At 31.4% G+C, this 72089-nt stretch overlaps 5 protein-coding genes and 1 long non-coding RNA gene across 11 annotated transcripts; 2 read left to right on the top strand and 4 right to left on the bottom strand.

Annotated features, from left to right (window-relative positions):
• Positions 1 to 21649: 21649 nt before the first annotated feature.
• Positions 21650 to 23178, bottom strand: LOC118071073 (protein ANTAGONIST OF LIKE HETEROCHROMATIN PROTEIN 1-like). Its single transcript, XM_035090029.1, has 3 exons — positions 23069 to 23178; positions 21911 to 22698; positions 21650 to 21672 (listed from the first exon to the last, which is right to left on the bottom strand). The coding sequence occupies exons 1-3, from the start codon at positions 23176 to 23178 to the stop codon at positions 21650 to 21652; spliced, it is 921 nt and encodes a 306-aa protein (XP_034945920.1).
• A 4850-nt stretch (positions 23179 to 28028) lies between these two features.
• On the bottom strand, positions 28029 to 32663 carry LOC118071072 (uncharacterized). The gene has a single exon (XM_035090028.1). It carries the CDS (start codon positions 32661 to 32663, stop codon positions 28029 to 28031), a length of 4635 nt encoding a protein of 1544 aa, XP_034945919.1.
• Positions 32664 to 41184: 8521 nt separating this feature from the next.
• Positions 41185 to 41531, top strand: LOC118071062 (uncharacterized). The gene is made up of 3 exons (XR_004690846.1): positions 41185 to 41253; positions 41337 to 41429; positions 41511 to 41531. It is a non-coding gene; the product is annotated as an uncharacterized lncRNA (long non-coding RNA).
• Positions 41532 to 62334: 20803 nt separating this feature from the next.
• On the top strand, positions 62335 to 64200 carry LOC118071041 (uncharacterized). 3 transcript variants are annotated; one of them, XM_035089994.1, is made up of 5 exons: positions 62335 to 62892; positions 63029 to 63261; positions 63365 to 63584; positions 63701 to 63898; positions 63986 to 64200. In XM_035089994.1, exons 1-5 carry the CDS (start codon positions 62769 to 62771, stop codon positions 64165 to 64167), a joined length of 957 nt encoding a protein of 318 aa, XP_034945885.1. In that variant the 5' UTR covers positions 62335 to 62768; the 3' UTR covers positions 64168 to 64200. The 3 variants fall into 3 exon arrangements, with proteins under 3 accessions (XP_034945885.1, XP_034945883.1, XP_034945884.1); XM_035089993.1 differs by having other exon boundaries at positions 62350 to 62412; positions 62474 to 62892; positions 63701 to 64200; XM_035089992.1 differs by having other exon boundaries at positions 63701 to 64200.
• Positions 64201 to 64269: 69 nt separating this feature from the next.
• LOC118071040 (acylamino-acid-releasing enzyme-like) lies at positions 64270 to 68764 on the bottom strand. Of its 4 annotated transcripts, XM_035089987.1 has the most exons (13): positions 68644 to 68764; positions 68353 to 68570; positions 68020 to 68186; positions 67543 to 67941; positions 67304 to 67452; positions 67051 to 67222; positions 66648 to 66899; positions 65967 to 66104; positions 65680 to 65900; positions 65263 to 65342; positions 65145 to 65192; positions 64781 to 65005; positions 64270 to 64701 (listed from the first exon to the last, which is right to left on the bottom strand). In XM_035089987.1, the coding sequence occupies exons 1-13, from the start codon at positions 68656 to 68658 to the stop codon at positions 64593 to 64595; spliced, it is 2193 nt and encodes a 730-aa protein (XP_034945878.1). In that variant the 5' UTR covers positions 68659 to 68764; the 3' UTR covers positions 64270 to 64592. The 4 variants fall into 4 exon arrangements, with proteins under 4 accessions (XP_034945878.1, XP_034945879.1, XP_034945880.1 ...); XM_035089988.1 differs by lacking the exon at positions 65145 to 65192; XM_035089989.1 differs by lacking the exon at positions 68353 to 68570 and having other exon boundaries at positions 68020 to 68197; positions 68644 to 68673.
• Positions 68765 to 70750: 1986 nt separating this feature from the next.
• On the bottom strand, positions 70751 to 71374 carry LOC118071071 (uncharacterized). Its single transcript, XM_035090026.1, has 3 exons — positions 71134 to 71374; positions 70973 to 71060; positions 70751 to 70844 (listed from the first exon to the last, which is right to left on the bottom strand). The coding sequence occupies exons 1-3, from the start codon at positions 71369 to 71371 to the stop codon at positions 70751 to 70753; spliced, it is 420 nt and encodes a 139-aa protein (XP_034945917.1). The 5' UTR covers positions 71372 to 71374.
• Between the last annotated feature and the right edge of the window lie 715 nt (positions 71375 to 72089).

The following is a 72089-nucleotide window of genomic DNA, read 5'->3' as shown; positions in this document are numbered from 1 at the left end:
GAAAGCATAGGCTACTACTAGATTCTAAAATACTTATTGTCAAATAACATTTATTTTTTTTTGCCTGAATCTACCAGGTGGTATAAGAAACTATATTATAAAATCCAAAAAAATCTCATTTATAAATATTTATAGATTTACTAGCCGGCTCTAAGATTATATAAGGACATAATAATATTTATGATTCTATCATTCAACTTTACAATGAAAATTATCATCAATTAATAAAACACTATAGTGTGTATAAGCAAATTAAAGAGTAAGTGAATAAAAAAATCGAATATAATTTTCCTTTTTTGTTGATTTTTATCAATTAAACTTCTATATTTTTATTTTTAATTTTCAAAATAAAAACAAGCATATTATTATATATATGTTATATTAATTATGATTTTTCTTTTCAAAAAAATTACTATAAATCTGTCATGAATTCGAATTCTATTATCATTCTAATGATAATATAATTTTATATATGCGTTATGACTGCGATATAACATGAGACCGGACGTAACTTGATGATTATCAGTGATCATCTGACATATCTGTGAGGCAAAAGTTTTTTTTTCTCCGTATCATAATTTGTGTATAAACACACAAATATGTATATGTTTATATTGAACGTACGTCTGATTTACTAGCTAACAATTTGATTGTCTTTGGTATACATGTTGTAAAACATGTTAAATGAATAAAAAAGGCTCTGATAAAAAAGACTTACAGCTACAGCATTCTCTTGTTGTATATCTTTTTCTACTTGGTCATTATTTAATTGATCTATAATATGACGTTTCAGAACTATGGTTTTTTTTTCGCATCTGTACTTGATAGTGGTTTATCAAAATTTTTCCGCTGTAGCGTAAATCAAATGATACATTTAGCCGGATAAATAAATTATTTGATTAACAAGTTTAAAAATAAAAAAGAAATACAACAATTTAAATGCATTTACCTTCCTAGATTCAATCTTCAAAAGGTTTTTTTTTCCTTTCTAAGTCATGATTATTGGCTTCTGATGTAGAAGCACTTTTACCCTTATTTTTAGTTTCTGAAGTTTGAGCTTCTCTATCTTTTCTTTTAGCTTCTGAAGTAGAGACCCTCTGATTTTGATCCCTAATCACTTAAGTGGAAGCACTTTTACCTTTATTGTTAATTCCTGAAGTACTAGCACTTTTATATTTTTCAGCCGCAGAAGAATGTTCTAAGTCACTCAGCTCTGAGGCGCTTCTGGCAATATTGGACGGTGGAATCGAAAATCTTTTTTTTCCTTTGATAGCCTTGTTTAATTCCTCCTCAGTATCTGCACGGCAAAACAATTTACAAAATATTTAAAAATATTATATTATAATCTATACAATTTTTATAATAGGTTAGCCAAAATTAATGTATAATTATAAAATTCCTTTTTTAAATATGCAATCTTGATCTATAAAAAAAATAACTGTCTTACATACCTGCTACGAGTAAAATTACCCCTTTATGGGTAACCTTATCAATATTTATATAATATTGTTGTGTGCTATTGTAATTGTCAGCATTAAATTTCATTATATTTGTCACGGGCACTTTTTCTCTCTTTTTTGTGGTGTCAAAATAGACATATGCCCACTTTGCATTGTTCTCTGCCATTACATCAAATTACATCAAGAGACACGTTTATTTTAGTAGTGTCTCGAGCGCCAAGTATGAATAGCGGTGACGAAGGCACTACCGTGTCTCTATTCCGCTCAAATTAGCACTTGAGGTTATGCTCCTTTAAATTTCTAATTTCTCTGCAATAATGACATAAACTTTATTAAAAAATCTTTGAAAACCCCATTGATTAGCTACGACAATAAATTGCAATTGCTATTGTGCCCTGAAAATCATTTATTTGCAAAAATAAAAATTAGCCACGCCCCTTGGACCGCATTTTAAGTAAAAAGAATCTTTTTCCTTAAAAGTACGACTTTTTTTTATAAAGTTGGTACTACCATGAAGTTGCTGCATCACTATGGAAAATATTATGTTGGTAAAAAACGAAAGAATTACTGAGGCGCCAAATTATGAATGTAAATTTTTTTTGGTACAAAAAATTAATAAAAAGTAATAAAGTTTTGGGGAGTGTATCAATAGGGGATATACCGTGTACCTATTACTTAAATAAAACAACCATCTTTCAATAAATGTTCTTTTAGCGCTGGTGAGCGTGTTGAATGCTCCTTTCTGTCAAACGTACCTATACATAAATCAAGTAAGTACGGTAGTTGATAGTAGCGGTAAATTAATCATAAATTGTCAGACGAAGATATTTTATTTATCTGTCAATAGTTGTGACTGTACAGAGATATTAAAAAATCGGTGTGGTTGATTTTCTGAATACTTTTCAATAAAATTCAATTTACAGGTCATCGAAACAAGAACACAAAACTTACTAAAAGATGAAAAAACGAAACAAAAAATTAAAATAGATGTTTCTACAAAGAAAAGAAAAGGGTTCGACAAATTATTAAAAATATTAGGAGAAAATTAAATAGATTTAAAATCATGTTTTCATGTTTTTTTGAATTTTTCATAATTTTGAGGTACAGATAAATTGAAATATATACTTTTTTGGTAAATAAATAAAAAAATATAAAAGAAAAAAATCAATGAATATTCTACTAATCATCATGGATATACTTTATATCTAATAAATTGTTACGCCGTGACTACCTCACACCATACGTGTATTTAATTTTTGCTGACTGTAATATTATTACGCCTGTGTCTCGAGACTCATGGCAACTCTCTTACTTATTTTCCTCAAGCGCAGTAACACATTAGTAGCACTACTTTTGTATTTTGATATTTTTTCATTTTTGTTATTCAGTCAGTCGACAGGAAACTATCATTGAAGTAGAAACAGAAATAAATAAAGTTTTCTCGATTCATGTGAAGAATAAGAATCAGAATATTGTCAATAAGTTTAGAATATTCAGTAATAAATAGAAGTGATTAATTAACTGTACTGTTGTTAACTATAATTTTAGTGCTAAACATTTAAGTGTAATTAATATTAAAAGTGACAATAAATTTGTGATCACTTAAAATAAATTTTTGTGTATTTAAATTGACTGAAATCCTGGAATTTATCCACGGCATAACAAAATTGGTGGCAGCGGTAGTATCTCAAATCAGTTCGAAATTTGAATGCTTGGATTGATAAAGGATAAAATGATAATAACAACACTTCTATAAGTACAAATACTCATATATGGAAACACATATGACGGATAACGCATTTTCGGAATACAGAGAAAATAATAATAACGATTATTTTAATACGGACGATTCTAACGAGTCTACGGAAGATTTAAACGAATATCGAAAAATTCAAGTAACAGAAAACACGATGGAAGCTCGAATTACAGATCTCGTAAATTCAGTACAAGCATTACAGAATCAATTAACTACATTACATGCAATAATAGAAAATATAAATGCACCGGCTAACAATCACACGTCAAATCACGATACAGTCGATCACGCATCTACAACGCAAGACAGCGTCGCGACGGCAACTGATATAAAAAATCTTAAACAACAACTCGAATTAATTACGGAATTCGAAGGCAATAACATAGCAGTTAAAACATTTATTTTCGAAATAAAATTTATTATTGATGATTTGCCGGAGGAGCAAAGAAATACATTTGTTCGATTGATCATTTCAAAAAAGATTATTAAGGGCACACGGAAAGCTATCGACGGGCACGATATTCGATCGTCAGATGATCTATATCAAGTTTTACGTAACAATTTTGGCGAGTGTAAATCTTACGATATCGCTATTCTTGAGAGAAGCCAATGTCAACAAGGATCAGAAAAAGTAACCCTTTACAATAAACGATTCACTGAATGTCATCTTAATATTAAGAGAGCAATAAATAATAATGTTGATTATGATAAAAGAGATCGCGCCGTTATATTAGCAAATGATGAAAAACGAGGACTGATACAGTACATTCGTGGTTTAAAGCCGAGTGTCAGATTATTTGTCAAAGCTGGAAAACCTACAACTATTCGAGAAGCTCAAAATTTAGCATTAGAAACAGAGAAAGAAGAAGAAATATCGCGCGTGGTTTATAAAAATTCGAATCACGAAAACAAAAAACCTATTAACAAAAATTTGAATAGAAACCCGAAAAGCATCGATAATGAAACGCAGAAAAATCTGGCGCAAACAAAAAAGCGATTTCCATGTCATGGATGTGGCAGTTTAGACCATTTTATTCGAGACTGCCCACAAAAACCTACTAATGCAAATTTTCCGTCGCGCCGACAACCAACCGTGCCCGATCCCATCGAATACACAGAATGTCAAGGAACGCAAGAAACCCAGGAGCAACCTTTATGCTCAGAATCAACAGCCAATTCGGACAGCGATACTATTCGTTCTTGGCAGACACAGGAGCAGCCGTCAACGTCATCAAATTAAAGTGTACTGTCGGACTACCAGTCAGGAAAACCTGGGCGCAGCTAACGGGTATCAATGCTACGCCTGTGAATTGTACTCAGGAATGTAAAATTGAAATAGATAACGTTGAACACATTTTTCTCGTAGTTCCTAACGAGTTCCCCCTGGAAGAAGACGGTATTGCTGGTCGTCCATTTCTTGAGAAAGAAGATGCTATAATATTAGCGAAACGAAGAACAATAATTTTTAATAGAAAAATACCAGAATTAAAAATGTTGAAAATTGAGAATGGAGAATCAAACAATTACACAATAGAGAGAAGTAAACTTTTAGAGGAAAATACACGTCTAAATCATATTTTGGACGAGAAAGCTGAAGAAAATATATAGGAAATAATAGATTCATATCAAGATGTGTACTGTTTGCCAGCAGATCCGTTACCAGGCACAGATTTAGGAGATCATCCACTTGAAACAACAGACGAAATACCGGTTTTTGTTAAACAATATCGATATCCACCTGGACAACTTGAAGAAATTTTGAGACAAGTGAAAGAAATGAAAGAAAAAGGACTAATTACAGACTCGGACTCTCCATATAACTCACCTTTGTGGATTGTCCCCAAGAAAAGTGACGCTTCAGGGAAACAGAAATGGCGAGTTGTAGTAGACTATCGAAAATTGAACAAAAAAACTCGCGCAGATGCTTATCCTATACCAAACATAGAAGAAATTTTAGACCAGCTTGGTAACGCTCGCTATTTTTCAGCTTTTGATTTAGCAAGCGGGTTTCACCAAATCCCGATGAGAAAAGAACATCGACATAAAACGGCTTTTAGTACTCCTCAAGGCCACTACGAATTTGTCAGAATGCCATTCGGGTTGAAAAACAGTCCTTCAACCTTCCAAAGAATAATGGATAAAGCTTTAAGAGGGTTAATTGGAAAAGTATGCTTTGTTTACTTGGATGATGTCATCATATATGGATCAACCTTGGAAGAACACAATAATAAATTACGTATCTTCCTACAGAGAATGAGAGATGTTAACCTCAAACTGCAGCCTGACAAGTGTGAATATTTAAAACCTGAACTACAGTTTTTGGGTCACGTCATTACGAAGGATGGTGTAAAACCTAATCCTGAAAAGTGTAAAAGTGTTCGAGAATTTCCTCGTCCAAAAAACATAAAAAACATCAAACAATTTTTAGGACTTTCAGGCTACTATAGGAAATTTATCAAAGATTACAGCAAAAAGGCTAAACCATTGACACAATTGCTAAAGAAGAATGCACCTTGGGTATGGGAAGTAGAACAAGAAAAAGCATTTACAATTCTTAAAGAAGAATTATGTAATAGCCCAATCCTTGCATACCCAGATTTTTCAAAGGAATTCACCTTAGCTACTGACGCATCTGGCGTTGCAATAGGTGGAATATTATCGCAAGAAAAAAATGGAAAGGAACACCCAGTGTCTTATACAAGTCGGGTACTCAATGCAGCCGAACAACGCTATTCAACTATTGAAAAAGAATTATTAGCAGTGGTATGGTGTGTAAAACACTTTCGCCCATATTTGTATGGTCGCAAGTTCAAAATAATAACCGACCATAGGCCTTTAGTTTGGTTAATGAATCTAAAAGATCCTCATTCACGATTAGCCAGATGGAGAATCATGCTAGAAGATTATGATTATGAAATTGTCTATAAGAAAGGTGTTTTGAATACAAATGCAGATGCATTATCAAGAAACCCGGTACTGGCGTACCGAAAGAAGAAGAATGTAAATTCAACCAGTAAAAAACGAAAAGAAATAGAACGAGAAGAATCAGAGAACCAAGTTAGGAAACGGAAGAAGTTGAGTGAAACTCAAACAAAAAAGAAAGAAGAAAATGAGGAATCAGTAACTCATGATAAGAAACGAAAAAGAATAGAAGTAAACATAGAACAAAATAAGGAAAGAAAAGTAGAGGAAGAAAAGGAAGATAATACAGAAGATTTAGAAAGACCAGAATTAGCCTCACGAGCGAAGCTAGGAAAACAAATAATATTGACGAATGATCCAATACCTGAGGGTAGTGTGGATGTATCGTTCATTGAAGGAGAAAATTCACAACCCATAGAAGTCTACTCTGAAGAGGACAACCAAGAATATCACATTATTGTGAGAATTAATTTAGAAGGAGAAATTGAAGAATTGAAAGAAAAAATTCAAGAAATAAAACAAATAGCAGTTAATGAAGAACTTGAAGAACTCCACGTTGATCACGATGGATGTATCCAGTTAAGTGGCTTTTCGAGTAAAGCTTTGGAAAAAATTTGGATAAAAGAATTTCGAAATAAGAAAATCACAATTTATCTTCATGATAAACGTAGAATGATTCCAACAGAAGAAGAGATACCGAAAATATTAAAAGAAAACTATGACAGCCTTGCTGGAGGACATGGAGGAATTAAGAAAACCTACTATAGAATTGCAGAGAACTATTTTTGGGAATCGTTAAGGAAAGATGTTGATAATTATGTAAGAAATTGTATAACATGTCAACGAAATAAAATCAATCGACATCCAACAAAAATGCCAATGGTGATCACCGACACACCAACCAGATTTAATACGAAAATTGCCATGGATATTTGTGGACCTCTACCTTCGACAACAGGGGAAAATAGATACCTTTTGACCTTGCAAGATCAGCTCACAAAATATCTTGTCACCGTACCCTTAAAAAATTTCACAGCCGCTACAGTTATTAATGAATTTTTGAAACATTGGGTCAGCTATTTTGGAGTACCACAAGACATTTTAACAGACAAAGGAACAAACTTTACAAGTGAATTAATGAAGAATTTCGAAAAATTGTTGGGAATAAAACAAATAACGAGAACAAGTTTCCACCCTCAAAGCAACGGAAGCCTCGAACGTAGTCATCAGGTATTAAAAGACTTTCTGCGACACTTCTGTGATGAAAATGCTCAAAACTGGGACGAAGTAATCCATTTTGCAACACTATATTACAATACATCGAAACATGAAGGAACTAAATTTACACCCTGTGAACTAGTATTCGGTCAGAACGCAAGAGATGTATCATCAGTCAAGAAACGTCATAATATACCATATACTGAGTATCTCAATGAATTAAAACGCAAGTTATCAAAGAATCTAGATGAATGCAAGAAAATGATATCCGAGAGTAAACAACGATCCAAGGACAGATATGATAGAATGAGTAATCCTCAAGAATTCAAACCGGGCGATTTGATTTGGTTACGGAAAGAAAGTGCAGCTAACAATAAAGCACATGCACTCAACCTACCATGGGAAGGGCCATATCAAATATCTGACAAGACGTCTGACGTCAATTATGAGATAATAAAGAATAATAAAAAAATTATCGTTCATGCAAATAGATTAAAATACGCTAATATAAATTTGTTTCAGAATTTCCCTGATTGAATTTTCTGATGGTAACAAAGAAATTTACAGAGAAACAGGTTTTCCTGTATTACCAAATATCTACATGGAGTATTTGGGGGACGTAAGATTCTTCCACGAGACCTACAACGTAGTATCATATATCAACTTGGATGAATTAACATTCCAGGAATCCGAAATCATGAAAGGATTCAACATGGTCAACACGTTTTGTAACGAAAATTGTACTGAAGCGAATCTGATAAAGAAAATACGTAATCAATTTGAGACATTTAGACAAGATAAGTATAAACTGTTTTCTGCTATAGGAGTTCCAAATCTAGTTAGAGAAAAGAGAGGTCTATTCAATTTTGTCGGTCAACCTTCCAAAATTTTATTCGGAACTATGAGTTCAGATGACGCAACTTATTACAATAATGGAATTGATGCTATTCATAGGGATAATAAAAGAATAAGTGAATTATTTCGAAATCAAACATACATATTGCAATTAACTATTCATAAAACTGAAAGCCTCTTTAGAGAATATAGTGAAAAGTTTAATAAAATAAATTCTAATTTTCAAAGTATTGATAAAAACATTCAAAAAATCTTAGAGAATGAAAATATCATCCAAAAAGATACTGTAATCACAGATATTTGCTTAGAAATTGAGTTAGCCCTAATTGAGTTTAGTAGAAATGTTAATATGATAGTTCAATCTATTAGTTTTGCAAAAATTGGTCAAATAAATTCCCAATTATTAACACCAGATTTACGTATGAGTTCAATAAAATTGATAAGAGACGAAAAGGGAGCAAACGAAATGCCAATTGCTCTTCATCAAGGCAACTATTTTGAATATTTAGAAATAAGTGACGTATCAATAAGTGTAATAGGATATAGATTTGTTTATGTTATAAAAATACCGATTTTAGAAATAGGAAATTATAAAGCATACAGAGCAATTCCGCTCCTAAATTAATAAGAAGTAATCTATTGGCTTATATATCAAATCCAAACGATTATATAATTACTAATAATAAAAGATTATCATATACCCCTAGCGATAAATATTTTTTAGAAACTTGTGAAACCCACAAATCACTTTATTTCTGTAAAACGATATACCCAAAATAGTTTATTCAAAAACAAGACACATGTATGAGCAAAATTGTAAACGAACCTGTAAATTTAAGCGAAAATGATTGTGATATTAAACTGATTAGTGTAAAAACTTCTATTTGGATACAATTTAAAAGTAATGACAAATGGTTATATTCGGCCCCTAAACCTGAGACTATAAAAATTATTTGCAATAATAAGGTAACAGATAAAATTATAAACGGAACAAAAATATTGTGGATCGCACCTGGATGTAGTGTTGTCTCTAATAGTGTCATACTAAATTCTTACAAAAGTACAAATTACGACAATAATCAAACTTTTATACCATTGATTAATTATAACTTTAACCGAAATTTCCAAATGATCAATAATTCAATTATGAACCTCAGTTTATCCAAAATTTATTCAATAGAGACACCTGATGTAAAAATTGAGGATTTAACTAAATACGGAACTAAATGAGTCTCGAGACTCATGGCAACTCTCTTACTTATTTTTCTCAAGCGCAGTAACACATTAGGAGCACTACTTTTGTATTTTGATATTTTTTCATTTTTGTTATTCGATCAGTCGACAGGAAACTATCATTGAAGTAGAAACAGAAATAAATAAAGTTTTCTCGATTCATGCGAAGAATAAGAATCAGAATATTGTCAATAAGTTTAGAATATTCAGTAATAAATAGAAGTGATTAATTAACTGTACTGTTGTTAACTATAATTTTAGTGCTAAACATTTAAGTGTAATTAATATTAAAAGTGACAATAAATTTGTGATCACTTAAAATAAATTTTTATGTATTTAAATTGACTGAAATCCTGGAATTTATCCACGGCATAACAAAATACATGTACTAGAGGATCATTGAATAAATAAACACAATAAAGGTTGAAACTGTTTCTACTCTACCAACATTGTAAATTTACTGCTAGCACATTTCGAAAGGGGCACAAATGTTGTATGACCAAAATGTTCAGGACAGTATAGTTCTAGTACAAATGTCGCTCCAGTACAATAGTATAAGGCATTAGAGACGCAACAGTTAAAATTGTGTTAAAATTATTAATAATTTTTTTCAAAATTACTTTTTATTTGAATTGAGTTTTTGGGAAAATTCTAAATATAGATTTACAGAAGAATTTAAATAGTTATTCTGTTGACTTTTGATTCACTTTCATGTGAATGCAGCATGAATCTTCTGTCTACTTACGACTTCATTCTGAACGGTCAATTTCCCCCATAAGAAAATCAAAGTGTACAAAGTCTAGAGATTGTTATTTATTTCATAATGTTCAACGAACAATTAAGTTACTCATAAATGATAAGTAAGGTAGCTAATCTATTTTTTACATTTAATCACAATAATTAAAAATTGAACATAATAAGTATTTCTTTTCTTTTATTTGTAGGAAATTCTCATGAAAAAAGTTGATGGTGGGAATGCAATAGAAGAGAAATTGTATCCTACTAAATTGAAGAAAAAGAGAGGACGAAAAAATTTAAAGACTAGAATTTAAAATTTATGTGTTCATATGAATTATTGCACTAATTATTTTACTTACATCTCCTCACTTATTACTTTTTAGATTTTATAAGTTAAAATCAGAAAAGGCGCAAAAATCTAATATGCCGGAAAATTTAAGGTGCCGCTTCTAATTCTGAACCTGCGTGGATATTATGCGCGACGATCGATCGTACATTCCGCGCTGTCATTATGCCGTGTCCGTATTATGCCGACCGAGTTTTTCGGTATCGAAAACGACAAATATTTATGTACATTTTAAGTTGATAGGTAATACACAGAATGTATTACCGATGGTTTTACGTTTTAAAAAAAATCGTTTTACGTTTTTTGAAAACTAATTCATGTCCTTCAATCAATAATTTTGCTTATATCTTAAGATCGGTAAGAGATAACAATTTTTTTTTTATTGAGTTGATAGTTAAATACTACCAGACTGAAGACTATTATACAGTACCGGACATAAATGCTGTGTGATTTTCTATAGGACGGTATAGGAAAATCGCCTGTAGAACCCTTAAAAAATTGAACAGAATTTATGTCTGGTACTGTACTATCTATACACAGATAGTGATGTCTGTTCTAAAATTCCATATCGTAGTAACGGAGTCGAATGATACATATTCCGTTTGTTGTACAAAAAATCGTGAAATCACACCAAACACAGCCCTAACGGACTTCACAAAAATACGCGCCAAGTATGAATAACGAAGACGATAATCATCGTTCATCAAGTGCGATTTCTATAAAACTTCTTTATGCGAACAACTACAAAAATGCATGAAATCATTGCAGCCAAGTATTTAAACATAAAGATTAATTATATTTAATAAAATAAAATAGAAATGTTTTTTAATTTTCGTTGAATTATTATGTAATTTTCTACATAAATCAAAGACAAACTCTTTATAATGAGATGAAAAAAGAATTCAACACATGAAGAAAATTGACAGCCTAATTACGTTTTAAAATTTCAAAAATAGAAAAAAAAATTGAATTAAAAACAATATTTCTCTTTTTTTATAAAAATTTATTTAAACACAATTAACTTGGCGTGGCTATCGATTATATGAACCATCTAATCAATTATCGTTTTATCTACAGCTGTGAGAGCTGTAGTTGTTCGCATAAAGAAGTTTTATAGAGATCGCACTTGATGAACGATGATTATCGTCTTCGTTATTCATACTTGGCGCGTATTTTTGTGAAGTCCGTTAGGGCTATTTTTGGTGTGATTAAATAATCCACAGTATGAACAGTAATATATTCTATAAAATTAGTATTTTATGTTTGTTATTAAGATAAATCTTTATCAGTGCGAAAAACAATTCATGAAACTTTTTAATGCAAATAATAACAAGAACGACTGTACTCAATAGTAATTACGCAGTAGAAAACATGGAGATAATACACAGTACAAAACCGTCCTATAAGACTCATGACGTTCATAGCTTCCATGAACAAACGTAAGGTCGCGCTGCAAGATTATTCCAATTACCGATATGACTACGATTTCCGTGGCGCCACGGAAACGTAGTCTCCCCCTATGGTGGTTCTTGTTTATGTCCTGTTGCTCTTTATTAGAAGGGGTGCGCTTTAAGTATTTCTTATTTCAAAAAGATTTTTTTCAAAATACTGACTAGATGACCTCTAAAAGGTTATCTTTTAATGAACGAGAACGTTGATTCTGATTTGTATGGTTTTGATTTTCCTTCTGATAATGATTTAAAATGTTCTGATTTATATGAAAGTTTAATTGTTGAAGCAGGCTCATCGGATTGGATAATGAAGAAGAATAAAGATAAAGTAAAGACTAAAATAAATGTTGGTAATATAGTTGATAATTATCACCTATATTACCTAATAAAATAAACCGATAATATCCAATAGATGCCAATAAATAATTTATAAGAATAAATAGAAAATTGTTGGGTCTATCCGAAGAGCAAAAAACGACATAAGTATAAATTATAATTTATAAAAGTTAAAAAATTCTTATCTACATGTATGAGAATTTGTAAAAATTAATAAGACAAATGCAAAGGAATTCGGTAAGAAGTTATGGGAAAATAATAATTTAAATTTTCTGGTTCAACTTTGAAAAGTTTATAATCGCGAACTCTATTAGAATTTATAAGAATTAATTAGTAAATAAAATATTTAATTTTCTCACTCAGTTTTGTAAGAATCTATAGGAAATTATGGGCAAATGGTATCCAAAAATTCATCAACTAGCTTTATAAGAGACTATGAGAGCAAATATTGTCAGAATCTATAAGATCTTATTATAAAATAGTATTCATATATTCATCACTCAGGCTTTTAAGTATCACAGTAATTTATAAATAAATGATAATAATTATAAAACTGATTGAACTTGTTGGTACCACATTTAAATGGATTCATTTTAGAAACATAGAAACAAAAAGTGACAAAAACATCTAAAATTATTACTTTATAAAGTAATAATTAATTTATAAAGACATAATTTGTACAGTAATATTCATGTTGGCGATATATGATCTGTGATAGTATTAAAATAAGTTACAATGATTCTGAAATTATTGATAATAAAAGTAGATGGCCTATATTAATTCAGCTTCATCACAATTTATAAAAATATTTGCACTGTCAAAAAAATATACTATTTCTGGAGGGTATCCGGATATAGCCTCAAGTTATATCACCTTCAGAATCGTCAGTACCATCGCTAGTACAGCTGTCTAAACGGAACTAATTTGGGGACACAACGAGACACAGGTATATGTATCCGATACATAAAATTAAGGTACGTGTGTCCTTGCAGACAGAATAGACAAATCTAAAGATCCAACGTAAATGGGCGCTTACAGACAGGCCTTTTACACGTATTGACCGAACTTTTATATGGGTAAAAGTATACCTGTTGACCCAAACTTGGTCCCGATTTTTAATCCAGGACTGAACTTCTATACCAGTCCCTCTTCTCTGGTCCTTGGAAAGAAGAATATTCGTTCAACAGTTTCTAAGTGACAACTATGCACCCACAGTTTTAATGGAAACTTCGTAAAAGCTAGTACAGATTGAAGATTTTGAAATAATTTTTTCATCCGTTTTAGTGATACTGCTCAACATACATTATTTCAAGTGATAGTACAAAATTTTACTATTAAATTATTTTCATTAATATTATAGTCAAGTGTAATTTGTTCATTAACATAAATTGGATAAGCATTCTTAAAATGGCACATCAAAAACAACGAGGTAGTTACAAAAGCTCATTGGCTCAGGGTATTCCAAATGCAATTGTTAATCCAAGCACTTTATATCGCTGGCAAAAACGTCGTAAACAAGGTATAAAAACATTCATAGTTAGAATTTATTTGATATTCTGTAAAAACAATGTTTTAAGATTGTTTAAATTCTAATAAAATGATTCTCTCTAGCAAAAAAATTTCAACGACTTATGTTCAATATTTCAATTTCATTTGGAGTGTTCCACTAGAAATATACATTAATTTGATTACTTATATATGAAAACTAATAAACAGAGTAATATTCAATAAGAGATATTCTATTTTATTTAAAAGTCATAAAAATTATAATTTTTATAATTATAGTGGATATTTGTATAATTATAGTAGTTTTACAAAAGCACATTATATCTTAAGTGATAGAATTGAAAATATTCAATAAGTTCTTATAAAAAATTATTGAATTCATTCAATTTATTTTGACAAATACACATGTATGCATACAATCAGAAAAAGTTTCTTGACACCTAATACATGTGATTTATTATCATTTAATACACCTACATACTTTTTGTCTTTGCGATTGATCCAATATATTCTTATTTTTCTTATAAATTGTAAAAAAATTCTTATTTGATTGTATAAGTTTTTTTTGAGAATGGATCAGAATTACGTTAAGAGTTTCAATAACAAATTATTGGTAAATAATATGGATAATTCTATTACCTAGTTTTGTAAGATTCTATGAGTATATGGAACAATATCTTATTAGAACTTTTGGACAAAAAATACTTATAATTTGGATTATAAGCATTATAATTATATCAATTGATCTTCTAATTCGCTATAAAAATATATCGTATAAGATTTTATAAGAACTGATTGGTAAATAATATATTTCTAAATATATTTATTCCTAGTAATGAATGAAATTTATTTGCCTGATTAAATAAAAATTGTGAAAATGATTCAATCAGATTGTAAGTATGAAATTTAAAGAGCTAATAACACTATAGTATGGTAACAGTTATAATTAGATAATTATACGTTCCTGATTACAAAAACTTATAGAAAATATTCCCATACGATAAAAAATATAATAAGCATAAATCTTATACTTCTAAAATGTCATATAAATGTCTTTATATAATCATCTACTGATATTATTTTTCCATATGATTGCATTGGAAGCAATAGATCTGATTATTTTACCGGATTAACGAATCAATGTGTATTTAGTAGTAATGATATAAGCATCTATAAATAATAGGTATACCTATTATTTTATAAATACACATTAATAGTATGTTTCATGATAAATATTTAAAATTTCCAAATTTTTGCTCAATTGTGAAAATATATTTCTTTTGGATATGGTCAGTAAGATCGTATTTATGAAAATTTCATGCATCAAAATTCTAAATTATATGTTAATAAAAATAATTGTTTTCATTTCAATTACTTTTCGATATATTTTTTGTTAATTTATATTTCGCACTCAAGTTTTTCAATGAATTGCATGTTACAGGTCAAGAATATCAAGATCCTATGTCAAGTAATAATGACAGTAACAACGAAGCTAACGATACTACGGAAGAACAGTACACGGTTTATCTATCGGATTCTTATAATCCTAAAAATCCTGAATATACTTCGAATTGTGAAGAATATATAAATGATAATTTTGAAATGGAACATTCTCTAAATTTGCAAATTGATGAAGAATCGGACAAAGATTATGAAGATAGCGAAGATGAAGACTTTTCACAGACAGCTGATGACAAAGATGATACAGATTTAAATGATTTTCTTGATACGATAATGTTTGAAGCCTCTAAAATTTCAATTTGGGAAGTTTTCAATATGGTGACAACTATTACAGTCAAATACAATCTTTCAGATGAAGTTCAACAAGTAATACTTAATATGATACAACTGTTGGCTGGTCCGGCTTTTAAAAATTTAAATACGTCCAAGTACTTTATAAAGAAATATTTTAATCCACCAGAAAAAACTATTGTTTATTCTTTCTATTGTACTTCATGTAATGTTTTACTCACTAAATCCCTTCTAAAATCAGAGTTAAAGAAAGTTACAGCAGCAACATGTGATAAGTGTCCTAATGAATATACAATAAGTTTAAAAGAAAGTAATTATTTCATGACAATTGATTTAAAGTATCAACTACAAAATTTCTTAGAAAAAAAATCTAACCGGGATATCATAGATGATTATTTGAAGGTTCAAAAAAAAAATCAAAGTAAAAATGTTTTCTGTGATATGCAAGATAGTGAAAGATACATCAATGACAGTTATATTAAATCTATGAAAAAAAAAAGGAAAAATAGTATTGACCTTAAACGTTAACATAGATGGATCACCACAATTTGAGAGTAGTCGCCACAGTTTCTGGCCAATCCAATGTATCATCAACGAAATTCCAAAAGAGTTAAGGTTTAAGTATATATTTCTCGCAGCGTTATGGTATACAAAAACAGAACCGATTCCTGATTTTATGAATTCATATTTGGAAAATTTCATTTATCAAATTCAAGATTTGATGGAAAAAGGAATCGAGATTGTAGTGAAACCTAATTACACTGTAACTTATTTATTTAAAGTATTTAGTTTCCCGATCGATTCAGTTGCTCGTCCGATTCTCCAAAATAGAACACAATTTAATGGTTATTTTGGTTGTAGCTGGTGCTACATGATAGGTACATACATTGAACGTGCAGTGAGATATGTATTGACGAAGGATGACATTATTTTAAGAACTCATGATAAATTCTTGACAGACGTTATAAAAAAACAAAAAATGATTACACAACTATCAGGGACCAAGAAAAATGCCAAATTTACTTGGAAAGGTGTAAAGGGGCCGAGTATACTATCATCACTGTCTGGGTTTGATTGCATTTGGGGATTTCCTCATGATTATATGCACGGAGTTCTTTTAGGTGTAACGAAACAGCTATGGGAATATTGGGATACGAATTACTTTAATACAGCTGGTAGACAGATAATAAATAATCGACTATTACAAATAAAACCACCAAATGAAATTCATAGAGTACCACGCGTGTTATCAAGAAAAAAAGCTTGGAAAGCAACCGAATGGAGATCATTGTTATTGTTTTATAGTATACCTTATTTGACAGAATTTTACCAGAAGAACAATTAAAATCATATAAAATGTTAGTAAAATCAGTTTATACATTACTATCAACAAAAATTACAGAAGACGAATTATTGCAGTGTGAACTTGATCTTTTAAGTTTTTTAGATGATTGTGAAAAGGCATATGGCCAAGCTTTTATGACTTTCAACATGCATTCACTATCGCACATGCCGGAAAGTGTTCGTCAGAATGGTCCACTTTGGGCTACATCCGCCTATCCTTTTGAAAGCAACATCTTCCATATGAAACAAGATATTACTGGTCCAAAAGGTGTTTTAAGTCAAATAGCTAATCGAATGTTGAGACGAAATAATTTACAAGATAGTATATCCATTGCACCAGACAATGATGCATGGAATTTTTGTAAAGAAATAATAAATAAGAAAAAAGAAGTTTCATCTAATTTTATGAAGAGCGGTGATGGAGCATTGTTAATGAATACTATAAGACGAAAATCACATGGCAATGACAACACATCGTATACTCGGTGTATATATAAAGGTACATTATTCGAACGTTTTGTGGAAATGGAAACAAAAAAGACGGATAACACTGTTGTATATTTTGGAGAAAATATCATTGGAAGAATAATGAATTTCCATTTAGAACATAATAAAACTTATTTAAGTGTTGTAACCTTTCAATTAAAACCATGCGATAGACTAAATCATATATTTAAAATAGAAAAAGAGAATAATAAGACCGAAGTCGTGCCCATAAGTGACGTCAAAAGTAAAGTTGTATATATTAAAGTACAGAAACTTGATTCAACAAATGAAAATACATACGATGGCTACGTATGTCTTGAACCGAATTCTATCGAAGTTCAATAGACAAATATTAAAGAAAGTATATGTATTATGAGATATATAAATAAATAAATAAAAAAAACGTAACGTATTAACAATCTGTTTATTATCAATAAAGCACAATAACTACTAATGAAAGAAAACTATCCTGACGAGTACACTTCGTTGTTCAACAGAAATATTAAGAATAAACTGAAATGCCTAAGTAGCCAAAGCAACGTAAGACTGACGACGGACTTACGTATAACAGCTAGGGTTTGTCATTTACGTATGGATCTGATGTTTTTCTGAAGCAAACGAATGTCACGGTTATCAGATAACCGTCAGAACAATTAAATGTAAGAAAGAGATAGCAATCTGACTAAGCCAGAAAGCAAATGAACGTAAGTCTGACGGGAATTCTTACGTCAAGGCTTGCTACTGAGGTGAATATATTGCCTATAGGCAATATATAGGCCTATATATAGGCAAAAGAATTAAAAACAGTAACTACTCATTAATTCCTATAAATTCAGATGACCACTACTCTTATACGATTTCATAAACTTAGAAAATTAGTTTCTCGTAATTACTTTCGGATAACTCCGCAAAGAATATAACGATGTACACTCCCAAAGATTCTTCCAAAACTGACGGAAAACATGGGAAAAAAATAATAAATTGATATGAACACTAATGACAACTACTCTTACAAATTTTAAATAACCTATAGGTGAGAATTTATAAGAACCTATTATAATAAGTCGTTTTTTGCTCTTCCGATAGACCCAATACTTTCTTATTTATTCTTATACATTGTCTATGGGTACCTATTGGATTTTATCGGTTTGTTTTACCAGGGAAATGCTCCTTTCTGTCAAACGTACCTATACATAAATCAAGTAAGTATGGTAGTTGATAGTAGCTCAATGTTGATCTTGAATTAACATAACCTTCTTCAAATATTTTTTCTCAAATATACTTGTACAGTTTATAGCTGCATTACATGCTTTGGTGTTATCTGTTTAGCAAATCTTATTGTGTGAACATTATTAATTTACATATTATAAGTGTTGGCTTTCAAGTTTATGAAACAGAAAAATTGATAGTCAGTTCTTTATTGAACATGACTGATGAAGAGGTAAATTAATCATAAATTGTCAGACGAAGATATTTTATTTATCTGTCAATAGTTGTGACTGTACAAAAATATTAAAAAATCGGTGTGATTGATTTTCTGAATACTTTTTAATAAAATTCAATTTACTAAAAGATGAAAAAACGAAACAAAAAATTGAAATAGATGTTTCTACAAAGAAAAAAAAAGAGGTGGGAAAAATCTCAAGCTGCGAAACAAAATGTAAGGGTTATTTTATTGCAATAACAATGAAGTAAAGCCCCGTCTACAATAGGACATTAGACATTAAACTTTAGGAATAAGAAACAAAACTCAGTCTATAGGAACGGAACATTAAACACTATCGTAAACATAAGCGGAAATGTCAATGCTTTATTCAATGTATATGTGTACTTTAAATTTTATTTATGTACAGTGGTGATTTTTAAATTTATTCAAATATCTAGTGCAAATAATGAAGAAGAAATATATATTAGTGTGTTTATGTGCGAAAATTTTATAAATAAATGCATTTTTATAATTCGAAAAAATAAATCATTAATTTTTATTGAATAAATGATTTTTATTAATTTAAAACAATTAATATTTTTGGATAAAATTGTGTATAAGCCTGATACGTAATTTTATTTAACTGAGTGTTAATTACATTATTACATCTCTTGAAAGGTATTGTATTATTATATTTCATTATAAATATAATAAATAATTATTTTGATATTTATTCGTTTCATCTAATTTACAGAACTGCTAATTCTACTTTGTCGTTAAATCTTTTCTGGAAAAAATATTGAATGAAATGAGTTATTCAAATTATAAACATAAACGGAGTAAATCTATTGAACTTGATCGAAGAAAAATTTCTAAAGATTGTTATTTACATGAATTATTAAGCCATCAAGAAAAAAAGCAACGATGGTTCAAGCTCTAGAACAACAAATGAATATTCACAAACAAAATCAGAATAAAAGGATGGAAAAAGGATAGCTTTTCATTTACAAAATTTCGTTATGAACTAAACAAAGTTTTCATTTCTAATCCTTTTTTAGTTCAAGATCCAGAAGATTTTTGGGCTTTTGTTAAAAAATATCAAGCCAAGCTTGAAAAGTCTGGGAGAAGTACTTCCAAAAATTCTGAATTAAATTCAATTGGTGTTCCCAAGAAGTTTCATAAAAATTATTGCATCAATCTAAAAATTAATATTTGAAAATAAACTGGCTAAATGTAAAGAAATAATTGTTTTGTATTTAGATTTTAAACAAAAAGAAAAATTTGCAAAATTGAAAAAGCTCAGAGAAAGTCAAGAAAATTTGCCTGTGGCGAAATATCGAGATGAAATAGTGGAAACTGTAAAAGATGAAAAAGTAGTTATAATTGTTGGAGATACAGGATGTAGAAAATCAAAACAAGTGCCGCAATATTTTTCCATTCTGTCAGTTTTGGAAGAACTGCTTGTACTCAACCACGAAGAATAGCTTGTATTTCTTCAGCAAAATGATTTGCTTTTGAAGCATTAACAGAAAATTTGAATGAAATAGGATATCAAATAAGATTCGAGAAACAAAAAAATCAACGGACTAGAATTTTATTCATCACAGAAGGTTTACTTTTAAGACAAGTATCTGATGAAACTGAATTATCTCAATATGATGTTGTAATTCTCGATGAAATTTATGAGCGACATTTGCATGGGGATTTATTATTAAGAATTGTGGAATGTCTGATTCATCAGAAGAGATCTAATATGACACTGGTTCTGATGTCTGCGACAATAAATATTCAATTATCTAGCAATTATTTGGCCAAAGAAGATGTTCCAGTTATTCAAGTCCTTGGTAGGCTATATTCCATTCAGTTGATGTATCGACCTGCTGGTATCGAAGAAACAAGATTTAAAAATGACCGCTTCAATTCAAGTCATGCAAATAATAGATCAAAAATATCCTAGTAAGTAATCTTATAAAATAACTAAGAGATCAAGGTGATATAATTTTTTTCCTTCTATTCCAGGTACAGAAAAAGGTGATTTATTAATTTTCCTCAGTTGAATGATTGAAATCGCTGTAGTGGTGGATGCAGCAAAAGAATATGCTCAAAAAAGAAATAATTAGATTATTTTACCACTCTATAATACACTATCAATTGCAGAACAAGACAAAGTTATCGATTATCCTCCAGAAGGTGTAAGAAAATGTATTGTTTCGATCAACATTGCAGAGCCATGAATCACCATTGATGATATAAGATTTGTAGCAGACAGAGGGAAAGTCAAAGATATAAGTTATGATTCTTCATGTAAAATGCAGAGGCTCAAGGAATTTTGAATTAGTAAAGCAAGTGAAGAACAAAGGAAAGGAAGAGCAGGAAAAACAGGACCAGGTGTTTGTTACAGAATTAATCCCGAAGAAGAATATAATGCATTGGATAGATATTCAACTCCAGAGATTCAACGAGTTCCTTTAGACTCTTTTTTATTACAAATGAGAATTCGATTTTGTCTTTGAAAGAACATGGAGCTTTGACAGAAAATGAATAACTTGCTTGTATAACTTTTGTAACAATGATTAGAATTTATTTACATATATAAACTTAATTAAATACAAATAAAAATTGTATTTGTGTAAACATCATCAAACTTTAAATGGCTCAAAATTTTTTTTCAACGTTTTTCAAGCTGTGGTATATTTTGATCTAATCTCTCAAGTTTCTCATCACGATATTATGATTTCCACAAAGTGTTGCTCCAATTTTGATCTCGATTAGAATTATTTGGATTTTCTAGAAGCTGAAAGAGAATTGTTAATAGATGATTTATTGTAATTCAGCAATATAATCTGAATTATAATAAAAGTTTTAAATTAATTCACATAATCAATTTATTTATCTCAAGGTCAACTTACTTTTAATTAATATTTCCATTGTGGTCACCATGAAGTCCTCTAAAAATGTAGTCAAGCTGCCATGGTACTTGACCGTCTTGACTCATGAATCATGTGGACAAATTGTTTCTCTGCTCGTGTGCTTCTGCAATTGATTGACGAGCGTTCGTATGAGATAGTGATCGTATATTACTTGGTTCTGTTTCACAATCAGAATCCAAATCTATAAAACTATTTTGCACATTGTACATTCTTTGTTCATGAAATATAAGAAAATTATGAAGACTAACACATGCAGCAACAATGTGATCAGTATTTGTTAAACTCTTATGAATACTTCTTTTCAGTACTCTCCATTTACTCGATAAAATTCCAAAAGTATTTTCAATGGTTCGTCGTGCTCGAGACAAACGATAATTAAAAACTTTTTGAGTTGTAGTAAGTTCATGACCTGGATATGGTCTCATCATATGGCGTGAGATTTTGAAAGCTTCATCTCCAACAAAAAAATGGTGAGTAAACATATTAGATCCTGGTAATTTTGTTTTTTCTTTTGGCAGGTTTAACTTATCCTCTTCTAAAGCTTTTCCAAATGAAGATCTTGCAAAAATACCACCATCACTTTCACTTCCATATGCACCAATATCAACAAAGGTAAATTTATATTTATGATCACACACTGCCAAGAGTACGGTACTAAACGTTTTTTTATAATTGTAGCACATGGTTCCTGATTTAGGTGGAGCAATTATTTCAATACGTTTTCCGTCAATGGCACCAATACAATTAGGCATGTTCCATTTTTGATAAAAACCATCAGAAATAGCTTTCCATTGATCACTATCTGGAGCTTTAATATATTTTGGCATTAAAACTTGGGCCAACACAGCACACGTTTCATTAATAATTGAATGATGTGTTGATCTTCCAATACGATATTCGACTGCCTGAGATGATACTTCATCACCTGTAGCTAAATACCTAAAGGACATATTTTATTTGAAAAATGATTTGCAATAAGGTAGTGTCGCTGAAGATGGCCCGGCTCCTAGGATAGCCCACTTTTAATTTAAAATTTCGCGGTACCATAGACAACACTATTGTCTATGGTACTAGTAGCATAAACCCGCGAAATTTCAAATTAAAAGTGGGCTATCCTAGGAGCCGGGCCATCTTCGGCGACACTACCTTAATACATTTTTTCTTAACTTCAACATTAAGGACGATCAAGTTGTTATAATAATTGTAATAATGCAAATATGTTTTTGATAGAAAATCTCAAGCCAAGTATTTGTATTTGTATTTGAATACTTTTCAGAAGGTATATTCTACAAGTCTGAAAAATATATACCTCAATGTTATTAGCAACCGATGTTCTGCTGAGATAGATTGACGACGACTATTTTTGGTCAGATATGGAGATACTTCTTCTAATAATTTATAAAATGATTGCTGAGTCATTCTGGTATAATTAAAAAATTTATCAGGAAAGTTTTTTAATTCCTGAAAGAGAGTGTTGAAATGTCCTAATTTTTGTCGTTGCTGATTAATGGGATGTACCTACCACTTTCTGGAACGTTTGTTTTTATTTTTTTTAGTATTTAAAATATGCTTCATTATCAACATTGATAATTCACAATTTAAAAGAACAATATTTAGTTCTAAATCACGATCCATATTTTTTCAATGACAAATTTATGTTCACCTAATTATTCAGCTTTTCATTGAAAAACTTCAAAGAAAAATTACATTCAAATCCGCCAATTGTTTTTGAACAAAACAATTTTTGTGTTACATCTTTCTGTGTTCATTTCATTAAAGTTGATGTCTGTAGTGAGAAATAATTATAAGAAAATGTCTGAAGAAGCGAAACAAGGAGATGAATTATTAATATCGTTAGTGAGATCATATGAGCATTTGTGGGATAAGAATAATGAAAACTATAAGGATCATCAAATGAAGGAGACGTCATGGTCAGATATAGCATCAGCTATGGATATGACTTGTAAGATTTAAAAATAAAATAGATCTACATTGATCTATTTAGATCTTTGTTTTGCGACAATTAGATCTACTTTGTTCTGTGTACATCTGTTTTGGTCACTTTAAATCTTCCGTGATTTCTGTAGATGTATTAAATTTTTTTTATCATCGAGATCAATGGAAATCTCCATAGACATACTGTAATTTGTATAGATATACAGTGATCTTACTAGATATCCATAGATTTACTTAGATCAAATTTTTTTTAGTTTTTTAAATATGAGTAGATAAAATTAGATCTAAAAAATGGCAGTTTCAAAAACTACATTTTATTTATTTAAAAATTTCAATTTTATTATAGCTCACAATTGTCAATCACGATGGAAAAGGTAGAGAGAGTATTTTTCTAAAGAGAGGAAGAAAAGAGAAGACGAAGCAAGAAGTGGTAGCAAGGGAAAGGTTCGAAAGCCTTGGCCACTATATAAAGAGATAAATTTTTTAGAAGAAACAATGCACAGGAGAAGGTAAATATACTACAAACTCATGTTCACAAAATTAATTGACATTTTAAGGTGATATAGTCTATTCTAATCTAACAAATTTTTAGAGTTAAACTAATGAAAAAAATAAAACTGATTTATGTTTTTTATAGCTTTTAGAAAGTTAATTAATTGTTACAGAACGTATTCAAGTTTCAAAGAAAAAGATGACTTAGAAAATGAAAATTCAAAGAAGAAGAAGAAGAAGAAAAAGAAGAAAAAAAAAAATCAAAGAAACAAAAAATTAATGAAGCTAATAAGTCAAGGTGTATAATAAAAGAAGAACATTCTTATAAAAAAACTAAAGGAAAATGTAATAAGTCAAGTGAAATGTTAGAAGGATTTAGTACAGTTAGTTCTTCGATCAAAAAAATAAACGAAAAAATATTAAATAAAGAGAAAAGTAGAGATGAGACGTTATGCAAAATGATTTTAAGAGAATTACAAGAGAGTACAGGATCAAAGAAAAAGACTTTGAGAAAAAAATTATTGAAAGTTATTGTTGAAAATTTGGATTCTGATAGTGAATAAATTTATTGCGTAATTAGTAATTTATATTCTTGAAAATAATGTTAACAACTTTTTAATCTAAAACTAATGATATTGAATAAAAAATTTATATATTGTTACACAAATACAATCTTCATTTGTATTTAATAAAGTTTATATATGTAAATAAATTCTAATTATTGTTACAAAAGTTATACAAGCAAGTTATTCATTTTTTGTCAAAGCTCCATGTTCTTTCAAAGACAAAATCGAATTCTCATTTGTAATAAAAGAGAGTCTAAAGGAACTCGTTGAATCTCTGGAGTTGAATATCTATTCAATGCATTACATTAGCAGTTCTGTAAATTAGATGAAACTAATAAAGATCAAAATAATTATTTATTATATTTATAATGAAATATAATAATACAATACCTTTCAAGAGATGTAATAATGTAATTAACACTCAGTTAAATAAAATTACGTATCAGGCTTATACACAATTTTATCCAAAAATATTAATTGTTTTAAATTAATAAAAATCATTTATTCAATAAAAATTAATGATTTATTTTTTCGAATTATAAAAATGCATTTATTTATAAAATTTTCGCACATAAACACACTAATATATATTTCTTCTTCATTATTTGCACTAGATATTTGAATAAATTTAAAAATCACCACTGTACATAAATAAAATTTAAAGTACACATATACATTGAATAAAGCATTGACATTTCCGCTTATGTTTACGATAGTGTTTAATGTTCCGTTCCTATAGACTGAGTTTTGTTTCTTATTCCTAAAGTTTAATGTCTAATGTCCTATTGTAGACGGGGCTTAAAGTACAACCAAATGAACATTGCCATTTTATAGTTCAATGTCTTGTTCCAGATATTACACATCAAAAAGAAAAAAAAAAGAAGAAGAGGAGTTGGAAAAGAAAAGGGTTCGACAAATTATTAAAAATATTAGATGAAAATTAAATAGACTTAAAATCATGTTTTCATGTTTTTTGAATTTTTCATAATTTTGAGGTACAGATAAATTGAAATATATATTTTTTTTGGTAAATAAATAAAAAAATATAAAAGAAAAAAATCAATGAATATTCTACTAATCATCATGGATATACTTTATATCTAATAAATACATGTACTAGAGGATCATTGAATAAATAAACACAATAAAGGTTAAAACTGTTTCTACTCTACCAACATTGTAAATTCACTGCTAGCACATTTCGAAAGGGGCACAAATGTTATATGACCAAAATGTTCAGGACAGTATAGTTCTGGTACGAATGTCGCTCCAGTACAATAGTATAAGGCATTAGAGACGCAACGGTTAAAATTGTGTTAAAATTATTAATAATTTTTTTCAAAATTACTTTTTATTTGAATTGAGTTTTTGGGAAAATTCTAAATATAGATTTACAGAAGAATTCAAATAGTTATTCTGTTGACTTTTGATTCACTCTCATGTGAATGCAGCATGAATCTTCTGTCTACTTACGACTTCATTCTGAACGGTCAATTTCCCCCTTAAGAAAACCAAAGTGTACAAAGTCTAGAGATTGTTATTTATTTCATAATGTTCAACGAAAAATTAAGTTACTCATGAATGATAAGTAAGGTAGCTAATCTATTTTTTACATTTAATCACAATAATTAAAAATTGAACATAATAAGTATTTCTTTTCTTTTATTTGTAGGAAATTCTCATGAAAAAGTTGATGGTGGGAATGCAATGAAAGAGAAATTGTATCCTACTAAATTGAAGAAAAAGAGAGAATGGAAAATTTAAAGAATAGAATTTAAAATTTATGTGTTCATATGAATTATTGCACTAATTATTTTACTTACATCTCCTCACTTATTACTTTTTAGATTTTAAAAAAAAAATTGAATTAAAAAAAAAATTTCCTTTTTTTTATAAAAATTTATTTAAACACAATTAACTTGGCGTGGCTCTTACAGCTGTAGATAAAACGATAATTGATTAGATGGTTCATATAATTGATAGCCACGCCAAGTTAATTGTGTTTAGATAAATTTTTATGAAAAAAGAGAGATCCCTGGTGGCGTGAAAAAATCCTGTCGTCACTTCTGGAAGCTGGGCCTGGAGAATCACAAATTTCAAAGAGACGAAATCACAGAATGAGATAACCAACGTAGTGGTCGCTAAGATTGTTGTGAGGACGAACTGTCCACCGTCATGAAACACGGTTTCACTCTGAAGGTGGACAGACCATAGAATTGAACTATGCAAGAAGTTATCACTAACCCCAACGTGGAGTCTTGTGTACTAAGCGATGACACACACGGTGTGTCCCTAGGCCTTATATCAAGGACCACGTAATTCCACCAAAGAACGAAAAAGAATACAGAGATATTCTTCACACTGTGGGTGATTAAAGAAAAGGTTCCCGGAAAGAAATTCAGAAGACGAGTAAGAGTCGCGACGCGCGGAAAGAAGAAAAGGAACCGAACTGAAGGTGTCGAAGGATCACACAGAACTGGCTGGGTCCTGAGAAAAAGGAGAGGGGTGATAAGAAAAAAGGGAAGGCCTGGTCTTTTGTTCAGGACTCTGGGTTTTTTGGTGTTGAGAACATGGAAAGTTCTTCACACATCTGGCAGGAGGAAAATTCCACCCGTTGGTGACCACATGTTTGCAGGCTGTGGAAGGCTTAAGTGCAAACATGGGAAATCACCGCCATAAAAAAGTTCAGGCGCGCAGGTACACGTGTGCGTGAGGAACCATGAGAACTCATGCTTCCCATTTTTTATTTTTTGTGAGGAGAGATCATAAAAAAAAATGAATGAGGTTATTCTTACCAAATTTCAAACATTCCCGCCCGCCTTCGATGATGCAGGCCGCGAATTATCTGGAGATGGTACTTCAATTGGTAATGGGCAGAGCTTCGAGATTGGTCGTGTTATGGTTGTTGAGCTAGTCTTGATCGTGGCCACGCGAATTAATCCATCCTGCCCAGGGTGGACTTGTGTAATTCTGCCCAAGGGCCATTTTGAAGGTGGGTATCGTTCATCTATTATTAAAACCAATGTACCTAACTTTATTTCCGTTGAAGTCTTGTTCCATTTATATATGGCCTGTTGACGTTGGAGATATTATTTCATCCATTTTGTCCAGAAGCTTTGAGTCATTTGACTGAGATGTTGCCATCGCGAGAGTCGTGAGGACTTCACGTGCTCGAGATTAGGCTCTGGAATAGTGTTTAGTGGTTGACCGATGAGGAAATGCCCTGGGGTTAATACTTCCAGATCATCTGCATCCTCAGTTAGTGGGCATAGAGGGCGGGAATTGAGAACGGCTTCGATTTGACTGAGGAATGTGCTGGAGCTCTGTTGATGCTACGGTGAAGAGTTGTTTCAACGCTTTCTCTGCTCCTTTAAAGGTCGTTCCGCAATCGCTATTGAGGGTTGCACAAATGCCGCGTCGTGAAACAAAGCGACGATATGCTGCAAGAAATGCATCGGTCGTGTAGTCGCTTACTACTTCAAGGTGAATGGCAGAAGTAGCTAAACAGACAAATACTGCAATCCATGATTTATGGTGTTTATTCGTTCGTCCTTTCCAAGCTTTAAGTACAAGTGGCCCTGCATAGTCAATCCCTGTATGCAGAAAGGCTCTTGACGGGGTAACTCGGCTTGCTGGCAATTGTCCCATCAACTGCTGAGCCTGTGAGCGTCGAAACCGAGTACATTTGACGCATTTAAGGATGAATGATCGAACAGGTGACCTTCCTCCGATAATCCAATATTTACTGCGTAGATACACCAACGTTTCTTGAGTGGAACCGTGAAGAGTCTTCATGTGAGCGTCGTGGATCAAGAGAGTTGTTAGGTGTGAAGATCGTGGTAGAATGAAGGGGTGCTTTGTGTTTGTTGGTAACAATGAGTTTTTCAGACGTCCACCCACTCGAAGGAGTCCGGTTTTGTCAAAAAACGGCGTCAATTTGAGCAAAGGTGATGATTTTGACAGCTCTTTATGGGATGAGAGCTTGTCGATTTCACCCCCGAAGTACGCTGTTTGTTCATGCTTGATCCAGTAGCGAGTAGCGTTATCTAGTTCCTCAGGAGAGAGAGGTTCATTCAATAATGATTCTCCATGATGTCGAAATCGAAGAAGTGCTCGGTGACACACAGCAGTGACTCGGATGAGTCTTGTCAATGAAGAGTATCTGGCCAACAGGTCATTTCGAATGACTTGGCTGGTCTGGATGCGAATAGGGCGGCATTCTAACTCATCAGGGTTGTCAACTCGGGCTGGTCTCGTTGATGGCCAGTTGGACGAGTCTTCAATTAGCCATGTTGGTCCAGTCCACCAGATTTCGTGTTCACAAAGTTCCTTGGCGGAGAGCCCTCGTGTGGCGCAGTCAGCGGGGTTCACCTTGCCCGGGACGTGTCTCCATTGTGCTGTAGGTAATGTGTCTTGGATGAAGCAAACACGATTATGAACGAAATCTTTCCACTTGGATGGATGTTCATTTAGCCAAGTCTGCACAATAAGCGAATCAGTCCATAGGTAACATGGGATTTGGTAAATCTTGAGAGTTTTGAGGCAATGTGACACTAGTCTTGTAAGAATTACAGCAGATGAAAGCTCAAGTCTCGGGATGGTCATGCGCTTGAGCGGTGCAACTTTGGTTTTCGAGCAAAGTAGCGAGGTTGTAACTTCGTGAGATAAAGATGATACTCTGATGTAAACGGCGGCGGCCATCGCTGATTGAGACGCGTCACAGAAGCCATGTATTTCGACACTTGAATCCTGAGTAGTACCAATCCATCTCGGAATTGTGAGGTGTGGAATTCCTTCAAGAGATTGTAGAAGTGATTGCCATGTTTTGATTTGCGATTCACCCAATTGGTCATCCCAACTCAACTTAATCGCCCATAATTCCTGCATGAAGACTTTAAACTGGATGAAAACTGGCGATAGGAACCCTAACGGGTCAAAAAACTGAGCAATCTTAGATAGGATGGATCGCTTCGTAGTTTTAGTTGAAGTTTGCAGTTGTGAGGGGGCCTCAAAACGAAAGCAATCACTCTGAGAGTTCCACAGTAGACCTAGTGCATGTATAGTATTATCGGCTAGCTTAAGAGTTGATGTAGATAACTTATGCTCTGGTGGAATGCGATCGAGAACACTTTCTTCATTGCTGACCCATTTGCGGAGTGGAAATCCACCCGTCATGCACATGTTTTTTACTTGGTCTGCTGTCTGCTGAGCTTCTTCGATGGTGTCGGAGCCCCCAAAAATGTCATCTACGTAACGTCCTTCCGTTAATGCATTGATAGCACGAGGAAATCTAGGTCCCTCATCTTCAATCAGCTGAGTGATGGCTCGTAAAGCAAGGAAAGGGGCGCAAGCGAGCCCATAGGTCACAGTTGTGAGTTGGTATTTGATGAGCTGATTGTCTTCCTTCCATAGAATTCTTTGATAATCCCAGTCTTCAGGGTGAACTTGAATTTGCCTGTACATTTTTTCAATGTCGGCTGAAAAGACATATTTGAATTTTCGAAAATTGATGAGAACGTCATTTAGGTCAATTTGTAGCTTAGATCCTGTGTGTAGCGTTTGATTCAGCGGAATGCCATTGGATGTCCTACATGATCCATTAAAAACTACTCGTAGTTTAGTGGTTGAACTGGTCTCGCGGATGACCCCATGATGTGGAAGGTAGAACACTGGGTGTGAGGTCTTCTCAGTATCCACGACTTCAACCATATGACCTAATTGCTTGTACTCCTGGAGGAATGATTTGTATGACTGATGAAAGTCAGGATTACTTTCAAATTTACGGTGTAGTGACTGCAGCATTCGGAAAGCAGAGGAAGTAGAGTCGCCAAGTTGACTCTTGTTATTCTTGAAAGGCAATTTGACGATATACCGTCCGGAAGGGTCTCGTTGGTGTGTGGCTTTAAAATGCTCCTCGCATTCTTGATCAGCGGTGGACAATGATTTGCTACCAGTTGGTGAGATTTCTTCCTGACGCCAGAACCGTTCAAGTGCACTGTGGAGATCTTCGTCAATAGCGTAATCATAAGTCTTTGGGTGATGAGAACAATTGTCTGAGGACGATGGTCCTGAGATAACCCAACCGAGTGATGTGAGTTGGGCTACTGGAGCTTTGATAGGTCCTTTAATTATTGGCCCTCTTAGCAATTCGCCATATAAATCAGATCCGATGATGATATCGATAGATCCTGGCTTGTAAAAAAATGGATCAGCGAGTGTTAACTCTTGTAGATGTGGCCATTGTTTTGGATTTGAAGGCTCAGATGGTAGTATGCCAGTTAGTTTAGGTAGGATCAATGCATGGACCGTTAGTTCAAACGATGAAGAAAAATAGGGATTTAGATGAAGCACCGCGAGTCCTCTTGATTTGCTGGTTTTGTTATTTATCATATTTAATGATAATGAGCCTGATTGACGTGGAATTTGAAGTTGTTGAACCAGGTTCTCTGTGACTAACGAAATTTCAGAGCCTTGATCTAGTAAGACTCGAGCTTGCAGGTAATTACCAAATCTATTTTTGATGTTAACGATAGCCGTAGGTAGAAGAACTGCTTGTCTTACAGTTGATGAAAACTGTGCATGATTTACCAGTTTTGATGGATCTTCAGTTGCTGCTGCAGCGGTTGTGGCCGGCTCTTTAGCTTTGGCAGATCCATAAATATGCAGTGATGTGTGGTGAGCTTTAGCACACTTCAGGCATCGTTGTGATGATCGACACTTCGAGACCACGTGGGACTTTAAGCAATTATAGCATAGTCGATGCTTATTGATTGCGTCTCGTCGTTGTGGAGTAGTCATCTGTTGGTACCTTGGACAGCGAGCTAAGTAATGTTCTTCACCACACAGCACACACTTATCCTTTTCATTGGGACTAGATTCATTGTTTCGACCGGAGAAGTGAACGCGGGCTGACGGTTGACGTGAATTAGGCATTGATTTTCCTGACTGCGAATGTTCATAAGCCTTTAATGTTTGAATTCTGGTTTCTAGGAAGATTTGCAGTTGCAACCACATTGGCGGGTTCTTGGAGGATCCGAGCTTTTGTTCCCATGCTTTAACAGATTCCGGGTCTAGTCGTTGCACTGTCAAAAACACGAGGAGGGAATCCCAGTGGTCTATTGGTTGCTTCAGCATTTTCAGGGTTCTAATTTCCTGAGTAATTGAGTTATACAACTTTTCAAGTTCGATTCCACACTCCTTTGTTATTCTCTTTGTAGCAAATAATGATGCAAGAGAAGAATGAATCAATAATCGCGGATTTTCGTGTCGTAGCACAACTGCATCCCACGACGGTTGAAAATTATCTGCAACTAATTCTGTATTTTCAAGGATTTGACCAGCAGATCCTGTTAGACAACTCTTCAGATATTGTAGTTTGACTTCTGGTGGAATTGAGGAATCGTTTATCACAACTGACGAGAATATTCCCTTAAATGATAGCCATTTGGAGAGCGTACCATCAAACTTTGGTAGTTCTAAGCGAGGCAATCGTGCACATCGAAAACCTGCGGACATTGATGCTAATGAACGATTGGGCGATGAAGCTCTGCTGCTGTTTTTATTAGCAAGGTTGTCTGAAAGCGCAGTTAATCTCATTACGGTGTCCAGATATGTGTCCCGAGTTTGATTAAAGATTTCTTTCTTGAAATATGACCGTTTTCTGAGACGTCGTTCATCGAAGGTGTCAACCCTTGACATTGCGAGGTTGATCGCTGAATGTTTGGTGCTAAATTGTTGCCACTGGTCTTGAAGCTCTTCTAACCATGACGAGATTCCTTGTTGAGAAAGATGATCTTCCTGGATGCTTAAAACCTTAGACCGAACCGAGGTGATAAACTCATGATGGTGCTGTTGTTCATCGATTCGACGATGCACGTGACTCGCCCTCATATTGCACTGTACACTTTTCTCACTATCACTTATTGTTTTTACTAGCAACTCACTCTCTATCTGGCTCGAAGGACCAGAAATGTTAGGATACCGGAGGTTGTGAGGAAGTTGCTCTATACGATTTTGACGTCACAATAAATATAATTTTATTAACGGTCTTTAAGCATTTCACAATCATAAAAAAGGTAATTATGTAACGAGCAATTTTCAAAGGATGACGATGAGATGCTGGGTGGTGATGATTCCTGGTGGCGTGAAAAAATCCTGTCGTCACTTCTGGAAGCTGGGCCTGGAGAATCACAAATTTCAAAGAGACGAGATCACAGAATGAGATAACCAACGTAGTGGTCGCTAAGATTGTTGTGAGGACGAACTGTCCACCGTCATGAAACACGGTTTCACTCTGAAGGTGGACAGACCATAGAATTGAACAATGCAAGAAGTTATCACTAACCCCAACGTGGAGTCTTGTGTACTAAGCGATGACACACACGGTGTGTCCCTAGGCCTTATATCAAGGACCACGTAATTTCACCAAAGAACGAAAAAGAATACAGAGATATTCTTCACACTGTGGGTGATTAAAGAAAAGGTTCCCGGAAAGAAATTCAGAAGACGAGTAAGAGTCACGACGCGCGGAAAGAAGAAAAGGAACCGAACTAAAGGTGTCGAAGGATCACACAGAACTGGCTTGGTCCTGAGAAAAAGGAGAGGGGTGATAAGAAAAAAGGGAAGGCCTGGTCTTTTGTTCAGGACTCTGGGTTTTTTGGTGTTGAGAACATGGAAAGTTCTTCACACATCTGGCAGGAGGAAAATTCCACCCGTTGGTGACCACATGTTTGCAGGCTGTGGAAGACTTAAGTGCAAACATGGGAAATCACCGCCATAAAAAAGTTTAGGCGCGCAGGTACACGTGTGCGTGAGGAACCATGAGAACGCTCATGCTTCTCATTTTTTATTTTTTGTGAGGAGAGATCATAAAAAAAATGAATGAGGTTATTCTTACCAAATTTCAAACAGAGATGATGTGTTAGCTCTGTGAGAAGAACACCAAGCTTTCATCTTACCGATTAGGGTTCGATCCCAGTCATCGCCAATTTTTTTTTTTCATTAAAATTTTATATAAATACAATAATTGGTTGTTTATATAAGTTCAAAATCAATTTCTATTGTCTTTTAAAGACAACACTTTCGAAAAAAGAGAATTCATAGTAACTCGTTCCTCACCCTCAGCTTATTTTCAGAAAAACAAGTTGTTTTCCGTAATTAATTGGAAGAATAATTTAATCAAATGTATGAATTAATTTATAAGTATATAAAGTCACTTAAGCAAAAAAAAAGAAAAAACAATTGCCTATGACTGGGATCGAACCCTGTCCAGCAAAATAAAAGATTGGTGCTCTAACCACTGAGCTATTATGGTTTCAATAACATTAAAGATGCTTGAAAATTATAAGCTGCAGGCTTGGGCACAGAGAGTGGGGATAGAGCTTGTCGGTGAAGTGTCGGAACTCGCCACAAATTGTTTAAACTACTTTTTATTGTTAATAAGTTGTTAAAAAAGGCTATTATCAATGTATTTGTACAAAAAAAAGTTAATGACCCTGTTCAAATATTGTCTCATTTGTCATCGATTGATTGAAAAATAATTTTACATAAAAATTGAAATTTAAAACTCATTTTTGGCATGATAAAATTGCAATTACATGCAATTTAAATAAAAGAACAATTTTGCCGCAATTGGAATCGAACACCGTTCGGTAAAATAAATGTCGAATCTTCTGACTATAGAGCCAGCATATTTTTATTTGCTTTGTTTACGTTTAGATATCATAAGCTTCAGGCTTGGTAACAGAGGGTGGGGGATGTGCTTGCTCGTCAACTGTTCGAACTCGCAGTCTTCTCTGAAAAATAAGACGGAGATAGATAGATATATTCTCTGCTCTGTCTTGCTCGAAACAGATTATTCAAAAATTTCTAAATTTCTTGGTGCCCTAAGGCTCCCTTTTTGTAGTGCATCCCTGAAAATTATCATTTTTCGAACGATTTCCCTGTTACCTACTCAATTTCAGTTGATATCAATTTTCGGCCTTTTGCCGCACAACACGAGGGCGTAAAGTCAACTCCGGGAAACTTTCTGACTTCAGCCCAGCCTTAAACATTTTTCTAAAAAATTTTTTTTCTCCTAGTAACTTTTATAAGCTGCCCTCTATCGAAACACAATAAAAGTAAATGTTCCATTTATAAAATTAGTCGACACAGAGAGGCGACTGATTCCCGTATCTAAATACATTGGATCGTAGGTTTCTAATTTCTCCGCGAATTTAGGTTTTTACTCGAAAATTTTGGTCCCAACTTAAAGCTTGTTTTATGATGCAGTGCGCTAGATAGCAATTTTGATTATACAACTAATTTTTTTAATTAAAAAATTAAAAAGAAAATTGAACGATTATGAATTGATTTGCCGCGCTTCAATTCCAAGATGGCCGCTACAAGGTTATAAAAAGAAATCGTGAATTATTTATTTTCTATCTAATTTCAGCTGCTAAACGACGAACTTCCTATTAGTAATTGTTTATAACAAATTTAAATAGTTATGAACAATGCGTAATTTTTAAGAGTCATATCTTATCATTAATAATATTATTTCACCGATAGAATCTAAATCCATGTGATATACGCATTAGTTATTCGATAAATGCAAATTTCAATTGTTTATAACAAATTCATATTGTTATCAACAATGTGTAATTGTTAAGAGTCATAGCTCATCATAAATAGTATTATTTTGTTCCAATTTTACACTCAGGTCATAATATTTTGCTCCCTTGGTTAACAATGTACTATTTAAAGATTCGACTCAAAAGTACCATGAAGTCAAATTCTTAAAAAAATTTTTGCGCTCTTTGTTTTTTTATATGTGTTAATACTCCGTCAACGCCAGCGTTTGCATGTTGACATGTATTACAATTACTAAAAAAGTGGTGGGGCGATATAAGTTCGAGCAGAACCGCGTGTAGTGATCATGCAAGACAGTTCGATAATACGTAGAGATAATATCTTTTCCGATTGCAACAAGTGTACACGTGTTGTCTCGGTCATTATTAACCTTTTTATACAATTAGTGAATTTATTAATGCGTGAGTGAATAGTTAGTTTTACATTAGTGATTTCATAAGTGTGTTTTTTACAATGGGTCAACAAAAGAATAAGAGGATATCCCACTCATGGAGGAGAGTATATGTGAAAAAGTAAGTATTATTGTATATATTCTTCATGAAAGAAGTTATTAAATTACTTAATAATAAAATTATAGACTAATTCATACTATTTCCTTTGATTTAAAAATTTCCGAAGCGAGATTCTTTTTGTATTAGTTTGACAACAACACAGAAAATCCGTTATTTGTTTTATGAAATGACATTTTCTACTTATGTACTCAGCCTATTCTCTCATTATTAAGAATTGATTTGTTAAATGGTGAGGCTAACATGATAAGACATTGAGAACATTGTCATTCAATTATTATTTAACATATAAGAGTGTCAACGTCAAATGCTTCATATCTAGGAAACACAGAGAGAAACAGTGTGTTGTTCTGTGTCTTTGTTCCAGTGGTTTAAATTTAATATCTGTGGAATATTAATTTTTAACTTAATTTTCCTAGACTTAGCATTACAAATTGAGTTATTTGAGAATAACTATTTGTTTTTCTTTTTTCTGGAAGTCAAATAGGATAAGTAGGGGGTTTTATTATCATAACTTTTTGGCGAAATTAATTTGAGAACGACATACATAACGGTGTTAGTATTAATAGTACATTTCACACCTAGGGAGGGAAAGTAGTCTAGCTCAAACCACGTGTAAAATTACAACCCGAGCCGAAGGCGACGGTAGTAAACACGTGGTTTAAGCTAGTCTAATTGTCTTCTCTAGGGCTGAATATGATTTGTCGACATACCTGCGTGGAAAGTTCAACCCCTCTCCAATGGAAAAGTGAACTTTCCGTGCGGGTATGACGAAAATATTATTTACCTTTAACGGATATAGCATATCTTTAACTCACAAGAGAAAACAAGAATTCCGTTTGTTGATATTTTTCTGTAACCAAAATTGATCTTATAATAGTATCATTCGAATGACAAATATTGGTAATTTTTAGAGATAATTGATAGCAGGGAGAGGGAGGTTGGAGTTGAAAATGCACACCAAATGTGAACACATTTTCTTAATTTTTAACATCCCCCTCTCCTACCTTACTCTCAATTCTCTCTATTTCTAAGTAAACAATTGAAAAAAATAAACATGTTAAAATATATAATTTTAATTGTTTTGTAGACTGCAATAATTTTAATAAAATTTTTTTTTTATTATCAATTTAATACATTGATATTTAAAGAAATGAATTTTTGATTGATAGATCAAGAAAATAAGTATGATCTAACTGTGTGTTGAAATGTTATATACGATTTTTAACAAAAAAACGGGGATTTTGGGAGACATTCGATGATTTTTCGATTGCTTAGAGCCAAAAAACGAGGGGACCGCGATAGTATAAAATTACCCAAATATTTCTTTTGTATATGGAGAAACTAAGATACTGGTTACATTCTTTCACTGTACATAAATTATACTGTTTTACTTTGGACTGCTTTTAATCATATTTTTTGGTAATATAGCAATATTAAATCATGCAGAGTAAATTCATATTCCCAACATACCTCCTAAACCCCACCCATATGACAGGTTCTTAAATTGTCTTTGTATTACTTCCTCTAGTACTACATTTTCTAACCGAAGTCTTCAGCAGTTAACAATTTTATATATATATATATATATATATATACATATACACGAATAGTCCAGTCAAATGAGGGAAATGGGATAATTTTGGTTTGCTGCGGCCAAATTAATGATTTATAGATGACTGGATCGGAAATTTCGCGAGAAACACAATGGTGTAGGTTAAAATTGTTTGGTACGCATAGGGGGGGGGAGTAAATCGCGAAAAACCGCCCCCCCTCGCGAATTTCTCGATTTCTATGATAGATATGAAAAAATGTTTTAAATAAAAGTTGTTCAGAATTTAATTTTAATAAAAAAAGTACTGAACACTTTTTTTCATATCTATGATAGATAAAAAGTTATTCGCGACTGAAGCTTCACTATTGACAAAAGCTTCAGTCGCGTCTAAGAAAATTAATAAAAAATATTTAATGTTAGAAATATTACTTTTTGGCGATTGATTTCGAAAAATGAGATATTAAATTTCATTTTTAGAGAAAAATTTTTTTTTTTTATTAATTTCTTCATTATTTTCATAAACAATGAATTATTTAAATCATTCCCATTTTGGTTCAAATGCACCGATCAGCCCGATTTTGGGCTCAAAATGTGCAGAATTAAAAATGGAACATTTCATATATGCAAAGTTTTTCATTATTTTGCACCTGTTAAAAGTTATACAGGTATAAATATTTGGGCCCCCGAGAGCACTTTTCCTCTTCTGCCGCCGTTGGGTGCGACAGAGAGCAATACATATCTCTCTGCTTCATTCGCACTCACACAAAACTTCTGCGCATGCGCCGAGTATGGTTAAACATGAGTGCGAGTGAAATGCTCAATCCAACCGTAAGTGTGACAAAGACACTATACGGTGAGTGAAGAGGGGATGTTTTGGGCACATGCTAGTTGCTTTGAAAATCTTTCCGAGCTCGAAATGTATTCGCACGAGATTTTTTCTAAGTTTTACGCGCATTAAATGTTAGGAAATTTTTTTAATTTTTAGGTCCAATAATCATATATATTGATCGATAGAGAATACATTTCGTACATACATTCTCTATCGATCAATATATATGATTATTGGACCTAAAAATTAAAAAAATTTCCTAACATTTAATGCGCGTAAAACTTAGAAAAAATCTCGCGCGAATACATTTCGAGCTCGGAAAGATTTTCAAAGCAACTAGCATGTGCCCAAAACATCCCCTCTTCACTCACCGTATAGTGTCTTTGTCACACTTACGGTTGGATTGAGCATTTCACTCGCACTCATGTTTAACCATACTCGGCGCATGCGCAGAAGTTTTGTGTGAGTGCGAATGAAGCAGAGAGATATGTATTGCTCTCTGTCGCACCCAACGGCGGCAGAAGAGGAAAAGTGCTCTCGGGGGCCCAAATATTTATACCTGTATAACTTTTAACAGGTGCAAAATAATGAAAAACTTTGCATATATGAAATGTTCCATTTTTAATTCTGCACATTTTGAGCCCAAAATCGGGCTGATCGGTGCATTTGAACCAAAATGGGAATGATTTAAATAATTCATTGTTTATGAAAATAATGAAGAAATTAATAAAAAAAAAAAATTTTTCTCTAAAAATGAAATTTAATATCTCATTTTTCGAAATCAATCGCCAAAAAGTAATATTTCTAACATTAAATATTTTTTATTAATTTTCTTAGACGCGACTGAAGCTTTTGTCAATAGTGAAGCTTCAGTCGCGAATAACTTTTTATCTATCATAGATATGAAAAAAAGTGTTCAGTACTTTTTTTATTAAAATTAAATTCTGAACAACTTTTATTTAAAACATTTTTTCATATCTATCATAGAAATCGAGAAATTCGCGAGGGGGGGCGGTTTTTCGCGATTTACTCCCCTATGCGTACCAAACAATTTTAACCTACACCATTGTGTTTCTCGCGAAATTTCCGATCCAGTCATCTATAAATCATTAATTTGGCCGCAGCAAACCAAAATTATCCCATTTCCCTCATTTGACTGGACTAGAAGTGAACGAAGCACCTACATGTTCTTGTCATCAGGAAACAGTGGCATTTCGTCCGCCTATGCAGCAGAAAGCAAGTATGTCATCTGGTTATGCCGGAGTATTAGATTCACATCCATCAGAAGGGACTCATGGAGCAAAACAATCACGAGAAAGTATTAGAACTTCAAAAATTGTTCGTGGGTTAGCCGCTAAAGTAGATCAAATGCAGAAAAGACTCACCGTCGCTGAAGAGGTAAGCTGATAATTTTATTTATAATTTATTATTTAAGAAGGAATAAAAGAAGATCATTTCTATTTGAGTGGCAAACACCCAGGTAAAAGTATTGTAGTTTCTCTATGTAATAAATACTGTCAATAAAATAGCGTGGATCAGTTTGTGCACTAACGATTTTAAACAATTTTTTTAAAATAAATAAATCTGATGCTTTCTTTACTCAAAACGAAAATAATTACAACTTACGGAAAAAGATATAAGACAATAAAATTTAACATTGTTTCAGCGGATAAAAGTATTGGAAAATCAACGATTTTATTATCCTCCTGTTCCACGGACACAACCTCCTTCTCTTTCTTCGTACCATCTGTCATCGGCGAATTATTTGACACCAGGATATTATTATTAAAGAAGTACCAATATAAAAATTATTTATGTGTGTAAAAAGAAATTATTTTACTATTTCAATAAAAGTTATATTTAATTTCACGTAAAATTCTTCAAAACGAGCTTTTCCGCTACACGTGCAGCAAAATAGGACCTTTTAGTGGAATAGCGATGGTGGAACTTGGTTTGGTTTGTAAGAATTATAGATTGAATATTGATCTGTTTATACCATATATGTAATACTCCTATATTGCTAGTCGGTATAGGGAGGGAGACTTAAGCATTACGGTGCAGACATATATGCGTTTGTCTCATTTATTATACGCTGCGACTTGTGCGCATGATCGTGAATGGAGCGTGCGCATTAGATAGCATTTCAATTTGAACAAGGAATGAGATAGCATCCTTTGCAAATAGAATAGCGTCATTTTGCATATAAAGTAGCGTCTGTTTTAATAAGCAGACGCTAATAATTTAAATAATTAATATATTATTTAAATAATAGGTACCTGTGAGTGTAGTTTTGTGCATAACATTTGAAAAAATGGGCCTGACGTGCTATATATGCCGACGCAAAGCATCAAAAGGTGATCGAATCTCTTTACACGAGTAAGTTTAATTGGGTGTATTTAATTTTTTTATTGTATAATATTATAATATAAATTCGTTGTCGAGACATTTAATTTTACATATTACTTCTAAATAGGTCTCCGAAAAATCCAATACTCGGAAATAAGTGGATTATAGCGTGTAATTTATCCTCCAATGATAATTTAACGTACATTTACATTTGCTCATTACATTTCAATTCTAATGATGTCGATCGAGGAAATCAATTTCAAACAAGATGTACCTTAAGATCAAATGCAGTCCCATCAATTGATATCCCAAATAAAATGTACAACAATGAAAATGCAAATACTTCAAATATAGATGCTTCGTATAAGAATTCTCTCAGTAATGATATACTAAATATTGGTAGTGAAAATATTGCAAAAAATAATGAGTTTGGAATTGAACATACAAATATAAGTAGTGCATTTCATGATATGGCTCTTAATATCGACACATTTGACAATGTGATTGCTCATGCCAATCAATTTGAAATACTAATTGATAATGATGATAATAAAACAGAGCATGTCCAAGAATCACCATTACCTACAAATATGTCTGGCGATGAAAATAATTGTAAGTATTAATATTATAACCATTTTTACATTTTTGTAAAAAATATTCTTAGTAAGTGACGATAATGTTATTTCATCTTTTAGCTCCTCAATTATGTGATGATGTTATAAAACGACGTCGATTGGCTATTGCAAAAGCTACTGCGGCCAGTGAAGTAGATCAGCATTTTGTACAATGTAAATACAACAGAAAAATGATGTAATTGAATGACCTATATTCCGTGATTTATTTATTCCAATAAAATTTCTTTTTTACAGCTGAAAGTATTTATACTACGCTTAAGAGCAGAGTCTTCGAACCAAGATATATTTCTGAGATCAAGAGATAAGTCTGGAAAACTAAAGTGGCTAAATTTTTTTAAATATTTCAAAAGAAGTACAAAATACTGATTCAAATAGATGTATGTGCATCAGGTGAAGTGACGCTACATTCACGAAGATCTTTGGTGATCTTAATGTTAAAGAAAATATAATGCATCTAAAGTAAACGCTAGAAATCTGTAGAAATCGTAGAATGAATATTTATTTAAAAAAAATTTAAGTTACATTTGTTAAAAACAATAGTTGCTCATTATATTCCATTGATATATTATTCATCGTTCGTTTTTGTATATTTTTACTGAAATTAATTTGTTTTTAATTAAATGTAAAAAAACTAACTTCTTTTGAAATTGTCTCTACTCGTTAGGTTCAATTGACTCATTTTATATTTCTGAATCGAATAAAATTAATGTGTAGGGACAACATTTTTTTCATGTAATAATTATCCCAACACCGCTTTTGAAGTTCAGATATGAGATGTACGGAAGGAAAACCTTAACCTCGTAACATCAGCTATTATTTTTCCTCAACGAGCGGGGCTTTGTAAGTTTTCCATGGAAGGACTCAAATTTTTAAAAATATAAGTATCTGCGTTTTCCTGTAGATGCGCATCAATAGCATCAATGCCGTCATAAGCCATGTCATGTGATATCATTTGTAATTGAGGTTATAATTGATGTATTTACACATTATAAATTATTTGATTTTTATCTTAGAAAATAGAAAATTTATGACCTTTGTTAATAAAACAATCATAGAACTTTATTGAAGGATCTATTGCTTTGTTCGAGAGCAAAGTCTTTTCGATTTACCTAAGGTAAGTCGAAAGATTTAATAAACATACATATATGTAATAAATGATTTTGAATAAGGTTATAAAATTAAGCTATTGATAAACAATACTCATCAATCTTTAATTATATAATATTTAATGTAATAATTGTTTGATGATTGTCTACGGTGCTTCAAAAATACCTGTACAGAAATTAATAATTAATAATTTATACAGAAAGGTAGGGAAGCTCTTTAGTTACCAGCCTAAATTATATATCTTCATGTTTATTGAAGTTTCTAATTTTCATTGATTGAAAGTACGTCCGATAATAGCTATTTTCTTCAACAGCTTGAGTGAAGCACAGCTAGACTAAGTTTAGAGAGAAATGAATTGTTACTCGACAGCACTCAACAGCAACCACAAAAACTTTGGAGAAACTGTACCATTATATCCAGGAAGACAAGAAACAGGATTTTTAGCTACCTTAAATGTTAATTATTCAGCAATGTACTGGGTGTCTAAGGGAATGCCTAAGGAAAAAATTGTCATTGGTATTCCAACTTATGGCCATTCTTATCAACTTTATAAGTCACTGAATCATGAAATTATGGCTCCAGTTATCTAACAATTTTTTGGTTTATAAGCATAGGCGCTAATAAGGTATTTGATGAAGATAGTCGACCACTTCATTCTTATAGATACGATGAATGGATTTTTTACAATGATCGCGTTAGTGTTCTAGAACAAGTAAGTATACTTTTGATGAACGTTTTTGAGTTCTGTTTCTTCACATCATTTTTTTATTTAATTTTATCATCTTAAACGAATTAATGAAGTATAGTTGATTTTCACTTTATTTAATGAAATTAATTAATTTAATTATTTTTAAGTTAAATGAATTAAGTCAAATGGCTTCAAAAGTGCTAAATTATTCTCATTAAATACTGTTCTGACTTCGAGTCGGCCGAATGAGCAAACTGAAAACTAGTGGACTGTATGACTTAAGAGCAGAATAAGAACAAAAGGTTGGATGCTAGAAGGTTCTAAAATATAGTTAATTAACACTGAATTGCTTGGGTTTTATAGTTTTTATTCAACAATAACACTTAACATACTCAATAGAATTTAATAATCACTACATATAGTTGAGTTGACTGTACCATAATTGTTTGTACACTTATGAGTTGTCCAATGGTTATTTTTTCACCAAATAACATAGTCTCAAAAAACAGTGAATAGCAACATTCACAGTATACACCAGAGTTGTTCGGGGGAGCGATGTATAGGTGAATGTCCGTGAGGCACTATGGCGTCGACGCCAGTTCAGCTTCGCGCCCAAAGACACTACAAACTGAATATACTGGACCACTGGCACTGATGAGAGTAATTTGATGATTCACGTATCTTCGTGAGAGTTGTCTGAGTCTATCTGACCGTACTTTATTGTACAACGAGTGAGCTGACTGCAAACAACTGCGATTTGACTGCGAAAAATTATACAAAGATGACCGCGTGATTTGCCTGGAGCTAACTGACGCCACAAGTGCTCTACCGCGTGCTTGTTGGCGTCACTAGGGCCGTAGAGTTGCCTTCTGGGCCATGAGGGAAATACTTCCCGATGATTGGTCCAGTGAGTTGACTGAAGCGCCGGTGGACAAGTCCAGCATTACGAAATTTTGATTATTTCTGACCAACTGACTTGGGCCCCTCCAAGTCAGAACAAATACTGATGATTGAAACGGCAGCTATGATGATAGTATTAACGTAACATTTCCATTAACACGTACAGTAAGTAATAGTATACTTAAATTACAGGTTGAATAAATGATTCCAGGAGCTTAAATACAATTTAATACTTTGTGTCTATTAAAGTTTCTAATTTTTATTGATTAAAAGTACATCTAATAATGGCTATTTTCTTCAACAGTTTAAGTAAAGCACAGCTAAACTAAGTCTCGAAGGAAATGAATTGTCACTCGACAGCGCTCAACAGTATCCACAAAAACTTGGGAGAAACTGATGATAGAACAGGTAGAAAAAGAAGTCAAATTTCTTAATATTTATCTGTCAGTGTGATGGAACGAGTATGTTCTTGCAACCCTCGAGCTCATCTTTCTGGAAAACCTGATACTAGCTACACACTCGATTTTTATGCTACGTATTAAAACAATGTTTCATAAGCTCATGGGTGCTTACATGGTTCTGACAGTAATAGTGGAAATGGAGCGTTTTTATACTGTTGTGATGTATTATGACCAAATTGTAATAACATTTTGTAAAAGGAGTATTTACCCCTTATACAAAATGGAAGAAAAGTTTGACAGTTATTACTTACTGTATCATGTGATATTGGATATTTTTCTTTGCACTTATTATAAATATTATATAAGGTTCATTACGTATTAATCTTTTTATAATAAATCTTACGCTTTATAAGTCCTGATAATTGTGCAAATAATAATTGGGTAGAGTCGTAAGTTTATAAAACAATCATTGAACTTTTGTAGAATTTTTATACGTATGAATAAGAGAAATTTGTTAAGAATCTTTTATAGTAAATCTTACACTCCGTAAATCTTTATTATTATGCCAACAATAATTAAGTAGAGTCGTAAGTCTATAATACACTATTGGAAGTTTCGAAAATTAATTATAATATACATTCTTGCAAAGGAGTATTGTAAAAATTAACAAACTAGCTAACGATTAGTTCATTACAAATAAAAAAAAAATTTTAACTTGTAAATCTTACGCTCATTAACTCTTAATTATTGAAAAATCAGTAATTAAGGAGAACTGCAAGTGGATAAAAAGTCATACAGGCTTTTTGAAAGTCTTTATCAAATGATTTTTAGCATTTTTTAAAGTCGATAGTTTACCCTTATATTTTTTTATTTTTTCATTTTCATAACAGGTGGAGTCACAATAGGCACCACCTCAAATGGTATGAAACTGTTTGACTGACGGCCGTCAAACGCTCCCGGGAGCGTCTTCAATAGCCTCCTAAGTTTAAGGCTGGGCTGAAGTCAGAAAGGCGACTGATTCCCCCTATCCAAATACATGGGATCGGGAAATTTCTAATTTCTTCGCCAATTTACAATTATTTCTATAAAATTAGGTACCAAATTACAGAGGAATTAATGCCGGACTGACGTAAACAACAATTTTTTGTATATAGTGAATATTTTTGTTAAAAAAATTAGAAAGAATAATGAAAAAATTATGAATTGACTTACCGCGCTTAAATTTCAAGATGGCGGCCACATCATTCAGATGAAAAATCACTAATTATTTCATTTTTATACGTTTTTCGCCCAAAATTCGTGTTTGCGTCAGTCCTTGCCACCTGTCTGAATGTTAAAAAAATCAATTCATAGTATAAAATTGAATAATTTAGAAATAATTAGAAATCTTGTATTCCAGATGATATTCTCCGGAAAATTAGTTTGAAAAAATTCTGATAGGTGACAGCATTATGCTCGCAGATGACCTCAGTCATCCATATTGAAAAAATGCTCAATCCGTATCCAGAACTGATGGTGCCCTGCATTTTGGCGAGTAAATTCTGTATGTGTGTGTACAGGTAATATATGTATGTGATGTAAACATAGTGTATCACTTTACAATGCCCTACACTTTGATGACTATTGCAGTTAGGATAAAAAAAAATGATGATACTCATTTAACATTAATTAATATAATACCTGCAAATAACTTCAAATACATATATTCATCCATTATTATCATTTTTATTAGGTATAAATGTTAATAAGGAAGCTCAATTCCAAGTCGGCGTATCCAAGCATGTAGTATAAAAACAAATATACATTAACTCAATATCGAGATTATGCTGGCCATGTGGTTAGGGCGTCAGAGTTCTATTTTGCCGGGCAGGGTTCGATCCCGGTCATAACCAATTTTTTTTTTCTACTTTATTCGTTAGATTAGCATGTAATTATAATATTGACATGCTATAATTAATCTTTTATAACAATTTGATTTTTTTTTCTCTTTATTCATTGAATTTATTGACGCTAAGTCGAAAAATATTTGAACAGAGCCATAAACTTTCTTTTTGTATAAATACATTGATAATAGCCTGTGTTTAACAACTTATACATCTTTACATGTATTAACAATGTTATGTTATTAACAAGTTAATCATATTATTATCAACATTGAAAAGTAGTTTAAACAATCCGTGGCGAGTTCCGGCACTTCGCTGGCAAGCTCTACCCCCACTCTCTATGCCCAAGCCTGCAGCTTATAATTTTTGAGCATATATAAATGTTTTGTAATCATAATAGCTCGGTGGTTAACGCATCGGTCATTTATTTTGATGGGCAGGGTTCGATTCCAGTCATGGTAAAGTTTTTTTTTTCTTTTTCATTTGTTAGATTTGCATGTAATTATAATATTAACATGCTAAAATGAATTCTTACCAACGATTTGATTTTTTTTTCTCAATTATTTATGTAATTTATCAACGTCGAGTCGGAAAACATATGAACAGGGTTATAAACACTTCTTTTACTATAGCTATATGAACGTAGCTTTTTTTTAAGCAATTTAGAAATATTTAGAAGTAGTTGAAATAATCCACGGGGATTTCCGGCACTTCGCCGGCAAACTCTATCCCTACCCTTCGTACTCAAGCCTGCATTATACAATTTATAAACATAAACATGATGTTAGAGATAATATGTTAGCTCTGTAGGTAGAACACCAAGCTTTCATTTTACCGATTAGGGTTCGATCCCAGTTATAGCCAATTTTTTTTTTCATTAAAATTTTATATAAATACAATAATTGGTTGTTTGTATAAGTTCAAAATCAATTCCTAGTGTCTTTTAAAGACAACATTTTCTAAAAAAGAGAATTCATAGTAACTCGTTCCTCACCCTCAGCTTATTTTCAGAAAAACAAGTTTTTTTTCGTAATTAATTGGAAGAATAATGTAATAAAATATATGAATTAATTTATAAGTATATAAAGTCACTTAAGCAAAAAAAAAGAAAAAACAATTGCCTATGACTGGGATCGAACCCTGTCCAGCAAAATAAAAGATTGGTGCTCTAACCACTGAGCTATTATAGTTCCAATTATATAAACGATGCTTGAAAATTATAAGCTACAGGCTTGGGCACAGAAAGTGGGGGTCGAGCTTGCCGGCGAAGTATCGGAACTCGCCGCGGATTGTTTAAACAATTTTTTATTATTAATAAGTTGTTAAAAAAGGCTATTATCAATGTATTTGTACAAAAAAAGGTTAATGGCCCTGTTAAAATATTTTCTCATTTGTCATTGATTAATTGAAAAAAAAATTTTACATAAAAATTGAAATTTAAAACTCATTTTTGGCATGATAAAATTGCAATTACATGCAATTTAAATAAAAAAAAAATTTTGCCGCAATTGGAATCGAACACCGTTCGGTAAAATAACTGGCGAACCTTCTGACTATAGAGCTAGCATATTTTCATTTGCTTTGTTTACGTTTAGATATCGTAAGCTTCAGGCTTAGTAACAGAGGGTGGGGAATGTGCTTGCTCGTCAACTGTTCGAACTCGCAGTCTTCTCTGAAAAATAAGACGGAGATAGATAGATATATTTTGTGCTCTGTCTTGCTCGGAACAGATTATTCTGAAATTTGTAAATTTCTTGGTACCCTAAGGCTCCCTTTTTGTAGTGCATCCCTGAAAATTATCATTTTTCGAACGATTTCTCTGTTACCTACTCAATTTCAATTGATATCGAGCTTCGGCTTTTCGCCGCACAACGTGAGGGCGTAAAGTCAACTCCGGGAAACTTTCTGACTTCAGCCCAGCCTTAAGGGAAGGCGCTATTTAAAAAGCTTAGGATCTGGGAGATTATTACAGGAAGGGGTAGGCGTCCTGTGACGTCGAGAGTTTTTTATCTTTGGTGAAACTGTGACAAATTTAGTATTTCAGGAATTTAGAAATCTACGAAGTATTTGTAGAGAATAGGGTTCATTGCAGGACGTTAAAAGGGTTTTGAAAGTTGCTTCGGAATATTACCTATGAAGGATGTTTATCTTATTTGTAAGGTACAAATACTAGAAATATAAGGTTTATTACACCTCCCTCCTTAAGATTAAAGGTATAGGTTTAATTATTATTAAATCTTATCTTTAAGTTCACTAGTTTTCTGGTGAAGGCGAGGCTCTTCACTTACATGATTATTTTCGGATTCATCGGAAGATATTAATTATAGAAGTATACGAAAATGTGTTTGATTTGGAGTTTTAAGGCTGGAGTTACAAATTTTTAGGGTTAAACAATTCACTATTTTAGAACAATTTCTAGGAGCATTTCCATCATGTGGAGTTATACATCTTGTTAATTTACTTAATCTACGTGAACAACATCTAAGAATTATATATATTATCAATAAGATACATACAATATAGCCAATATATGTAAATATAGTTATCTTATAATCTATATATATAAATATATAAATATAGTTATCTTATAATCTATTGATTTATGCTTATTTAAATCATCTATCATATCGGAGATAGATGAAAGTTTATGACTGGCAATATCGAGATTGTTTAAGTTGATGTTAATTTTTGGCAGCTGTTTTATAATGGGTATATTTGTTAATGTTAAATTATTTATTTCTCAACAATCATCTGTAGTAATGTTAAAAGAGATTATTTTCATGGTATAATTGCTGGTAAAATAACTTTCTGCGGCAAGTAGGGTAGTAGCAGTCTAGGCTTTACAATGGGGTTTTAGTTCGAATAAGCCTGACCCTTGGAGATTTATATCAATAATTTTGGTAGCTCGACAACAAATTAAGATAGAAATAGTTTCGAGTAAAATATACATCTAAATGTTTTTATTTTTTAGTTTATACCATTTTTCATCGACTATTTGAGCTACTCGGGTATCGCATAATTTAGGAATGTTTTGAAGAGGATATAACAATTCCATTTCACAACGGAGAGGGGGAAAGGCTGTATATAGTGGGTAAGAAAGTTTGCAAATATAAAATCCAGACACAGTAAGTTTGCAATGGGCTAAATTTTCTACTAAGGAATATTGAGTTTTTATTTCGGAAATAACCAAATATTTATTTGAAGGTTGGATAAAGAGGTAATTATTCAATTTTTGGAGTGAAGGGAAAGGTATTAGGTTGTATAGTATGTATTTAGGATCTCGTACTAAAGGTGTATTAATTATGTATAACAATTTATTATTTGAAAAGTATGACTGAAGGTCTATCAAATTGAGAAGAGAGTTAGCGTTTGAAATATCTAATATACATGGATAGTGGAATCCTGCCGGTAATTGCACAACAGTTTTTTTAAGTTCATTAACAAATTGTGTAGGATTTATGATGCGGAGATGTAAAACGTTATTTTTTGCGAAAAGATAGTTTGGAGAATTCCGTTCAGTCCGTTACGCAATTCGTCAAATAGTAAAGTTAAGTACGAAAGGTGGCTTTCGACAGTTTTTTTGACTTCATAGTGTTCAATTTGTAAGGAATAATTATGCATATAGTAGTGAATAGTATCTAGATTGTCATTAAGTATTTTTTGACTATTCTGAAAATTTGTAATAGTTTCATTGAAATTGGTTATGGTGGTACTGACTACTTGAATTTGAGATTTAAGTAATTGGGTGAGTTGGTGTTCGTCTTCTTGAACTTGGTTTATAACTTCATTGTAATCCTTAGCATCATTGTTGTCTAAATTTCCCGTAATGATTTTAAATATTGTTCCAATACCATTGAACCAACCTCTTTTGACTCTATTAGATCCTAACATATGAGTTAATTCAGATCATAGCTTACGTAGTTCTGAGGCGGAATGTTCTAGGAGTAATAGTGAGGTTTTACAGGAGAACAAATAATTTGATTCACATAGTTTTTGTTTTGGTTAAGGCTAATTCGACTAATTGTACCTTTTTATTAATCTCAGTTATGTCAAAATGAGTTATTAACTTCCACGAAGTATCGTAGAGTGCTAGTTTTCCAAGTTCGTCATAAAAGATTCCTGGGTTATGTGTGATATTATGGATTTTATATTGAGCGAGAGCCACGGGCAGTAAGCTGTAACAGAGTTGTGTTATTTCCTCAGGTGTGCATGCTTCATTCTATTAGTGTGGACTGTAACGTTTTTATTCTTGATTTTAAGAATTACATTGACTGGAAAGTTGATTTTAATTATTTTATAAGGACCGCTATGTCGTGCAGTTAGCTTTTTACACTTAGGAAATTGTTCGTTTGTTAGAAAAACTAGATCTCCTTCTTCATATGATTTTTCTTTTGAGTTTTTGTCGTAGCCTCGCGGTTTCTATAAACTGGAAAAAACCAGTTAAATTCCGGTTAAATAATCGAACCGGAATTCAACCGTTTTTTCTCGGTTAAAACCCGGTTAAAAGGCAGTTAACTCGCGTATTTAACTGGATATTCACGGTTGAATCCGGGTTAAATATCAGGTATTTAATTAAATAAAACAAATTGGATATGAGTTAAAAACTAGTTAAAAACTGGTCAAATAACTAAAATATTTTTTATACATCCGGACGTATATAACGGTTAAATATTGGTTAAATAATGGAAATAGATCTCGCGTATTTAACTGCAAAACAATATTTGTAAAAACAAATCACTGATGACTCTGTATCTACTCTTGCGAATTTAACTTGTTCAAAACAGCCTGCAATTGTTATAAATAATAAAAAAACTTCAATAATTGTTGGATTTTAGTTTATCCGGCGGAATATATTTCATATCGACTAGATGAGGTCACTGATGACTCTATATCTAGTCTTGTAAAATTTATTTGTTTATAACAGCCTGTAATTGTCATGAACTTCAAAATTCAATAAGCGTTTAAAATATAATTTTTAGTTGAAATTCGTCTCATAATGGCCGAGATATAATATTTGGTATATAATATATATCAGTAAGATATATAATACATTGTAAAATATATGTGTGTCCATCTATAGATAGATTGACTAACGACAGTTTGTTAGTTGATGACGATTGCTTGACGATTAGATTTTTTATAGCAACGAGGGGAGAGTTTGTTTATCTCCAGTTTAGGACTGAGACTGGCTAACATTAGACGTCTTGTCTTCGATTCTGTATTTGAATCTATCACTTTTAATAAACGAACTTTTAATATAAGTTGTTTTCATTCTATTATTTTACATTTGGTGTCAGAAGTGGGATTAGAAGAAGAGTTAAAGGGAAATGCCCTTAACTTCAATCAGATTGGGAAGGTCCATATTTCATTGAAAACAAATTAAATGATGTTGTTTTTAGAATTCAGAAAATTCCGAACGGTCGTTTGAAAGTGGTTCATATGAATAGACTCGCTTCTTATGATGTGTATTGAATGAATTATATATAGATAAATAGTAAATAATAACTCGAACCAATGAACAATATTTTGATGAATGTAAATAGATAGTATTGACAAATATAGTTAGTATAGAAACATATACGTGCACTTATTTAAATATATATTGAAAATCAACCTCATTTTTGAAAAACCCATAACAACTCCTAAAAGATTAATCAATGTAAAAACGTAAATGTACTCCTCAAACGTTCCTACAAAAATAGTGTTGATTCTTGAGACTTTTCACAACGACTGAAGAAAAAACATAAAATTTTAATGAATTAAACAAAAACAAGTTCTTCCGATAGAAAATGGTTAATATATAATAGGGTGATTAGATTGAAAAAATAAAAAACAAATCTACGAAACGCTAAATTTTTTTCAATTCTATCCACCATACACTTATTTTCAAAAAAATAGAATAAACTCTGAAAAATAGATGGACAGCTTGTAAAAATGCAGCAATCAAGTAAATGAAAAAAACTTATATAACTGGAAAAATCTCAAATCCAACGCAAATTGACGTTTTTTAATTATTTATAACTATTGCGGACTGTTATAAACAAATTATACTGGTGAGAGTAGATATCTCATCAAAAACAGCCTCCTCTTTTTGGTTGTTATGTTTAGTGTCATAAAACGTACTATTTTTCGAAAAAAAAACGTCAAAAAAATAATTTATTTAAATTATTGTTGATTCTTAGACTTAACAACTTAGCGTACAATGATTTTGAGACTTTTTGTCGTTCCATCATTATCATTGTTTATGATTGGCACACATTTTCGTATAGTCCAAAAAGAGGGGGCTGTTTTTGATGAGATTTCACGATTTTTTGTGCATATCAACTGAAAGAAATTATTAAAAAAGAGCAGATTCCTGTGACTTCATCCGTGATTAAGCCATATCCAAAAACCTGTTGCTGTGTAACAGGATGAAAAAAAATATGTATGCGTAAGTATTTATAATAAAAGAAAATTATTCGAAATCTACTGTAAGACTCAATTTCTGATCCTCTAGAACAAATGATATGTTGCAAACATGTAAAGTCGGTATGAAGTCATTTTACACAGTGAGCAACTTCGTTTCAGTAGAAAAAAAAATTTCCCGTTTAATGAACTAGAACACGATGCATAGATCCCATTTTCAATTGTTTATAATTAATTAGATGAATATTAACAAAAAAAATAGGTTCTCATTTGTTAGACACGGTCAGTAACTTCATTCTAGTAGAAGAAAAAATTTTCTATTGGAAGAGCACAAATATATTAAAAAGCACCCATTTCCTGTTGTTTATAGAAAATTCAATTGCTATTAACGAAAAAAGTATGCTTCCAGAAATTTTATATAGTTTGTATCTTAATTCTAGTAGAAGAAAAAATTTTCCATTAGAAGAGTACAAATACATTAAAAAGATCCTGTTTTCTATTATTTATATCAAATTCAATTAATATAAACAGAAGAAGTATGCTTACATACATTTTACATAGTTTATAACTTAAATTCAGTTAAAGAAAAAATTTTCCGTTAGTAGAGTACAAATACATTAAAAAAAAAGCGTTTTCTATCTATAACTAATCCAATTTGAATTCAGTTTTTTCATTGTTGATAACAATTACAGGCTGTTATAAACAAATAAATTTTACAAGACTAGATATAGAGTCATCAGTGACCTCATCTAGTCGATATGAAATATATTCCGCCGGATAAACTAAAATCCAACAATTATTGAAGTTTTTTTATTATTTATAACAATTGCAGGCTGTTTTGAACAAGTTAAATTCGCAAGAGTAGATACAGAGTCATCAGTGATTTGTTTTTACAAATATTGTTTTGCAGTTAAATACGCGAGATCTATTTCCATTATTTAACCAATATTTAACCGTTATATACGTCCGGATGTATAAAAAATATTTTAGTTATTTGACCAGTTTTTAACTAGTTTTTAACTCATATCCAATTTGTTTTATTTAATTAAATACCTGATATTTAACCCGGATTCAACCGTGAATATCCAGTTAAATACGCGAGTTAACTGCCTTTTAACCGGGTTTTAACCGAGAAAAAACGGTTGAATTCCGGTTCGATTATTTAGCCTGTTTTTAACCATTCTTTCACCAGAAAATAACTGGAATTTAACTTCAATTCAACTGGGTTTTAACAATTTTTTACCGTAGAATTGCAGTTCCTAGAAACCGTGAGGGTAGTTACTTTCATTTTTATGTTTGCCATTTATTAAATTTTCTCGTGCGATTTTATGTGTTCTTTGTAGTTTAAAAGTTAAATTGTCGATATAGTCGTCATAAGTGTATTTGAATTCTGGAGGTTTCGTAAAAGCACTAGGAAGTGTCGGTTTGTGACCAAAGATTAATATATGAGGTGTGAATTGAGTAGAAATGTGAGTTGAGGTATAATAGGAGAACATGACGAGATCAATCCAACAATCCCAATCAGTTTGATTTTCGTTGATGAAGTGTTTTAAATAGTCAGCTAGAGTAGCATGACTTCTTTCTAGACCTCCGTTGGTCTGGGGGTCGTAGGCTGTGGTTTGAATCCGTTTAATTTTAAAAAGTTTAGCCATTTGTTTGAGAAGAGATGATGTGGAATCTCTGCCTTGATCGGTTAAAATTTCTTCAGGTAGTCCGTATTTACAAACAAATTGGCAGATGAGTTTTTGTGCTATTGTTTTAGAATCGTAGGAATTGCATAAGCTTGAGAGAACTTAGTTAAGTCGTCTTGAAGAGTTAAAATGTATTTATTTCCAGATTCAGTTAGGGTTAAGGGACCTACAATGTCAAGGGCTATTCTTTGAAACGGTTTAGAAAATGTGGAGGTAATAACCATTGGATTTTCGTTACGCTTCCGGTCGAGCTTGTTTACTTGGCAAGATTCACAAGTTTTTATGAAGTTTTTAATGTCACTTTTCATATCGTTCCATTTGGATAATTTTTTTATTCTTTCATAGGTTTTGTGAAACCCCGTATGACCTGCTGTTAGGGAAGAATGATTTTCTCTGAGTATTTCTTCAATTTCATGAGGTTTTGGTTCAATTAGATTACTCGGATACAATTTAATTGTTATGTTTGAGTTTTCAAAAATATAGCGAAACATAGATCTGATTTTATCCTAACGAAGAGTCTCATAAAAAGGTTTAGGAATATTTATCGATTTATGGTTTTCGAGAAGTAGTGTTTTTTTTAGATTTAATAGAGCTCCAAAGATATCTTTCATATCTGGATTATCCGAGAGTTTTCTTTTGACTATTATGTAGTAGACTTTAATATTTTCGTAGGGTAAGACAATGACTTCGTACAATTTTTGATCTATTGATATTAATTGTTTAAAATGTTTCGATATGTCGATTAGATTGTCTTTAATATTTATATGTTCAGAAATAAATATTGCATGGTTGTCATCTACTGATTTCAAAGGTTCTTCGTATTCCATGATTTGATTCGTTGATATTATTTTAGTTTCTAACGATTTTACAAAGTTTTCATATGAAAGATTTAGCGTTACTGTGTTTACTTTTACTGTTTCTTTCATGAGAGGGAGCTGTTCATTTGAGAGAGATATACGACTCAATGCATCAGCATTCTGGTTTAGTTTACCAGGCTTGTACTGAATTTCATACTCGTATTTTTCAAGCTTCAATCTCCACCTTAGTAACCTTGAACTAGGGTCTGTAGTTTTAAATAGCCAGGTCAAGGGCCTATGATCGGTGAGTATTTTGAATTTTCTTCCAAAAAGATAAAATCTATAATGCTTAGTAGTCCAGACTATTGCTAGAAGTTCGCGTTCAATGGTGGGATACCTTGTTTCTGCAGCGTTTAAAGTCCTACGTAGATAGGCAATTGTTAGATCTAATCTTTTGTTACCATTGGAATTTTCTCGTTCTTAAGATAGAACGGCGCCGATTGCGAAATTACTTGCATCTGTTGTTAATATAAATTCTTGGGTGAAATCAGGGTAGATAAGGATTGGTTCTGAAATTAATTTGGATTTTATGGTTTCGAAAGCTGCTTGTTGAGAACTTGACCAAATAAAATCGACATTCTTTTTCAACAAACTAGTTAGGGGTTTGATAATGTCGCTAAAATTTTGGATGAACCTGCGATAATAACCAGCGAGACCTAAGAACGATTTAATGTCTGTGCAATTTTTTGGAATGGAGAAATTTAAAACAGTTGTGATTTTTGCTGGATTGGGATGCACTCCAGTTTCAGAGATTTTATGACCTAGGTACATTACTTCGCGACATAAGAATTCGCATTTGTCTGGTTGGATTTTGAGATTATGTTTCGAGAGTCGTTCAAAGACTTTTCGAAGACGTTTTCCGTGAGTTTCTAGGGAGTCAGCGAATATGATGATATCGTCAAGATAAACTAAACATCTAATGCCTTGAATACCTGCTAAGACTATATTCATTAATCTTAAAAGGTTGCGGGAACATTCTTCAATCCGAAGGGCATTCTAATGAATTCATAGTGACCTTGGGGCGTAGAAAAAGCTGTTTTTGCTGCATCTTCGTCACTCATGGGGATTTGGTGAAAACCGGAAGCTAGATCTAAGGTTGTAAAATATTTTGATTTCCCTAATTGGTCTAAAATGTCAACGATATTGGGTAGTGGATACACGTAACCAATGGTTTTTTCGTTCAGTTTACGGTAATCTATGACAACACACTATTTTTGTTTTCCTGATGCATCCTTTTTCTTAGGTACTACCTAAACAGGAGCATTCCAAGGCGATTCGGAGTTTCTAACAATTTCATCTTTTTCCATTGTAGAAATTTGTTTGGCTACCTCTTCTTTATGTATCTCGGGAAATCTGTAGGTTTTAACGTTTATTGGGGTGTCATTGTTGACAAGAATTTTATGATTGAGGGTGTTAGTTTGAGTAAGTTTGTCGTTTTCCAAGTGTATTATGTGATTGTAATCGATACAAATTTCTCTAACATGATTTGCTTCTTCTTCGTTTAAGTGACTTAATCGAAGATTTTGATTTATTAATTGTAATCTGTTAGATTGATAATTAGAGTTGCACTGTGCATTTCTTATGTAAACTTTATCGGATATTGGTTCAGTTGTCCATTAGATATTGTCTAATGTATGTTCGTCATCAGTAGTATTAAGGATAGTGGTATACGCGAAACCGTCTGAGTTTACTTTAACGATACTACCTGTGAGATAAATTCCTTTCTGGATTTCAATTGTATCGATTATACTTTCTTTTAACTCCGGATTAATAATCTTAATTGGCACAATTGTTTCGGTTCTAGCATTGAGTTTAAGGACTTTAGGTTGTGCTTTGGTATCTACTGATTTATCTCCTGCTAAAGAAGTAGCCAAGTTTTTTACATTGTAGATTAAGGGGAGAGAGCCTTCTAAAAACTTAAGAGATTCGCTGTTATGATCAACTTTAGTTTTGAGGTGGTAAAGAATGTCATTTCCGAGTGTTCCAGAGTAAGGTAGAGGAAAGTTATCTTTGACAACATGAAAAATTACTGGGTATTTATATTGGTCAACAATTAATTCTAGATGGCAGTAGCCTAGTGTTCCAATATTTTCGTTAGAAAGACCGTTTATATTAAGTTTAATGTCTTCAAAACAAGGAGTATCGTCATCTAACTCGGAAATTTTAATTACTGATATATCTGCGCCACTATCAAGTAGAAGATGTACTTTTTCCTCAATAGTGTTGGTTATTTTAATCTTTAAACTTAACCAATGTTCCGAGGTCCGGCAGCTACCGGAACATCGGTTAAGTTTAAAGATTCATTTTCTTGAGTGATGTGATTAGAAATATCAACATTTAAGTTGCGAATTTATTGAGATTGTTTTTGATTTGTGATATTGAGGGGTGAGGATTGTTTTGCCTGGGTTGATTTTAAAACGTTAAGTTTGGTTGATTTTGATTTTTCCGAGAATTGTTATATGCTCTTTTCCGGCATTCAGAAATCAGATGTCCGGGTTTTTTGCAATAGTTTCATGTTTTTTATTCATCAGTTTGAGTATATCTAATGTTTGGTTCACTTTTAATTTTATGAGTTTTAGGTAAATTTTTCGGTCTAAATTTAAAACATTGGAATGTACTATGACCCGTACGGTCGCAATTCGTGCAATACCTAGTTTCTTTTGAACTAACATTCTGAAATTTAGATATTTCATTCCGTGATTTTAACTTAGATTCTTCAGCTATCGCATATTGAATGGCGTCTTCAAGGGTCTCAGGCTTTTGAGTTTTTACGACTAGGGAAATGTCCCTATGAAGCCCTAAAATAAAAACGTTCATTGCTTGTCTTTGTAAAAGTTTGACACAAGCTGCTCTATCTGATTTACTGAGGTCGGGTCGGAGGCTATTCGTCAATTTAAAGTAACAATTTCCTATTTTAGTTGCATAAGACATAATGTCTTCTTTTGGACCTTGTCTACAGGAAGATAATTCTAGTTGCCACTGAGCATGTGACCTCTTTTCCGAATAAGCGTCTATCAGGTATGTTTTAAGGCTTTTCCAGTCAGGGAATGTTCTATTGCGGATAATTGCGCGTGCGTTTCCTGATAGTTTCGTTTGTATGATTGTAAAAATTATGGGTTTATGTTCATCTTTAACTAATGTTAAAGCTTTATCGCAATTATCACAATATTCAAATAAGGTTGATCTATCACCATTAAAAGAAGTTAATAATCTACTAGCAATAAGAGTAGGATGTCTATCATGACCGTTGCAATTGATGTTGGCTGTAGCTGAGGATCGCTGTAGAACTGATGATTCACCGGATTTGAAGACTCGATGAGTTCGTTGTTGTTGTTGTTGATGTGATGTTCCGAAGATTTAGATTTCTTTGATGTAGTTGATTTCGAAGATTTTGGAGAATTAGATTTCCTTGATGTAGTTGATTTTGAAGATTTTGGAGAATTCGATTTTCTTGATGTAGTTGATTTTGAAGAATTAGACTTTCTTGATGTAGTTGATTTGATGATTTCGAAGATTTAGATTTTAGGATGTCGATGATCTTGAAGAGATTCAACTTCTGTAACTTTCTTGATTTTTTTTGTTTTGGATCCTTCTCAACCAGTATTAATACTGTAATTTTCGAGAGTCGATCCCACTTCTGACACCAATGTAATGAAATCAATTTTCACACAGTTAGTTAAATACTTTAAGATGAATGTTTATTGAAAATTGAACACGTTACAATTTTATCAAATCCACAATGTTCAGATCTGTTTAAAACTAACTTAAGTTTAAGGGAAGGTGCTATTTAAAGAGCTTAGGATCTGGGAAATTATTACAGGAAGGGGTAGGCGTCCTGTGACGTCGAGAGTTTTTTATCTTTGGTGAAACTGTAACAAATTTAGTATCTCAGGAATTTAGAAATCTACGAAGTATTTGTAGAGAATAGGGTTCATTGCAGGACGTTAAAAGGGTTTTGAAAGTTGCTTCGAAATATTACCTATGAAGGATAGTTTATCTTATTTGTAAGGTACAAACACTAGAAATATAAGGTTTATTACAACAGTATTCTTTGGAAGAACCATCCCAATGAGAGCTGTTGGACGGTAATTTTTACCTGTTGTTATATGGCTGGGGATACAAAGCAAATGGCAAAATGCCATATGTATCGCCAAGAATTTGTTCAATGGATCTCCATGCGGTGGTTCTTCTACACTGACAGAAAAAATGTGATAGCTAGAAAGTATACTAGCGGCAAACACAAAATATACTCAATTTGAGTATAATTATTAATTAAATTAATATGAACATTGTTTATTGAGGCTGGACTGAAGTCAGAAAATTTCCCGAAGTTGACTGTACGCCCTCGTGTTGTGCGGCAAAAGACCGAAGCTTGACATCAACTGAAATTGAGTAGGTAACAATGAAATCGTTCGAAAAATGATAATTTTCAGGGATGCACTACAAAAAGGGAGCCTTAGGGCACCAAGAAATTTACAAATTTTAAGGCTGGGCTGAAGTCAGAAAGGCGACTGATTCCCCCTATCCAAATACATGGGATCGGGATATTTCTAATTTCTTCGCCAATTTACGATTATTTCTATAAAATTAGGTACCAAATTACAGAGGAATTAATGCCAGACTGACGTAAACAACAATTTTTTGTATATAGTGAATATTTTTATTAAAAAAATTAGAAAGAATAATGAAAAAATTATGAACTGACTTGCCGCGCTTAAATTCCAAGATGGCGGCCACATCATTCAGATGAAAAATCATTAATTATTCTATTTTTATACGTTTTTCGCCCAAAATTCGTGTTTGCGTTAGTCCTTGCCATCTGTCTAAATGTCAAAAAAATCAATTCATAGTATAAAATCAAGAGACACGTTTATTTTAGTAGTGCACTGACAGAAAAAATGTGATAGCTAGAAAGTATACTAGCGGCAAACACAAAATATACTCAATTTGAGTATAATTATTTTTTGATGCAAGTACATTTTATATCAAAATGAAGTTTAAAGTGTACTGTACAATCATAATAACATTAACTTGATTTTAAATTTTTCATCACTCAATCCTAATATAATATTAATTTATACCAAGAATAGCGATTACTGCATTTTTGTAAATATTTTGCTTATCTCAAGTAGGTAGATAATAAAAGAAGATTACAAAGTTTACTTCAGTTGATAATATAGTTTTCTTACACTGAGGATCTTCCTTACTTACCACAAGTGTATTTTATACGGAGATCCCGTATAAAGCGTACTTATGCTAAGTATAATGCTGTTTTACACTTCAAAAACCATGTTCTCACATTATGAATCCTTTTTTATTAATAAGAAAATACTTGTTACTTGATTCAAGTATGTCAATTCTTCACTGCAAGTATATTATATACTTAAATTAAGTATACGAAGTACTCATGCTAAAATTTTTTTCTTATTAAATTTAAAAATTTCAAAATATAAATAATCATATTAATAATAAAAAAGTTACTGTTATACCCATTGGTATTGGTCAATTTAAATTAGTGACCATTACTGATGAAGTAATTTAATGATTAAATATTCAGTAATTAATAAATAGATGAAAAGTAATCTTATAATAATTACAACAATTACTGTTGTACTTTTAAATACGTGGAGCTGCTACACTTACACTGGGCCTGTTAAAAGTCTAACTCGTAATATAGCGCTCAGAGATAAATTATTGATTATAGAATCTTTAATAATAATTAATAATTAATTGCATGTCTATTAATTAATTCTAAAAATGAATCGAAATTTTACAGTGATTGGAACGATTATTGTGGTACATTTCAATACCTCAAGCTGCTGCAGTAAGACATGTTAGGAGCTTTAGGAGTTTATCTTTCAATCCAGCGTTCAGCTATAAATGGCTTAATGTTAAATCTTTAATAATCATAATAAAATTATTTAATGTTCATTGATTAATTTAGAGAAAGAATCATAATTGAATGATAATAACAACAAATTGGTGTTGTGCTTTTAAAAACTCCAAGTTGCTCCAGTTAGACTATGCCTGTAGAGTGTTTATTTTCCAACTTAGCGCTCAGAAATAAATTATTCGATATAATACCTTTGATGATGATAAATAAATGATTGATTGTATAATTATTAATTCATAGAGATAATCATAATTTTTTCATAAGTGCAACAAATATTGTTGCATATTTCAATATCTCGAGCTGCTGCCCAGTGTAAGTGTAGCAGCTCCACGTATTTAAAAGTACAACAGTAATTGTTGTAATTATTATAAGATTACTTTTCATCTATTTATTAATTACTGAATATTTAATCATTAAATTACTTCATCAGTAATGGTCACTAATTTAAATTGACCAATACCAATGGGTATAACAGTAACTTTTTTATTATTAATATGATTATTTATATTTTGAAATTTTTAAATTTAATAAGAAAAAAATTTTAGCATGAGTACTTCGTATACTTAATTTAAGTATATAATATACTTGCAGTGAAGAATTGACATACTTGAATCAAGTAACAAGTATTTTCTTATTAATAAAAAAGGATTCATAATGTGAGAACATGGTTTTTGAAGTGTAAAACAGCATTATACTTAGCATAAGTACGCTTTATACGGGATCTCCGTATAAAATACACTTGTGGTAAGTAAGGAAGATCCTCAGTGTAAGAAAACTATATTATCAACTGAAGTAAACTTTGTAATCTTCTTTTATTATCTACCTACTTGAGATAAACAAAATACATTGGCTCACATTATACTGATTCCAAGTAGAAAGACTACTTAAATACAAGTACTTTATTTTCATAAAACTTGTATACTTATTACTTCTTCAACCGCTTGTAGTCTACTCAGGAGTGGTATATTCTGTATTTAGACTCAGTATTTTTTTTATTCATTTTAAAACGAAGTTTTACTGATTCCAGGTACTTTCTTTACCTGCCTTCCGAAACTTTTTTACCTATCACTTTTATACTGGGGACAAGTAAATTCTATAATTCGCCACCGGAAAAAATTTCTGTCAGTGTATATTATTTCTTTTCTCTGATAAATATCAGGTTTAAAATTATCACGTGATCTAAAACCAATCAAATCACTCACATTATCAATATGGTTTCCAATATGTCAGCCAATATGGCGTTGTTCAATTAAATATGGCCGACCATTGTCTTTTTATGTACAGACACTTTCCAGTGTTTTAAAGAAAAAGGTATCGCAAAGTGAAGATATAAATATTGAATAATTATTACTCAATCTCAAAATATTTCTAGTGTGGTGGTAATTCATAGTTTTTGCAATAGTTTTGATAGTCCTCATTAAAATTCAAAAATATTTATGATCAAAGTAGTTCAACCTGTTTGATGTTTGATGGTATCTGATCTTCTAGTAAATGAGCATATAAATCTTAAAAAATCACGTAATAACTATGAATCATGAGTCTTCCACGTTCCAATGACGAAATATTCATATACATTAATACATCAATGGTTATTTGACTTGCAATTTATTAATTGTTAGAACGACAAATAAAGATATAAATAGCCATGATGTTTTGACACTTCATCAATGATGAATGGAAAACAGATGTTTCTTTATATTTATTTGTATTTTATTATATATTTTGATTCTGTATGCTTTGGAATATGTCATCGAAATTCTTCGAAAAATTCTTTATCTGCATATGATATACGTAAGTAATTAATCTTTAAAACACATTATTTCCTAATAATTAGTTAAAATTAATTTTTTTTTTAATTTATAAAACTTATATTTTTAAATTTTTCCATTAGTTGATGACTAAAATTCATTTTTTTCTATCTTTTCAGATTCCTTAGCAGAAGAAGAAATATGTCATCCTCTTCGTAGAAAATTAAAACCACTAACTATAAATACGAATGCTATTATGATTCGACCAAATAATGTTTTCGATAGTTGGACGTATCGTACAACTGATTTATATTGTAAATTCAAGATAAAAACAGAAGGACGTCGCATTATGGCTGTAATACAAAATTTATCTTTTCGCCAAGTTCGTGGCGAGTGTTTGGATTATATCAAGGTATAATATGTACTAAAATTCTATTTGTGTTTACTAAATTTTTATATTTTTAAGTTAAACTGTTATGTATGTCATAGTAACTAAAATTAATTATAATATTCAGTTTCGTAGAAAATATCATAATGAAACCGGAAAATTTTGCGGACAATTCGACGGATCAAAAATAGATTTCTATTCTAATCAACAATTAGGTAGAATGTTAACTCTCGATGTAACATCCGAATTTGAAGGAGAAATAGAAACAGTAATATTTGTTTCCAAAGAACCTCTTAAACCTAGTGATCAACCTTTAGATATTACAATTACATATACTCCATATAGAGGTAAATAAAATTACATAATAATTTACAAGATACTACTTATAGAAACTTCTCTAAAATATAATATTCATCTTTTACACTATCAACCTAAATATTTTATTGTCATAATTTGTTAATAGACTGTACTACAGGATTTCATGAACGACTTGGTGATATAAGTTTACGACATAGGTTGCCGACCTATTGTATCTCAGATACTTATAATTGTGATGGATACCGAAATTGCATTACAGATTACTGTAGTGATGAAAATAATTGCTTTAATGACGTACATAACAACGGTACAGGGGCTAAAGTAACAGTAGCTGCAGTAACAAGTATTGTTCTTTGTTTTATAATATTTTTAATGAGTCTTTGGATATGTAGACGACATAAAAAGTTATGCTGGTCTTCCGATTGTGCAGGCCCTATACTAGAAAATAATACTTATTCGAATACAAATCATGAGCCGGGAATTATTTCTGAACAACCAGTTTCCTCAGCACCTATGCTTCATGTGAGTGGTGTTTCAACTGCACTTGATAAGGACTTACCTCCTAGTTATGAATCATTATTTCCTGAAAATCAAAATTCAACTTCCATCTAATTTTAAGATTTGATGATCAATTTTTTATATTAAATCTTTTTTATTTTATTCATAAATTTCAATAATCGTGCAGGATAAGAATTATTGCAATAAATGATAATATTTTGTAAAATGTTAATTTCATTATATTATGACTATTCTCTAATTGTGTTGTTTTCATACTCAATGAATTAAATGCGAACTGTATTTTCACATTCCGATAATAGTGAGCAAGTTTATCCATTTTAAGTAGATTTTTATATAAATAATGTTGTAGTACATTTTTTTCTAAAAAAACTATTTTTGTAATCTACTTTATTAGTATATAAATTTGAAAAATGATTTTATCATTCATATTGTATAAATTATTTCAATAATAATAAATTTTTGTATCAATTTTTTATAATTTTGTTATAACACCCGCACCATTTGATGAAAAGTATTTATTAATTATTAATTTTGAAGTGCTCACAAAACCACAATGCAGCATTAATTATTGCATCCATTTCCACTGGAACATTATTTAATGGATGGCAATCATCATAAATAAGCATTCTAAAATAAAATAAGATAATTACAATAATTCCATTAATTATCAAAAAATGTCTCTTTAATTTACAGTTAATAATCATACTTTGTTAAAACTCCGTTTGCTTTTAATCGATGATACCATTGTTTTCCCTGAGAAGGAGGGACACGAAGATCATTTTTTCCTATACAAAGCAGAGTTGGTGCTATTACATTATTTACATGAACGATAGGTGAACATTTAAACATTTTCAATAAAATTTCTTCATTATTAGATTGTGTTCCACTGTCAAATTTTTCGTAGTATGGTGTATTTATCGCGGCTGCACACCTGAAATGAAATTACGATTCAAATAGATTATAAACATTAATTAAATTACGGATATTATAACAATATTTCGTATCAATAATAATGAGTGTATATACATATATATATCGAGATACTGTAGAAATGATCATTTTAAGCTTACATATCATGGCCAAGGGCCATTTTTTCATCACTAAACAGAGCATTGCGACTGAAATATTTATAGAAAATGATTTGATTAGTGAATGTAATATCATGATCTAAAAAATATTATTAATTACCAATCAGGAATATCTGATATAGTGAACATCACAGCTATGTCAATTACCGGATTTCTCGAAACAACAACCCTATATATTTTCTGTAAATAAACAGCAACTTTGAGTGCTATATTATTTTCGTCAATATAATTGAAAAAAATTAGTACATTTCACACCTAGAGACCCGTAAAAAACACATTCAGATCTAATCTGATGGGGTCGTCTTCAGATCTGATATGTATTAATAGATAATTAATAGAAATTTTTCAGATTCAACCATCACTGGTACTAATTTTTCAGTACTTTGAAATAGTCTACTTTTCCTCTCTAGGTGTAAAATGTACTATTTCGTCATACTTGTGTGGAAAGTTCAACTCCTCTCCAATGAAAAAATAAACTTTCCGCACGGGTATGACGAAAATAAGTAGTTTTGCATACATTGTACTGTGCACTCAAATGAGCTACTAAAAAACCCCCATGAGAGCCACCACTCAATCCTATTTTTTTAGGATCTAACCAATGATATTTTTTAAGTGCTTCATGAGTGGCAGTAACACAATCAATGACATCAATATTTCCAACCCGTCCTTGAAGATATTCTAGGTTGTCCGAACCCATTCCTGTTGAACCCCGATAATTCACTTGTACTATACTGAATCCTAAAGATTTTTTGACAATTTTATATTAAAAAATAATAATCGGTTTATAATAAATCAGCAAATTACCTAGTAAAACTAACAATGCTGATTCCAGAGAAAATGTGTTTACATATGATGAATGAGGTCCTCCATGTGGAGTAACAATTAATGGACAAGTTTTATCGTCACCATGCTTTGGTCCATAGTAGATATAATTAAAGTTTCCTAAAATTATATATTTATGCTAATAAATTTTTGAAATTTAAAGCGCCTTGAGCGGAAAAATATAGGTATATAAAAGTATACCTTTGCGCACTAGTTTTAGGCAAACAAATAGATAAAATAATGAAATACCTACAGGAAAAGATTCGCGCAACAACAATCTATGGAATGAAACGAGATGAGGACGATTGGTTGAAGAATAAGCCAAAAATCCGAAATTAAAAGTCTAAAGCGATTTGACAGATTTTGGTCGGCCATATGTAAACAAGTAGGAGTTAGAAATATGAAAAACAATCTGTCAAATCGCTTTAGACTTTTAATTTCGGATTTTTTGCTTATTCTTCAACCAATCGTCCTCATCTCGTTTCATTCCATAGATTGTTGTTGCGCGAATCTTTTCCTGTAGGTATTTCATTATTTTATCTATTTGTTTGCCTAAAACTAGTGCGCAAAGGTATACTTTTATATAACTATATTTTTCTGCTCAAGGCACCTTAACTTAATTGTTACAGGTATTGCATAATGTATTTTTATGTCAATACTCACTGATTTTTTCATCATTGCAATACGAGTATTCATTCACTTCATACATATAATTTTCATTTAAATCAATTGCTTGATTTGTTGATGAAATGGTATTTAGAATAATGTAGTCTGGTATATTACCATTAAAACGGCCTACACATAAATTAGGTGGTTGAAGTAATGATGTTTTTGTAAATAATATAATATCATTTTGAACATCTAAAATATTGAGACTACTAGAATCGTTAGCAATTTCTAATAATGCTTTTGTTTCTGTAATAAATACATTATTGTACCATTAAATAAATTTTTCAAATGTTTCAATTATTGATAATCTTACTCAAGTCTAAAAAAGTGATAGTACCACAACAAGAAGTATAGTAGTAAGATACATTTAAAAATGTTAAAAAAAACATATACATACTTAAATCAAAAATATATGATCGAATATTTGAATGTTGTTGAGTACTGAAGAATAAAAATCTTGAATCTGTACTCCAGCATCGTCGTGGAAGATCATGATTATATAATCCATAAAATAATTTATCGTTTTTAATAGCTTTATTTTGACGGACTATGTCAATCAAAATATCTACCTAAAAAATAGAAAATGGTCTTTATTAGAATATATTATATTCTTAAAAATAATTATCTTCATATCGATCGTTATATTTTACTTTTTCAGTTCGATTTTCCCAGTTCAAGTGCATTAGTCGATGACAATTATGATGAGGACCACTCAAATCTCGTTCTAGCCATACTAAATGCTTTCCATCAGGACTAAATCGTGGAGATCGAACACAACAACCATCACTTGAAAGCTTTTCTGGAATTTTTTTGTTTTCTTACATCTGATATAATATACATAAAAAATTTACGTCACAAAAACTTTTAAATGTAAAAATAACAGACTTACGCATATTTTCATTTTTCAACAAAAATATCCAAGATTCTCGATTAGTACAGTAAATAAGTCCTAAATATCGAGGCTCATGTTTCCATGCAACTCCAACAATTCCATCATTATTAGGAGTCCAAATAACTTGACCAGGCGAAAGATCATTGGACATTTCAGGCAAGGCAGAAATTATATTTGAATTTATATCTAAAACACAGATTGTTGGACGATGTTTACCAACCATTTGTTCTCCCCAATCAGGTTTAAATATATATTCATTTCCTTTAACATTTTTATCATCATTCTTCTTATCTAATGACTTTTGTTTGTAGAAAGGTTCTGATTTTTCTAATTTTTTTTCAGCAATATATAAAAGCTTTGTAGATTCAGATGACCATGAGAATGAACCGAATTCACCTGAAGATTAATTTTTATTATCATACGATTCGTAATTATTATTACTTCAAATAGACAACTAAATTACAAATAATTAACCATCAAAATAAACATCTCCATGGACATCAAGTGCTGATAAATCATAATTTTTAATTAAACAATTTTTACTCCAAATTTCAATACATTGTTTATTACTGGAGTCTTTGCCTTGAACAGATCTCAAAATAGCTTTATATTCGTTTTTTGTTGAAATTTTAGACAATGATCTAAAAAAATGCTATAAATAATTAATCTATTATTAGAAGTAGATTAAAAAAAAGGATTATGAATCGTATTGAAAGACTCTTGATGTATTATTTATTTAAAGCATAAAATGTAAATAATTAATTATTGATGTTTAATAATAATAAATTTTATTTATTTAATAAATACTCGGATGTAATATCCACTGGAAAATTTTCTGCAATAACTTGTAAGTCATTTGATAAAACGTAATCTATGATAAACTTTTGATTAATTGATCTTTCTAAATTTCGTTGTGTCCAACTACTTTGGACAAAGAATTGTGAATTTTTAAACCACAACAGTTTTGCTGAATTTAATGTGGGAATACTAGCTAAAGTTTTGTAAAAATTGATTATTTTATCTCCCTAAAAGAAAAATGTTTTAATAAAAAAAAATATGTTCATAATTGAAACTTTAAACTAACAAATTTCGACTTACTTGAGCTGAGGACATTTTCAATCAACTAAAGTTCCGAACTTTTAAGGCTAGGCTAAAGTCCCGGAGACGACTGATTCCCCCTACCCGGGTGCCATAGAAGGTCCCGAATGCAACAAATGCCTACGACTTGATTTTGTACTACGGTAAAATTTCCGAGATCTTAATATGTATATTTCAGGTTGTATATTAACAATTATTAACAGCATTCATTAATGATGAATGACAATAGAGTCAATTATTTTATTGAATAATATTATTATTTTATATTATATTAAATAAATAAATTGATGAATAAATAATGGTAATTTTTTGTAAATGTCACAATGTACTGACGCCAACGCCCTCTGTATTTCTGCAGTTGATAAAGAAGATTTTCTCTCGGCTCATATCATAAGTAAATATATGTTCGAACATAAAATTCAAACAATAGAAAATAACTGAATTAAATTAAATAAAAAATTAGACTGAATTGTTTATATGCAGAAAAAATAGATTGTTAAATAAATAAATTAATCTGATTTAATTTCTAACTATGTAAAAAATGTTTTGGTTTTAATTGAGTAACTAAGTTATAATTTTCACAGGTATTAAGGACTCGCTCAATTTTTGAATCAATTTTCTAAATATACAAAGTCAATTAAAATGAAGTGAAGAAATTTATTTATAGATTAATCTAACAGACTTACTGACACATCAATGCTAAGATCTATTGTTTTCAATTTATCAGCTTTATCTCGTATGTTATATCGATGATTAATACCAACTGGTGCATCTTTATTCTTTTTTTCTAACTCTGTTAAAACTAGAGCGAAATAATTGTTTTTTATAATTATCATTATTATGCATAGCAAAATTTAAATACTAATTAAAGAAGTATACGATGAGAAAATGTGAGCTTTTTTTGGAACCATGTTAGAATAGCTTCATTACTATTTCTGCCTGAAGATTATCATACGATAATTTATTTCCTTTTCAATTCAAGTGTGGAATGAACGATAATAATTTTTATCATAAATTTTTCTTTGAAGCATTATTTTTTATTATACCAAAGGGTATATCGATACACAATAATAAAAAAAAAAATATTCATTCACTCACACGTTGATATTTATTTTATTAGAATTATTACCATGACGATAACTCGTAATCAACAAATTTGATTACTTTCAAGCATTCTCATGAGATCACTCCATTATGTAAAAAAATTTTTTTTTCCATTTATGTCTGTGCATATCATTAAAAATATAAAATAACTATAAATCAGTTATTTGTACATTTAGAATTAAGAATGTAGTCTCCTCATACATAATATCATCATTCCACATTCATCGTCTTATCCTGTTACATAATTTTCAATTTTAATTAAAATATAACGCGTGTACAATGCTATATGATTTCTAGAACAATTATTACTTAATAATATTCAAAGTCAAACATGAACTTCCTCTTTCTCTTAGAAAATGAAATCTTAATCAAATTAAATTTAGTTATTTTTTTTTTTAATTTTACGTAGAAAAAACTTAACTTTTCAAGTGGAACAATCTTACATACTATATCTTGTTTTTTAAATATGTCACACAGTTTAAAATCAAATTTTGTAGAGTTAACTATTCAGCATTGTTAATATTATTCACTCAATTAACTATAGCATTTCCAAATATTTGTTTTAAAACAATCATTGATAATATTTAAAGTTAAACTGAACTTTTTCTTTCGTTTTGTTTAAAAAAAATATGAAATTTTAATGAAATTAAATTTGGTTGTGATTTTTAGTAGAAAAAACTTAATTTTTTAGACGAAACAAACTTACGTACTATGCCTTGTTCTTTAAATATTTAATTCAGTTCAAAATTAAATTATGTAACTTTAATTCTTTAAATTATAGTCTAAAAAAAGATAAAGATAACTTATATTATTTAGAATCTTTATAATATTATAGTTATAGTCTTCATAACAATAACTTTATAGTCATCTTTACATTAAAAAAAAATTTTACGAAGATACTTAAACGATAGGAATTATATCTTCAATGATTCCTCGGCACAAAGGACATCTTACTTGTTCACGATCTGCTTCTGCCAGTACATCGATTATATCATAGCAGTCTTCACATAGAGCTGCATGTCCACATGGTTGAAGCTCGATCAAAACATTGTTTCTCTCGCATGCTTGACATATGTTTGCTTCCTCCATTGGTTGATCTGTAATATAATTTTAACATATATGTCTTAATTTAACTATATAGTTTAACAACATCTATACATACATAATTTTATAAGTATTTTGAATCAAGAAGTAAAGAGAATAGATAGAATAGATAAAATCTGACCGAGTGCTAAGTAAGAAATGAAGAGAACATAGCACGCATAAGTTTTTGTAGATCGAGAAAAAGAAGATAGATCCAGAGTCATTAAAATCTGTAATAAAGATAGAATTTTCTATAATTACGAGTCAATCAATTTTTTTTTCAACAATAAATGCACTTTTTACCATCATTATCCTGGTCCTCTCCAATGTGATTGTTTCGGCGACGTGCTGGTAGATTGTCTAAGACTCTGTCTTCAAAAAGATCGTTGTTTGGCTCATACTCATAAGCTGGTAGCTCGCCAACTATAATTATGCAATTGTCGTCATTATTTATATGTATATAAATTTGTATTAGTATACTCACCATTTTCATCATTGACCAATTTGACAAGTGTGAAATTCGGATCAATTTCAACGTCATTATAAAGATAATTGTTTACCGAAGGACTGACAACATTTAATGCGAATTTCAAAAATTCATGAACATTTATTCTGTTATTGTCAAAATACCACCAAATTTCTCTTAATCTTGATTTGTTCACCGATGACCTTATTCGTGGAGTCCAACTTAAGGGCTTATTTTGGTCAATATTTGCTATTTCTCGATGAGATTTGGCATACCACTTTAATAACTTTTTAGTAAAGTTCCATATATCCATACGATTCTTCAGCATAGCAGTTATTTTCCTCCAGTTTGTGCAACATGTGTCAGCAAGTGACGCAATGTTATTGCAAGCATAATTTTGAACTCCTACTCCATAGATCCACTTCTCATAATAGTAGCGAATAAAGGGTTCAAAACCACCTCTTATAATCTCATTTGGAATCGCGTGATATAAATCAAGAAATGCTCTTTAGATATTATCTGCTGGTAATAAACTCAAACAGATAAATTTTGTTACTAGTAGACGATGATTTCTATCTCTCAAGTTGATTCCTTGGGTGTTTTTTGCTTGAGCTAATAAAATTTCGCAATGAGAAGTAAAAAGTCCGTGAATAGAACTAATAGGAAATTCTCTAGATAACGAGCGATGGAGTTTTTCATCGAAGTTGTAGTAAATTACATGAGGAATGACATCGTTTTCTATCAAATTTGACTCTATTTCACTGACGAGATTGTTATAGGTACGATCATTATT

This window comes from Chelonus insularis, unplaced genomic scaffold, assembly GCF_013357705.1.
Source record: "Chelonus insularis isolate UGA/USDA-ARS -01 unplaced genomic scaffold, ASM1335770v1 contig_71_pilon, whole genome shotgun sequence".
NCBI classification, from domain to species: domain Eukaryota; kingdom Metazoa; phylum Arthropoda; class Insecta; order Hymenoptera; family Braconidae; genus Chelonus; species Chelonus insularis.
This window is presented reverse-complemented; position numbering and strand designations above follow the sequence as displayed.

Bases quoted from the DNA above. Each gene is read 5' to 3' on its own strand.
- LOC118071040 (XM_035089987.1), bottom strand. The intron at 66,900-67,050 runs GTATGTATATGT...TATTTATTACAG, and splicing joins ATCATATATTTTTGATTTAA to AAACAAAAGCATTATTAGAA. The intron at 64,702-64,780 runs GTATGATTATTA...ATTTTATTTTAG, and splicing joins GCAAACGGAGTTTTAACAAA to AATGCTTATTTATGATGATT.
- LOC118071072 (XM_035090028.1), bottom strand. From the start codon at position 32,663: ATGAGGGCGAGTCACGTGCATCGTCGAATCGATGAACAACAGCACCAT.
- LOC118071041 (XM_035089992.1), top strand. From the start codon at position 62,769: ATGATGAATGGAAAACAGATGTTTCTTTATATTTATTTGTATTTTATT. The intron at 63,262-63,364 runs GTATAATATGTA...TATAATATTCAG, and splicing joins AGTGTTTGGATTATATCAAG to TTTCGTAGAAAATATCATAA. The intron at 63,585-63,700 runs GTAAATAAAATT...ATTTGTTAATAG, and splicing joins TACATATACTCCATATAGAG to ACTGTACTACAGGATTTCAT.
- LOC118071071 (XM_035090026.1), bottom strand. From the start codon at position 71,371: ATGACGTTGAAATTGATCCGAATTTCACACTTGTCAAATTGGTCAATG. The intron at 71,061-71,133 runs GTAAAAAGTGCA...TCTTTATTACAG, and splicing joins AGAGGACCAGGATAATGATG to ATTTTAATGACTCTGGATCT. The intron at 70,845-70,972 runs GTCAGATTTTAT...ATTATATTACAG, and splicing joins CATTTCTTACTTAGCACTCG to ATCAACCAATGGAGGAAGCA.
- LOC118071073 (XM_035090029.1), bottom strand. From the start codon at position 23,178: ATGACTCAGCAATCATTTTATAAATTATTAGAAGAAGTATCTCCATAT. The intron at 22,699-23,068 runs GTATATATTTTT...TATGTCCTTTAG, and splicing joins CGGTTGCTAATAACATTGAG to GTATTTAGCTACAGGTGATG. The intron at 21,673-21,910 runs GTAATATACGAT...ATTATAATTCAG, and splicing joins TGATTGTGAAACAGAACCAA to ATTATATTGCTGAATTACAA.